The 72089-nt window shown below is 33.9% G+C and overlaps 1 pseudogene; it reads left to right on the top strand.

Moving 5' to 3' along the window:
* Positions 1–21567: 21567 nt before the first annotated feature.
* On the top strand, positions 21568–32388 carry LOC118529139 (nucleophosmin pseudogene; annotated as a pseudogene).
* The last annotated feature ends 39701 nt before the right edge of the window (positions 32389–72089 follow it).

The following is a 72089-nucleotide window of genomic DNA, read 5'->3' as shown; positions in this document are numbered from 1 at the left end:
GAATACGAAACGTTGAGTGAGTTAGAAGCATCTACTGTAAATACAGCAAAGAACTAGGAAAATATAGTGTACCCAAAGCCAAAGTAATGATAAAATCCATGGGAGATAGGCTGATGGATTTCACTGGACAATTATACAGGGGAAAAAGAAAGGAATTGAAAGAAGAATGGAGATATTTAAAATAAACCATATTTTCCCCAAAACTATTAGCAGTGAGAAAAGAAAAGTATACCATTAGCAATGGGATTGGGTACATTCCTTCTTTATCTTCTTCCCTTTCCTCTCTCACCTCTTCCCTCCCCCCCCTTTCCCTTCCTCCTCTATTTCCTCCTCCTCCTTCTCCTTTGCTGGTTCTTCCCCTCCTTCTCCTCCTTCTTCTTTCTCTTCCTCTTCTTTTTCTTTCAAATTCTTGTGCATTTATGAAGGCTAGTGGCTCAGGAAAGGGAGGGATTAAACATACAGATAGAACAAATCCCAGCAGTGCTGAGAGGGGCAGATATTTTTTGCTGCTTTCTGGACAGCAAATTTCTGCTCTCGTTTTGTTTTTATGAAAGAAAAGGATTAGAAAATAATCAACAAAGATGTAAAAATGGGCACTGCTGCTGGCCTCATATATAGATAATGCTGTGGTTCCAGAAAACTGATTTATGGTTGTTATAGTATTTTAAGGAGAGATCAATAACATATCATTGTAACCCATTCCAACATCATACTGATTTTAAATATGTATGACAATTGATTTTCTGCAACTCTTACGACAGTATGTGCTGCTGTCTTTACTGTCAACATTGACACAGGTCCACACAAATTAATATTCCCATATTAGCAAAATTATTTTATGGGAACAGGCACCTTTTAGGTGAATAAGAATAATGTAAAAAATATGGGACATGAATTAAGGAAATAGGACAGAAGATATTTATCAAGATATGAAAAAACAAATTCATACTTTACCTGCCCCTCAAAAAATTACATTAATTTTTAAGTTACATTTTTTAAAGTTTGGAAACTAAAGTTTCAAGAATCTGGGTTTTAAATAGGATATTTAAAAATGTTGCTTGCGGGGTGCCAGGGTGGCTCAGTCAGTTACATGTCTGACTCTTGGTTTTAACTCGGGTCATGATCTTAGGGTCCTCAGATCAAGCGCCACATTAGGCACTGCGCTCAGCACAGAGATTGAGATTCCTTCCCCCTCTGCTCCTGCCCCCATCTCTCTTTCTCTCTCTCTCTCAAATAAATAAATAAATAAATAAATAAATAATAAATAAATAAATAAATAAAATCTTTTAAAAAATAAATAAATAAAAATGTTATTTGTAGTCGTGCTGTATACTTAAATATCAGCATTTTCCCCAGTGAAATTTTAACCTCTTTGGCTTTAGCATATCCATATGAAGTTGGAAAATGACCAGTTTTTATTCCTTTTCATCTCTGTATTTTAAATTATATCATTCAGATATTATATACTATGCCTATTTTCTTCACTCTTGGTTTAGGCTCTTTCATAACTCTGCCATAATAAGACAGTACTAGAATTTAGTCTTCTCCTCCTGTTCAGAATGGACTGCTCTCTCACACAGACACACGAATAAGTAAAATGACTGAATGAAGTCCAGGTTGGTTTTTCATTTAATCTTCTCTGTGCTTTAGCCGTAAAATACAGTTCATTTAAAGGCCTCTTTGTTGTTTCACTTCATTTATTTGGCATAATAGCAATAAATGTTCTACTTCTTGTGTTTCACAATAGTGAAACAGCTCCCAGCTTTACAATAAAACTGGAGGGGTTTATTATATAAGAGTAGCTTATTGTGCCGCTGGAACATGCACTAAAGGCGTCATTATTTAATATATTAGTGTTTGATAATAGCACACTACCATTACCTACCAGCTGGAAATATTTTATAAGCTCACAATAGAGACTTTAAGTGGTACAATATATATATTTGTGCCTTGATTTCATATCATAACTCTCAGTAATTTTCCCAGAGGTGTTAGCACTTAATTAATTTATGGTTGAGTATATTTATGAAAAATGTTATAGAATAATAATAATAAATCATTCTTTGTGATTATATGGCATAATATGAATAAAACATCTAGTGGTGCCTGGCATATATTTACGCTCCACCTTTCTCACCTTTTTTGTGTTTTATAATGGTCAAGCTTTCTGTGTTTTCGAGGGCAACAAAAGCTGAAATAAACAAATGGGATTACATCAAACTAAAACGATTTGCACAAAAAAGGAAACTATCAACAAAATGGAAAAGCAGCCTATTGAATGAGAGAAGTTATTTGCAAACAAGGAGTTAATACCTAAAATACATAAACTATTTGCACAACTGCTTTTGAAAAACAACCTGATTACACAATGGACAAAGGACTTGAATAGACATTTTTCCAAAGACGGCATACCCACGGCCAAAGGCACATGAAAGATGCTCAACATCACTAATCATCAGGGAAATGCATATCAAAACCACCATGAAATATCACCTCATAGCTGTCAAATTGGCCATTATCAGAATGACAAAAAATAAAAAGTGTTGGTGAGGATGTGGAGAAAAGGAAATCCTTGTATACTATTGGTGGAAATGTAAATAAATGGTGCAGCCACTATAGAAAATAGTGTGGAGTTTCCTCAGAAATATAAAAATAGAAGTACTCTACAATCCAGCAATTCCACTTCTGTGCATTTATCCAAAGAAAATGAAAACACCAATCCAGAGAAATATATGCACACCTATGTTCAAGATATGGAAGCAACCTATGCCCATCTATAGTTGAATGGATAAAGAAGATGTGGTACGTATTTTTACAATAGAATATTACTCAACCATTAAAAGAATGAAATCTTGGGATGCCTGGGAGGCTCAGTCGGTTAAGTGTCCGACTCTTGGTTTTGGCTCAGGTGATGATCTCAGAGTCGTGGAATCAAGCCCTGCATCAGGCTTCCTGCTCGGGTGGAGTCTGGGATTCTCTGCCTCTCCCTCTGCTCCTCCCCCAGCTCATACCCACTCTTTCTCCCTCTCAAATAAATAAATAAATATCTTTTAATGAATGAAATCTTGCCATTTATGACATGGATGGACCTAGAGAGTATTATGCTAAGTGAAATAAGTCAGAAAGAGAAAGATAAATACTGTATGATTTCACTGATATGTGGAATTTTAAAAACAAAACAAATGAACACATAAGACAATACAGACACAGACTCATAGATACAAAAAACCAAACTGTTGTTTACCAGGTGGGGGAAGGGCTCGGGGTCAGGCGAAATAGGTAAAGAGGATTAAGAGGTACAAACTTCCAGTTGTAAAATAAATAAGTCATGGGTATATAATGTACAGCATAGGAAATATAGTCAATAATATTGTAATAACTTTGTATCATGACAGATGATAACTAGACTTATTGTGGGATCATTTCATAATGCCTAAAAATATCAAATCATTATAACATATACCTGATATTAATAGGATATTCTATGTCAATTATACTTCAATAATAAAAAAATACTTTACGTGTTTCATTTTTACTTAAAATAATCAGTCAAATTAATGGATCAGTTGGTTTATGTCCCAATTTATGATACATTTAAAATATTTATAATAGAAAAAAAGTATTTCAAAATGAATACTACAAATAAAAGGTAGTATTTTCTAGTGACTTGTATCATGATATACTTGCTTTATTATTTCTGCATCTTACTAATTTTTTTTTTATTTTTGACCACTTAATACCCACCTGTAGTTGAGATGCATCCCAGACTTCAATAAGCTTTTTTAGAATTGAGGTATAATTGACATATAACATTATATTATTTTCAGGTGTACAACATAATGAAATGATATTTGTATATATTTCAAAATGATCACTACAATTAGTCTTTTTGACATCCATCAATACACATAGCTACATTTTTTTTCTGGCGATGAGAACTTTCAAGATCTCTCTTAGCAACTTTCAAATATACAATACAGTACTATTGTTTTAAAAGATTATTTATTTATTTATTTATTTGATACACAGAGAGAGTGAGAGAGAGAGCACAAGCAGGGATAGCTACAGGCAGAGGGAGAGGGAGAAGCAGGCTCTCCGCCAAGCAAGGAGGCCAATCTGGGGCTCCATGCCAGGACCCTGTGATCATGACCTGAGCCGAAGGCAGACGCTTAACCTACTGAGCTACACAGGTGCCCCACAATACAGTACTATTAACTATAGTCACCATACTATACGTTACAATCCCAGAACTTATTTAGTTTATAACTGGAAGTTTGTACTTTTGACCCCCTTCACTTATTCCGCCCACCTCCACCTCTACCTCTGGAAACCATCAATCTGTTCTCTGTATCTATGAGTTCAATGATAACTTTTAAATTAGATAATGAGCATTTTAAAATGTTTTATCAATAGCTTAACTTTTAATTACCCTTGCTACCTTTCCCTACATTGGTTATAGTAACTAATTTACTGGTCTATGACAAATATACTGGATGAGCTGGTACCTTCATTGATTATGGCCTTATGTAATTCCTGCTAACCTGAACCCATGCCCTGATTCTCTTCCTGCCATCCTTGTGGCTCTCAGCCTGTATAAGCTTTTGGATGCTGGAGCTTTCTACTTGAGTTCAGGTTCTGTAAGTGATTGCTGACTCACTGTGAGATCTTGCCATTTGCAATGATGTGGATGGAACTGGAGGGTATTATGCTGAGCGAAATAAGTCAATCAGAGAAAGACATGTATCATATGACCTCACTGATATGAGGAATTCTTAATCTCAGGAAACAAACTGAGGGTTGCTGGAGTGGGGGGTGGGGTGGGAGGGATGGGGTGACTGGGTGATAGACACTGGGGAGGGTATGTGCTCTGGTAAGCACTGTGAATTGTGCAAGACTGTTGAATCTCAGATCTGTACCTCTGAAACAAATAATGCAATATATGTTAAGAAAGAAAATAAAAAAAGAAGAAGAATGTAGCAGGAGGGGAAGACTGAAAGGGGGGGAAATCGGAGGGAGAGAAGAACCATGAGAGACAATGGACTCTGAAAAACAAACTGAGGGTTCTAGAGGGGAGGGGGTGGGAGGATGGGTTAGCCTGGTGATGGGTATTGAGGAGGGCACGTTCTGCATGGAGCACTGGGTGTTATGCACAAATAATGAATCATGGAACACTATATCTAAAACTAATGATGTAATGTATGGGGATTAACATAACAATAAAAAAATTTAAAAAAAAAACCTAAATAACAAAAAATGCCTAATAACCAAACTCAAGGATATCAGAAATATTTAGAGGCAAATGTGTAAATTTGATTTAAAAATGTATGTTGAAAAATAAATGACAAATCAAGTCATTAGTAAAGCAATAGAATTAACAAACATAATCACTGATTTTGTTTGTTTAATATCCATAGATTAGGCAAACCTGGGTATATATAATTAGAAACAAACAAAAAATAGAGTTAACTACTTAATAATGAATACTTTGTAACTATTATAATCTGTTGTGTACTCCAGCTATAACACATTGAAGTTATTTTTTGTGGAAAGTATAAGCTGCATTCTACATCTATGTCATTTTTATTCTTGAACATGGACTCCAGTTTTCCCATTACTATTTGTTGAGAGTATCCTTTGCCAAAGATCAAGTAACTAAGTTTGTGCCACTCAATTTTGGGGTTATTTATTTGATTCTATTGATCCGTATGTCTATTTTTTCACCAATTCCAACTTGTATTGATAGACTATTGCTTTATAAGTATTGAAAGCAGGTAGTGTTAGTACTCTTAGTTCTTCTTCAATACTGTGTTGGTCATTCTCAATCTTTTGTGTTTTCATATAAATTCATATAAATTTAAATACATAAATATAAATTTTGAATCCAAAATAGCAGGGGTTTTGATTTAGGATACTCCTCCCCCCTTCAAAACTACATTCCTTTTGTTAGAAGCTTGCTGACTTCTCCATCTATGAAGAATTATGAAGATATGTCCTTTATTTCCTCTTCCCATGTGATATAGTTCCATCTCCTTTATATTTTGCTTTTATTCTGGAACAACTGTTTGTTTCTATTAAAGCCCAGGTATAGGGATATAAGTCTCAACATAGACTTTATGGGCCTCCTACACTCACCTTGAAAGTGAAGAAGAAAGTAAATAGTTAGTCATTAGGTTCTAACTCATGGCCCCCTTCACTGAAGGTCAGAATAAGAAATTATGACTTTTGAAATGAAAGGGAACTTAAAGAAACATGTGATTTAGAGTTAAGAGAAATGTTTTCTTGCAAATTGGTTTAATCAGGACAGGCTACCCATGTTTCTTTGAATATTCCAATACAGAACAAATTATAGTTATGCTTGTCATGTGCATGAGCTAAACTAAGAAAAAATAGTATAAAAAATAGCAAGTTGAAAACACTAAAAATAGGAATGTATAAAAAAATGTCTTAAAACATCAAGTCCTGTGAAGATGTTTTTGCTTCTAACATTGTATGTATGTTGATTTGTTGCCATGGAGGACACAGTTTTAAGATGCAATACCAAAGTAAAGTTAAAATGGATTAATTTTATCAATCTGAATTTTGATACAATTAAATGGCCAAACTAAAGAGCTATCACTTATCCTGGACAGGTAACATTAATTATCTCCTTGAAAACATTTGTAATTCAAGACAACACACTTGCTTCCTAATAAGCATCACAAATTTGGTTAAGGAAAAAAGAAATCTTAAGTATTGGAATCTCAAATTTATAGATGCTAAACATTTCAGCTGCAACTATTTAATATTTAAGCAATGTAGTCACTCTTTAATAAAAAATCTTGCTAGTTATAATTATCAAAAGTCAGATTTATTATCTTCATGTTATTTATAAATTAATTTACCCCAAAATTCTCTTGAAGCTGCTTGTTCTCCTATATCTTCTTACCGTGTTGTCTTTTTATTGCTTATTTTTATTTCTATTTCCTAGTAGTTGTAACAAAAGTCTTTTAATGAAACAATTTTCTAAAATTTCATGTTGATATTTCCAGTGAATATCAGTTGTAGCAGTTTAGAGGAAAATAGTAACAATTCAATATTGCATTTATTAAAACATTTGACATTTTGCACATATAAACTACATTAACATCAAATCAAATATTTTAATTCAGATCATTTCCATAGTATCCTTAGACTACCACCCACTATTTGGAAAATATATTTTAGATTTCTGCCATTTGTGATCTATTCTCCTCTCCAAAGCAAAAATTGAAGTTCAGTCTTAGCCAATCTATTTTATGCAGGCATATTTGAAAATGCTACAATGAAATTGGAAGCAAATATCACACTGGAATGTTTACAGGCTCAACATGTGAAATATCCTTGGAAAATCATTCAGAAACTGCTAGAAGATAATGACTTTGCTATGAAAGTAACTATAAAATTAGTCATAGCAGAAGTTATAGACCATTTGGCAACCATCCTAAAAGGAAAGCGAGGTCAAATATTAAACTGCATGAAGCTAGGAAATCTTACCAATAAACGTTTTCAAGGATATGAAAATAAACTATTAAAATAGACTCCTACTATTGCAATGGCTGAATATTCCAGTACATATTCATAGTAAAAGCTCCATATAAATGCTGAATTGTGCCTCCCCCTCCCCCAAATTCATCTGTTGAAACCATAACCTCAATGTGACCATATTTGGAGATAGGTCCTTTAAGAAATAACTAAGCTTACATGAGGTCATTAGGGTGAAGCTCTAATCTTTTAAGTGGTCTTGTAGGAAGACTGAGAGATCTCTCTCTCCACCCATGCAGAAAGAAAAGGCTGTGTGAGCACAATGCACGATGGCAGCCTTCTACAAACCAAGAGAACAGGCCACAGAGGAAACCTATTTGCCAGCATCTTGATCTTGGACTTTCCAACCTCCAGATCTGTGAGACAATATTTCTGTTGTTTAAGTCACCTCGTCTATGGTATTCTGTTATGGCAGCCTGAGCAGAATAATAGAATAAATTATACTAAACTTGAGTTTTAAAAATTAAACACATTAGTATGTAAAACAAAAACAAAAACAAAGCCTTGATTTCCAGCTAGGATAAATGTACTCAGAATTTTTGTGCTACCCATTCTAGAAAATTAAATATTGCTTAATGTATTACATGCACTTTGAAAAGTATTTCAAACAAATTTTTGCTCTTTTCATTGAAAATATAATGTTGCATGATTTATCTATCTATCTATATATATATATATAGATGTTCTGCATCTATGAATCTAGAAAGAAAATGAGAAATTTTCTTTCTCATTAGTAATAAAAATGGCAACAGGATGAAGGAGCAAGAAATAAAAAAGATTGTTAGAGTTCTAGAAAGAAACTCAGAGATATTGTTTCTGGAAATCCAGATTGTGTGGTTCTGAGCTGAATGACATTATGAAAGCAACAAGTAGAAAGAAATAAGAATTTGCCATAAAAATTGCCAGATATATCTGATCCCAGGACTAAGGACTCTGTCTTCTTTCTTGCTTCTCTCAGGGTGACTATTCTACTCTACTAGTGAGGCACTGAGTGGTGACGGCAGTCCTGATCTCAGCTTGCCCCTCCTGGATTGGAACTCCCATCCTAAGAGTCAGATAGACCGAGAGCAAACAAAGCATGGTGTCCTTGACCTGCCATGTCTAGGTTAGGGCTTCTACCTTATAAGTAGAAGCTGAGTGAAAGAAGAAAGCCTAATAAATCTCAGCTGTACTTTCCTAAAATAATGCTTCTGCAACATGGGGCTGAGGGTGATGAGCCATGCTGGTCACCTGCCCCTCCTACAACAACCATCCCTGCAGACTGGGAGCTGTGGGGAGACGGGAGCCCCACATTCTTGGCTATGTCTGCCTAGGTAAAGTTTCCATCACACTGAAATGAGGACAGTGCAAATCAAAGAAGGAGCATGCAAGATGGACTTAAGGCAGGAAAAAGTAGAGAATGTTTTTTAGTATGTCTGAAACTATATTGGCAGAGAAAAATGAGCTCAAATATTCAGGTAAGGTAGGTAGGTCTGGTGGTTCAGATGAATGCAGGTCCTGTTACAATATTTGAGCCAAGATGTGACTGACTAAAACTGCTTTCCTACCCAGAATTTTAAAAATATTAATAAAATCCGACTAATTGAATATTATAGTAAGGGAGAATTCTGGGTTGCTAATAGCAGCCAGTAAATAATTTGAGTAAAAGAAAGGCCTTTGACCATTCTAAAATAGAACAGAAAAATTTTCTCATTCCATAAAAATACTAGCTAGTTTTTTGTATAATCAAATATAATGATCAATCCAAAGGATGGGAGAAGGAACCCTGGACAGGGCTGAAGATAAATTTTAAATGATTTGTTCCAAATGGGTATTTGGATTCAGAATATATATTGTATCTAGCGGAAACTATATAGATTTATATGGATTGCCATATGTCTTGCCTCAAAAGATGATGACTTAGCTACATACATACTACTATATGGCAGCCCTACATTATGTTGCTTTCCAGAGGACATTAATTTTTTCTATTTGCTAACTAAATCCCTTATTTACTTTCTAATGTGATATTCATTCAACAAACATGTATTCACTGCTTAACTAGTGCAAGTGTTATATAGGATAAAAAGATCTGTCTGATATGCATAAAGAAATTTATAAATAACATACTCAGAAAATCTCATAAAGATCCAATATGAGGAGTATTGCCTGGGTACAATTACATGTTTGAAAACAGTAAATACATTCTAAGATATTGAGAGACAGAAATTAGTTAAGTTGTGATACTTTGTGCTAACAAAAATGGACATGAGTCCCTGTATTTGCATTTTTATCATGTCCTTTTCACCTCAATATCATTTTGAGATAAATTAGGCATGCCACACATGTGCGAGTATTAAGAATTATAATAAAGGTGATATAGGACAGCTAGTTCCCTTTGTAACTATGAGGTGGTGAATGTAGACCTTCAGTTGTTATGGCAACCTTCAATTAATGAAAGTATCATCAAAGTCATCTCTCTACAATATTTAGTAAGTTATTTCCATTAAACATGATTGAATGTTCCTTTCTGAATCCAATGACACAGTTGAAGTTAAAAGCCATAATTTAAAAACTGAAAATAGATATATCCTCAATTGTTTAATGGAGAAAAATCTTTCAAAAACTTTTCTTAAAATCAAATTTTTGTAAAAACAGCTACAGCTATGTTGCTAATAAAATATTAATAGCTTCTACATAGTTAGGCTTTCATGTAGATTTATGGGTCATTATGGATTTTCCATTAGGCTAGGGGGACAGATTTGATGATGATGATGATGATAATGTAGCTTACTGACAAAATTATGCCAATATTAGAAATGTTAATTGACATATAAAATACTAACAGATAATTTTATTTTTATAAAAATAATCCTCTCCAACTCTCTCACAAGCCCATTAACATAAACAAAAAGTTGAAAATCCAAAGGTTAGTAATAACAATTGATGTAGTGTTAAGAAATATAACTTGAATTTATAATGACTACTATTTACAGAATGACTTTTCGTATAATACCTCTAATCCTCAACATATGTAAGATAGACTTTATTAATCCCACCTTATATATTGGGGAAAATGAGACACCAAGAGCTAAAATTAAAGTATTATTTTAAAGGTCACACAGTGAGTATGTGGGTAAGACCAAGTCAGTCTAATGCCAAAATCTGTCCTCTTTCCATCAGACTATCCTCTCTTCTTATGGTCTACAAACTACTTTCATAAAGTTCCAGTGTTTTTATTTTACTACCTGCTGAATGATAAAAATGAACATTTGAGTTTATTAGCTGTAAGCTAATAATGCTTCAAGTTTAAGACTCAATTCCTAAAATCTCCTTGGAGCACAACCCAGGATGATGTAAAAAGTAACTGGAGCATGATTAGAAAAGAAAATATTCTTTGATTCAGTGATCAGCAATGTGAACCTTGGGAAAGAAACTAAAAGCTACAAGTTGAAATAACAGGATTGTTTAGTGGCACAGATGTAAATAAAGTCTAAGAGGAAAGTTCTTGCAAATGATGGCAGTTGGGATAGACTCCTCTTCTGCCTGGGACTCCCAGAGATTCCAAAGTATCAGGCAAGTCCACTCAGCCCTTAAAAATTTGCTAAATTTTGGGGCGCCTGGGTGGCTCAGTCATTAAGCGTCTGCCTTCGGCTCAGGTCATGATCCCAGGATCCTGGGATCGAGCCCCACATCGGGCTCCCTGCTCCGCAGGAAGCCTGCTTCTCCCTCTCCCACTCCACCTGCTTGTGTTCCCTCTCTTGCTGTGTCTCTCTCTCTGTCAAATAAATTAATAAAAAAAAAAATTTGCTAAATTTTTAGTTATTTTTTTCTTACATACTTTTTATGGTAACTACTTCTTCCTTCCATGATCTTCCCAAAGTGAAACAGTCTGCATGTCTCTTTCCATACATACAGACGCTTGTCATCCCTTGGAATTCAGTTCGCCTAGTAAACTTGTGACTTTAGCACTCTGATGGACTCAAAAAAATATGATTTTGAAGGTTTTCTAGTTTTTTAATCAATTTTAGGTTAGGACTGATGTTCCCTCGTGCCCTTTTAAACCCTAAACAAATGCAAAACCACTTGAATCTTGGAAGGCAGCTGTGCTCACCACTGTATCACCAACGTACCACTTGATTTCTTACGTTGCATTTATAGTATTACATCTCTTCAACAGAAGTTCATAAACATACACGAACTAAGGAACTCCTAAAACCTAATAAATCACACTACATCTTAAGTAGTTAAGTCTAAGAGTTTCAATCAAGAATTATTACATCAAATAGAGGGCAACATAATGGCTTAATCAGAGAAAACCTTAGGAAATCAGATTTTAGATGGATTTTAAACTTTCAGCTTACAGTATGTTACATTAAATTCTATTATCCTGCTGCATAAAGATGGCAGCATGTCCAGACATATTTAGTTAAAATTGAAGTGAGATTTGTTGAATGATTACTATGTCTAAGGAACACTGTATGCTTTATTCTTTTTAATTTTTAGTACAAATAGATTGTTTAGATAATGTAATATATCACTTCTATTGATGTGAAAACTGAAGCAACAAGAATGTAAATAATACCGCAAATCATATAGCTAGAAAGTTGTGAAGAAAATATTCAAATTCATACATTTTGATTCTACAGATGTTTATAACACTCTGCTCTACTACAATTGGCGGATAAATCTGTTTCCTATGTATGTGTATGTGTGTGTGTGTATCCATAATATATAATCACATATGCAGTCCGCGCCTATAGTCACATATATATGATATATATTGCTTATCCATATCCATGTATTATAAAATATATTCGTAAAGGAATCTGGAAAGATTAATTTAAAATTTTAACAGTATAAACTTATGGCTTGTGGTACCCTTTTATTACTTTTATAGTAAGAGCAATTATTTCTCCCTAAACCAATATCCCATATTCTTTCATCAAAATCCCTTATCATTCAAACTCTCCCCATCTCTTACTTCTCATACCTCTCCTCCATGTCCATCTTCATTCTTTGTGTGTATGTCTCCTGCTATCTACTGTACCCACCGTCAGTGGTCTCTTAAGCGTGGGATTCATCTTAGTTCACTTTATCAAGTGAGCTTTTTTCCAGCCTTTCGCTTCTCTGTCTTATAAGTGAGCAAAAGATTTAAGGAAGAAACAAAAGGAGTGGTGGGCAGGAAAGAGACAAATATAAAGACTTAAGAAAGCAAAGATAAATCAGTTTTTTAAAATACTTCTCTTTATCAGGGAAAAAATTACTTTTGCTAGTAGGAACTTTTTATTCCACAAGAAATGTAGATTATTCAGCTAAAAAGTCAGAAGAGAAGAGTTATCATAAGGATTTATGTGGAGCAATAATGAAAACAATCTTGGGCTAATTCAATATAAATTTTATGCCCCAAAGAGTATGAGATTAAAGGGTCATTCTAAAATTTGAAGAAATTCTGGAACCTCAGTAATTAGGATCTGCCAATGTTCATTCAAGCAATACTGTTCTTAATCTGATCCAGCCATTCTTTGCACATCTATCTCTAGCTTGGTCTTTCCGTTCACACTTCAACTAACATGTGACTTTACCTCTCTCTACTATATATATGTTATTTACTGTGATATAACTTATTTAAAATTTTTCTTAATTACTACTTCAGCTAATGTGTGATTGGATTAAGTGACCACTCTCCTCCAGTATTATTTCATCTTAATTTAATAATTACATCTTCAACAATTCTATTTTCAAATGAGATCACATTCTAAGGCATTGGGTTATTTAGGATTTCAACATATCTTTTTTGAGGGGGACACAATTTAACCCATAACACCATAGGAGTTTGTACATTATGGCTTCCCATAGAAGGAACCATAGTATTGGTAGGATCAATAAGTGAATCATGTTAATAGTTCATTGTTCATAGCATCATGAAATATTTGCTATGGATTACTTCAATAAAACTGGACTTCCCATAAGCCTTAATTTATACCACCATTCTTCTTGGTGCAATTAAAAAAGTAATTCCAGGATTTTTAAAGTTATTTAATAATATGGGACCTTTTATATACTTATTTTTTAAGTGCATCTTTTTGATCGGCATTGGGCTACCTTCCTTATATACACTAATTTTACTTAATTATCAAAATGAGCCTATAACTACATAATCTTATTTTCCTTGTTTTGATATATTTACCCATTAAGTAACTGATAAACAGTGGGGCAAGATTTAGAACACATATTTTTTATTCTATTGTTCATGATTCCTTTTGCCTGATGAATTCTTACTTATCTAAAATCTAAATTAATGTTTGTATCTTGTTTGTAGCTAGCTCCAAATTTAATAACCGGAGTCCATTGCTCTGAGAAACAGTATATATATATCAGTGCTACAAGAATTGGTGTCAATGTCAGATAAATTTGTGTTTTAGTTCCATATCCAACCACTTAATAATTTTGCAATATTAGACAAATTACATAATCTTTCTGAATGTAGATTTTCTAGTTTGTAAGATAGAAATAAAATCTCATAGAATTAAACAGAGATTTGCAACTACTAATCAAAGTGTCTGTATGGAGAAAATACAAAATACATAAGAGTTCTTCTTCTTATTGTTGTTATTATTATTCCCTGTCCAAGTATTATGAATTATACATAACTTATCAATGTCATTATAATCCTATTTACATGGTTTTCATTCCCAAAGAACAAGTTGAGTGTTAAATGGTCTGGAAAATAATCAATAAGTTGAGCCCAGTATAATGAAACTTAATTTTAATAGTTATTAATGTATGTCACTCAGATTCAAATTCCACCATCAATTACAACCATCTCAAAACATGATTGCAAATTTTGCAGTAACTTGAGCCATCTTGCTACAAAAGTCTTAATATAAATTAGTGATCAAAAGCAAATCCATTATATGTACATAAAATACACAAATATACATATGTAGAGATATTCATTATATATATAAAGCCATTTGAAAGTATATAATAGAAAAATACTAATTTTTAAATTTTTGCCATATTCCAGTTTCTAAGTAAGCTGTTACTAACATAAGAATTAAAAATGTTTTACTGCCAATTTAAATAGATTTTATTTTTTTCACTTTTAGAATGAAAATAAAAGATTTTATATCAATTTCAATATCTGTGGTACAAGAGGCAAGCACCACATCCAATGGCATTATTGGATAATAATAAGATTATTAAGAACAGAGTCTGGGAAATTTTGCCACAGCCTCATGGAGTGGTAGCATAGGAATGTCTCCATGACAGCACTAACCACTCTTTCAAATTGTACTTGTAGATGTTCGTATTTTGTGATGAGAAAATATAATAACATTTTTACCTTGAAAGGTTGTTTAAAAATTGTCAGTCTTATCCATTTCCACTATTATCACCTGAAATTTTTTTAAAAACTTTACATTGGGGCACCTGGGTGGCTCAGTCGTTAAGCATCTGCCTTCGGCTCAGGTCATGATCCCAGCTCCTGGGATCTAGTCCCACATCGGGCTCCCTGCTCCGCAGGGGGCCTGCTTCTCTCTCTCTCACACTCCCCCTGCTTGTGTTCCCTCTCTCGCTGTCTCTTTCTGTCAAATAAATAAAATCTTAAAAAAAAAATAAAAATAAACTAAAAACTTTACATTAAAATAAATACACTTTAATAATAAGTATATAGGCACTCCTACAAAAAACTGTGCTTAATATGGGTTCATTTTTGTAGCTAATAATAAATAGATTGCACATAATTCTAGTTATTTCTGATAGCTCTAAATGTTATTATTCAAGCAATAAGTGTTATTCCAGAGCCTAAATTAGGACTTGAAACCTATAATCCAATTATTGGAGAGATGTTGTTTTTTCAAGTTACAATTTCAATGTTATATTTGTTAATATTTTGCCATATCATCAAATTTTAACTGATCAGGCATTCTGTTTAAAAATCTAAATTAGGATTGTTTCAAAAAATAGCAGTATAGAAAGATCCTGGACTCACCAAATCCCATGGAAAAACCACATCTATAGTACATAAGGAACAATTCTCCCTGAAAAAGACTAGAAAACTAGCTAAATAGCTAGCAGGCTTCATGTTTACCACACATCTAGAGGCTACAAAGGTTCTCTTAGGGTATGCAGGCTGAGGGATGCCATCACTGTGCTCTCCCTTGAACTTGCTGCAGCTCACCAGTATCCCCCAAAAGGAGCTTATATACTTGTCAGGAGCTTCAATTTTTGCATCTATTGCTCAGGGGTCACTTTCAGATTACTTGGTCTGGAGACCAGCAGAGTTTATGATCCCACAGGACTCTATACATTTGTACACTTTAAAAGCTTTAGCCTGAAGTTCTGGCTTCCAATTAGCCTGAAATGAGATGTTGAGATCCTTCTCTTTAGAACACTGACAGGTCTTGGCGCACCTTCAAAAATTAGGGCCTAACAAAAATAAATCAGGTTACTTAGACAATCATGAAGGTTTGGGAGACAACAAAGAGCTAGGGCAGCCTTGAATAATAAATTCCATCTCCTACATGAGGCCATTCCTTCATGACTGGAAGACATAACTGTTTCATTTCCTACATAAAAACAAGCACAGAGTCAAGCAAAATGAAAAAACAAAACAAAACAAACAAACAAACAAACAAAAAACACAGAGGAATATATGCCAAACAAAAGAACAAGATAAAACCTCAGAAAAAAAAATACCTTCATGAAACAGAGATAAGTAATTTACCTAATAGAGTTCAATGAAATGGTCATAAAGATGTTCACTGAACTCAGGAGAAAAATGGGTGAGCACAGTGAGAACTTCAACAAAAAGAGATATAAAATATAAGCAAATGCCAAACGGAGGTCATATAGCTGAAGAATACAATAATTGAACTGAAAAATACAGTAGAGGGGTTCAACAGCAGACTAGATGAAGCAGAAAAGAAGGATCAGTGGTCCAGACCACAGAGCAGTGGAACTCACCCAAACAGAGCAGGAAAAAAAGAGAGAGAGAGAGAGAGAATTTTAAAAAGTGAAGATAGCTTAAGGCACCTATAGAACATCATCAAGTGGAAGAGCATTCTCATTATAGGGATCCCAGGATGAGAAGAGAAAAGGGGCAGAAAACTTGTTTGAAGAAATAATGACTGAAAACTTTCTTAAGTTGAGGAAGGAAACAGATATCTGGATTAGGAAGCCCAGAGAATTTCAATTAAGATGAACCCTAAGAGATCCACACTAAGACACATTAGAATTAAAATTTCAAAAGCTAAAATAAAGAGGGAATCTTAAAAGCAGCAAGAGAAAAACAATGTGTTACATACAAGGGAACCCCTTTTAGACAGATGTTTCAGCAGAAATTTTTGCAGGTCAGAAAGGAGTGGAATGGTATATTCAAAGTTCTGAAAGGAAAAAAAAAAATCCACCAAGAAAACCTGGCAAGGTTATCACTCAGAATTGAATGAGGGATAACTAGTTTTCCAGAAAACCAAAAGTTAAAGGATTTTATTTCCACTAAGCCTGTTTTTTTATTCCATGTTCATGGATTAAATGAATTAATGTTGTTAAAATGTTCATGCTATTGAAAACAATCTACAGAATCAATGCAATCCCTACCAAAATTCAAAGGGCATTTTTCACAGAACCTGAACAAACAATTCTGAAATTTGTATGGAACCACAAGACCCCAAGTAGCCAAAACAATCTTGAGAAAGAACAAAGCTGGAGACATCACACTTCCTGATTTCAAAGTATATTACAAAGCTATAGTACTCAAAACAGTATGGTATTGGCATAAAAACAGACACACAAATTAATGGAACAGAATAGACACCCCAGAAATAGATGCACACATATATGGTCAATTAATTTATGACAAAGGAGCCAAAAATACACAATGAAGAAAGGACAGTATTTCAATAAATGGTTTTGGGAAAACTGGACAGCCACATGCAAAAGAATGAAACTAGAATACTATCTTATACCATACATAAACACTAACTCAAAATGGATTAAAGACTTGACAGCACGCCCTGAAACCATTAAACTCCTAGAAGAAAACATAGGCAGTAATCTCTTTGACAGTGGTTTGGCAATGATTTTTTGGATCTGATTCCAAAAGCAAAAGTAACAAAAGCAAAAATCAACAGGTGAGACTACGTCAAACTAAAAAGTTTCTGCCAAACAAAGGAAGCCATCAATAAAATGAAAATGTAGTCTACTAGATGGGAAAAAGTATTTGCAAATCATATATCTGATACGGGGGTGGGGGGAGGTTAATATCCAAAATATATAAAGAACTTATACAAATCATAACAAAAATCCACATAATCTAATCCCACTTTCTAAATTTAGTTGGGAGTAATGGGTGAGCGCAGAACAGTAAGAGATTATATTAGTTTCCTAAGATTGCCATAAGGAAGAACCACATATTAGGTGGCTAAAACAACAAAAATTTATTGTTACTACAGTTCTGGAGGCCAAAATCAAGGTTTTGGCAGACCTGGTTCCTTCTGAGGACTATGTTGTTCCATGCCTTTCTCCTACCTTCTGATAGCCTTGGGTATTCCTTGGTTTGTAGATGACAATCTTCTTGTATTCTTTTATCATCTTTCTTGTATGACTCTTTTTCTTCAAGAGCATTCTTTATATGAGGACACCAGTGACACAAATTAGGGGTCCATCTACTTTAATATAGTCTAATCTTAACTAATTCTTTTTTTTAAATTTAGATTTTATTTATTTATTTGACAGAGAGAGAGAGAGAGAGCACAAGCAGGGGGAGCGGCAGGCAGAGGGAGAAGCAGGCTCCAGCTGAACAGGGAGCCTGAGGTGGGCTTGATCCTAGGACACTGGGATCATGACCCAAGCCAAAGGCAGACACTTAACCGACTGAGCCACCCAGGTGCCCCTTAACTAATTCTTTATGCAATATTTCCCAAGGTACTGGTGGTTAGAACTTCGACATATAAATTCAACTCACACAATTCAATCCATAACAGGAATCTGATTTCATTTCAGGTGATACTTACTAATCAAATGTTGCAATTAATAAAGCTGATATTTTCATCCTTATATACCCTCTTTGACTATTTCACAAATTATATCACAACCTGTAGAGGCAGAGGGGAAGGGATTAGTATCCACAGCACCAACCATAGATAACTAAGTTCATGAAGATCTGAAGACGTGCAATTGTTCGAGTCCAACAAGCACTACCATGGTCTTGGCATCTCTGATATTTCAAACTTTGTATAAAATTGATAGTTTCATTACATCAAATGTGGCTGTTAGAAAAAGGGTGTTTATAAAATTGGTAATGGGGCTTGTTTTCAAATAGATGCTCTATTTATTCAAATGCATCTTCAGTAAACATTATTATTTCTCCCAGTGGGAGGAACCTGTCTATTGGCAGTTTCTTTGTACTCAGTAAAGATGCCTTCCAAATGCCAGAAGTATGGCTGATTTGTTCCCTGTGCAGTAAAAAATTTACCTTTCAATGGCAGACACTTTGGCCACCATTTTCCAATTGTTTTGAAAATTCATCATTTCTTTTTTATTGTGTACAGCACTAGCCTACTACTATTCTTACTAAAATGAGAAATAAAAGATGCTGCTTATTGTACTTTTCATAGTACTTTGTTAAGTATCAGATTTGAAATGTGATGATGATTTGAAATAGATATATTTTAACATGGAACCTTGGTCTTCAACTTGTTTCCTTGTAACAAAAATATTATATATTTTAACTGTCCTTTCAATGTTTATTACAATTTTCATATTGTCTTATATTGTCTGTTAACATAATATGGTATATTATAATAATATCTTCATGATACAGTCTTTCCTTAATTCTAAGATGTGCATTTTTAGCATTTTTAATTTTCAACTATTAGGATGTATCTTATAATTGATACAGAATTGCAATAGGAGACTTTATTTTCTTTGTCCTTGTTCCCATAGCGGATGATATTATTAAATCAATCCTATATCTCACAAACAACAGCTTAGTTGAAGCAGGGTGTTATAAAATTATTCTTACAGTCCTTGCTTGGAAGTGATGAATTTTTCCTTTCAATTAATATTCTAACACTTCAAAATCATATAAGTATGGTGATCATATGTTCTGTTTCGCTCAGAAACCCTGAATTTTATGTCTGTTTTCCTATCATAATCATTAATAGCACATAATTTTACTCTCAAATATATCACAGTTTGGATGAGAAGTTATATGTTTACCCTACACATAAGTAAAATTAACCTATAGTTTTTATTCAATATTATCCTTGTCAGGTTACATCATAAACTTATACTTTGAACTGGGTCACTTTCAGTTTTTGGATGACAAATACATTTCTCAAATATATAACTTCCCACTGTTTATACAATGTAGACTGAATTAGAGAATCATTAGCTCTTCTCTCAGAGAAGCTTAAGATTGTCACCAAGAACATTATAAGTTTGAAAATATCATATAAAACTGGTTCTTAAAATACAATTCTGAAAAAGACATTTTAGAATATAGTCTTGTTAAAAAATCTGTGACAAATTGATCATTTTGAGAAGATACACTAAGTTATAACTATGTCCGAGTAATTTATTTGGCTGTATCTCCAATCTAGAGAATGATTTACCAAAGAAAATGTCCAATAAATCTCTCCTCTATAAATTCATACAATCTAAAACAAGAAACGTGTAAATGCAGATTCTCAAAAAACAGAATAATAATGTCCCTTGTCTAGTTTTTCTTAAGGAAGAAATAAAGTTTTATTAAATGGATAGATTATTGCATAGACTAAAGTTTTTATGAGGTAAAAAACATGTCAGAGTCTCATTAGAGAGAGCGGCAAGTAGAGAGGACTGGAAGAATGTAAAGCATAGCATTAATCAACATGTTTATTTCAGGACTCAGAAACTGTGATCAAGGTATGCCACTGCAGGGGGAGGAAAAAATAATTTTCCTTTTACTTTTCTAGGGTCCTGGCTGAGACCACCCTGTAATAGAAGACAGATTATAGGAGAAATATAAACAGAAGTTTAATAATACATATACTTCCTGTACACATGGGAGATGCCCAGGAAAACTGAGTAACTCCCTGAAATGGCCCAAGTCACCACCCTAAATACCATCTTCAGCTAAAGGCAAAAGAAAGATGTTGGGGATGGTGGGCGGGGGGCTCATTAGGGGTGGGGGGCGGGTTAGGGGTTAGGGTTAGGGGGTTGGGGCACCTGGTTGGCTCAGTTGGTAAGCATCTGCCTTCGGCTCAGGTCATGATCCCTGGGTCCTGGGATCTAGCCCCAAGTCAGGCTCCCTGCTCAGCAGAGAGCTTGCTCTTCCTTGTCCTCCCCACTCTTGCTCTCTCACTATCTCTGTTTCTCTCTCTCAAATAAATAAATAAAATCTTAAACAAACAAATAACAACCAGCTCAAGATAATCCTTATGTCAAGGATTCATATACTGGAGTGGCAAATTCTCCTACCCTTCACCCCCAGGAGGCTTGTTTGCACCAAAACCTAGGACTTTAGTGACAAATAGTGACAAGTGCATTTTCCAGTAACATGGAGAATAAAACATGAAAAGGAGAACACAATTGCTTAGTCTCTCAGAGGGGTAGCAAAGAAACTACTCTGAGTGTTAGGCAGCCCAAACTCATGTGACTCAACCTGGGACATCATTTAAGAACAAAGAGGAATGTGCGGGACTGTACTAACAGATGTGCCTCAAATATCCGAGGGAAAATCTTTTATGTATCCTAATAAACAGAATTTTAAAATGAGAAGAAAGATTACTTACTTACTGAAAACAAGACTCACTCCCTTACTGATCTGTAATCACAAGAAAAACTCAATGCAGATTTGATTAAAAGTCCTGCAATCATTAGAACAAATAACTTTTCCCCAATTCTAAGGCACTGCAGAGAGGACAGTAAGGGGTGGCAAGAGACATAGTTGTTCTGTGCATCCAAGCAGAGGAAGCAAAGTTATATAGCTATATCGGCACACATTGTGTCATCAGCAGAAGATGGATCAGCAGCAGTAAAATGTCAGTGATAAGCAAGGAAGAGATGTTAGTTAGGATCCACTGTGAAGAGAAATTAGCTGGAGGACTAGCAGGAATATTAGGATGTAGCAAACCAGGTAGGTGGGGACTTGGGATTAGATCCCAAATAGTATTTCAATACCGTTCATATAGTTGACCAGGTTCCCTATGGCCAAACTATATAGTTGTCTTGGGACTATAAACCATATATATGCTTTCTTTTTTTTTTTTTTTTTTTCATATATATGCTTTCAAAATGCTAAGAATAACTCTAATTTCAAAGTTCTAATGCCTACTAACTTACCTACAATAAGATTTAAACTTAGCTGTATCAGGGAACCCATTAACATTTTTAATTTACCTACATGAAAATATTTTAAATCCAGTATTTCTTCTTATTTTAATAATTTATCCTTGTTAAAAAGGAACAGGTCCAAAATATAGTCACTTATGATAAGGGCCACCAAGGCTTAATACCTAACCTAATTGCAGAGTCAGCCTCTCCTAGGAGTGGATTTTTAAACCAATTAGTCTGGAATTTGTGATCAGCACTTGTGAGGTAATCACAGGATAAGACCTCTGCCCTTCCCTCTAAGGGTAGGTGAACTTTCTTTTCTTTAGCTAATAGCTTCCTTGTCCTGCCCCATTTCTGCCTATAAAAGCCTCCATTTGGTACACGTCCTCAGAGTACCCTTCTGTTTGTAAGAAGCTTCGCTGCCCATTCCATAAGTCATTGACTAAAGCCAATCAGATCTTTAAATTTACTAGGTTGAATTTTCGTTCTTTAACACCTTTTGATGCACAGTAGAACAATTTTAATTTTCTTTAATTTGCATATCTATCTATCAATCTATAACTCTTTTAATTGTATCTGACACACTAACTTTATCTTATTTATTGTTTTTTACTTGAATTTTCCAAACTGCTAAATTGGAATCCTCAGATTTTTTTAGTCAGTTATATTAATATATACTACCACATGTCACTTAAATTTTTTGCAGTTTTTATTTGACAAGATAGTGCAGATAATAGTTTTAATCATTAGTAAACTATTATAAAATTTTGGGTTATACAAGAAGGAAATTTATGGAGTAGCTTGCCAGGAATATGCTTGATTCAATTAATATTTATTACTTAGCAAAATCCCAATCCATATACCTGTTATTAGAGGTTATTAAAACATTTAAGTTCTAATTTAGCCATTTAGCAACTGTGTTTATAGAAAACTTTATCTATGAATGGAAGCAAAATTTACCACCCCAAAATATGTCTCCTGGGCATATGGATTATTATAGGCTGCCCACTTAAGAAACAGCAGACAGGAAAAGTTTTGAAAACTGTATATAAGCTATCTTTTTATAAGAGACATTTACATTTAGAAGGGAAATCTCCATTTGTAAGGGTGTCTCCCTCTCTGTATCAGGAAGAGAATCTATAGAAACTCTCATCAATGGAGAAGGCAATGGCCTAAATCTGGGTAACAACCTTATCTTTGTTTACTGTGCTTTTACTGATATCTTGCCATAACTGGCCCCCCTGCCACACCCCAACCCACACCCCATCCCCCAAACATCTTCTGACTTTGGCTGGAGATAGTTTTTAAAGTGGTGGCTTGAGCCATTTTGGGGGCTCAGTTTTTCTGGGTATGTCCCATGTATATAGAAGGTATACCTGTTATTAAACTTCTGTTTTTCTCCCATTAATGGTCCTTTATTGTAGGGGTGGGTCCCAGCCAAGAACCCAGAAGAGTAAAGGGAAAATTATTTACCTCCCCCACATCTACATAAACAGATTGATTTCTTGAGACGTGTCCATATGCCTAATGGAAATCCTGTGAAAAACCTGAGTTAAATATGATGAAACAAATGGTATAAGAAGCAATATCATATGAGTTCTAGAAGTAATATACTTTCCCAAATCAGTGTGACATTTTCTGCTGTCTTTTCACTGTCACAGTTTCAGGCCATATACTTTTTTTTTTCTTTTTTTTAACTTAAATTCAATAAATTTACATATAGCGTATTATTAGTTTCATAGGTAGGGTTCAGTGATTCACCAATTGTATATAACACCCAGTACTCATTACATCACGTGCCCTCCTTATATGCCCATCACCCAGTTACCCTATCCCCCCACCCACTCCCCCAGCAACCCTCAGTTTGTTTCCTATGATTAAGAGTCTCTTATGGTTTGTCTCCTTCTCTGATTTCATCGTTTTATTTTTCCCTCCCTTCCCCTATGATCCTCTGTTTTGTCTCTTAAATTCCACATGAGTGAGATTACATGATAATTGTCTTTCTCTGATTGCCTTATTTCACTTAGCATAATACCCTCTAGTTCCATCCACGTCATTGCCAATGGCAAGATTTCATTTTTTGATGGCTGAGTAGTACTCCATTGTGTGTATGTATATATATGTATATATACACATACATACCATGTCTTATCAGATAAAGGACTGGTATCCAAAATTTATAAAGAACTTATCAAACTCAACACCCAGAAAACAAAATAATCCAATCAAGAAATGGGCAGAAGACATTTCTCCAAAGAAGACATACAAATGGCCAACAGACACATGAAAAAGTGCTCAACATCACTCAGCATCAGGGAAATACAAATCAAAACCACAATGAGATACCACCACACACTGGTCAGAATGGCTAAAATTAACAAGTCAGGAAATGACAGATGTTGGCAGGGATGTGGAGGAAGGGGAACCCTCTTACACTGTTGGTGGGAATGCAAGCTGGTGCAGTCACTCTGGAAAACAGTATGGAATTTCCTCAAAAAGTTGAAAATAGAGCTACTCTATGACCCAGCAATTGCACCTCTAGGGATTTACCTCAAAGATACAGCAATGTCCACAATAGCCAAACTATGGAAAGAGCCCAGATGTCCATCAACAGATGAACGGATAAAGAAGATGTGGTATAGGGGCGCCTGGGTGGCTCAGTCGTTAAGCGTCTGCCTTCGGCTCAGGTCATGATCCCAGGGTCCTGGGATCGAGCCCCGCATCGGGCTCCCTGCTCAGTGGGAAGCCTGCTTCTCCCTCTCCCACTCCCCCTGCTTGTGTTCCCTCTCTCTCTGTGTCTCTGTCAAATAAATAAAAATCTTTAAAAAAAAAAAAAAAAAAAAAGAAGATGTGGTATACATATATATATACCAATTACTTCTTAATTCCAACCTAATTTTCTTTAAGCTTCAGCTTCCTTAATTTCTTGTAGCTTTTGAATATGTTAAATATTACCTTTTTTCCTTAAATATTTTCCTAACTTTTCCTTCACCTTATACTAGGCTGCTTCCTTTTTTTTTTTCATCAATGATAGTTGAGTATTTTTTTCTTTTTGTTACCAAATGTAGCCACTGTCCTAGTTTTTTCCCTTAACTTCTAAAGAGAAAAGTCTCTCCAGGTTCTCTCCAGGTTTCAAATATGATCACTATGTAAAGACACTCAGTTTCTCTGAATTTGAGATTCACTCTTGCTGATAACTGTTTTCTATTTGTTTTTTTCTCAGTTACTAAGCCTTTTAACAGGTGTTGGCTCCATCCCTCTCTCTCTCTCTGAGGATTAATCATTGGCTTTTCACTTCCTTTCTGCTTTCAGTACTTTTTCCTCACACTGACATTTCCTAATTGGTGGTCTCGTTTTAGCTGCATTATTCTTCAATTTTTCACAGTGTTACTCTATACTTTAATTCTATACTCCTTTTTTCACCGTGAAGTTAAATTATTTTTCCACATTGCCTCTGAATAATAAGATTATATAATATTAGAGATCCAAAGCACATTAAAGCAAATATTGGCCAATCCCCTTACTGTTTGATGAGGAAATAAAAATAGCATTTAATAACTTCATGATATAAATACACATTAGTGGCTTAGCCAGAAATAGAAGCCAGAGTTACAGTCATTCCAGGTTAGTATCTTTCTATTCCTACAAACAGGAAACTATATTTTTCTATTTATTTTTTATTTATTTATTTATTTATTTATTTATTTATTTATTTATAGAGAGGCGGGGAGGGGCAGAGGAAAAGGGAGAGAGAATCTTAGGCAGGCTCCATGCCCAGTGCAGAGTCCAACACGGGGCTTAGCCCTACGACTCTGATATCATGATCTGAGCTGAAATCAAGAGTCGGCCACTTAACCTACTGAGCAATCCAGGCACCCCTGAAACTATATTTTTCTAAAATAGTCAAAATGAAAAGTTCTAAGTCCGGGATTATATACCTGAACTGTTCAATAGGTTGACCAGTAGCTACATTTGGTTCCTGTGCAAGTGAAAGGTGTGTTGTCTGAATTGAAATGGCCTAAGATCATACCCTATTTAAAATACTTAGTACAAACAAAAGAAAGCAAAATGTCTCTAAGACTTTAAAGGCATTGATTACCCATTTAAATAATAATATATGAATATTAGTATAGGGTCAAGAAAAATATTTTTCACCTTCTTTTTACTTTTTTAATGATTTAAAATTTTATGTTTGGCTCACTTTTATAGCTTAGACTATAATTCTATCAGATAGTGTTTTTCTAGAAACTCCGGAAGTTAATACTTTATATAACTCAAGACTTCACACAAAAATTTCCACTCTAAGCAGACCAACCTGGCTTAACATTTCAACATGCAGTAGTTCATATTATTGTCATGTATGCTCTTCTTTCCTGTCATTTGCAATATCCCCTTGAATGCACTTTTCTCCCATCCCTATATGCATGTATTTACTTCTTCAATGAGACTTTATTTTTTTTCCCTTCAAGAAGTAGAAACCATTTCTCCATTCTCTTGCATTATGACTTTCTTTGACCAACAAAATTCAGAGGAAGCAAAGTTGTGGGAATACTAAACCTAGGTCTTTAAAAGTCTTACAGATTCTATTTTCTCTTTCTTGGAATGCTGCCCCAAACACTAGCTGTGCAGATGCCTGGTCTCATGTACTAGAGGGTGAGAAACTGAGTGGAGCAGAGACAAATCAACCCAGATAAATGTCCCTATATCAACCATCTGACAGCAAGCCCCAAGCATCAGACATGTGACTGGGGACATTTTGGACAGCCCAATTGCAATCAAGGCTTCATATGTCTGCAGCCACACAAGTGACTGTAGGTGATATCAGGAAAGAACCATCCAGCTGAACTCAATCCAAATTGGTAACTCACTGAATCATAAAGAATTTGAATGATATTTTTTTAGCCTGGGGCTGTTTTGTTATTCAGGAATTGATAATTGGTACCACTTCATTCCCTTTCATACTGCAAACACAGCACTCCATTTTAAGCTATTTAAAGGGATGAACTTCATGCAGACTTTTCTAATTACTGTAGACCTCTGACTACTTTCCTTTAAATGGATTGATATGCGGGTGCCTGGTTGGCTCAGTTGGTAGAACATGTGATTCTTTATCTCAGGGTTGAAGTTTCAAGCCCTGTGTTGGGTGTAGAGGTTACTTAAAAATAAAATCTTAAAAAATATATAAAAATAAATGGGTTAGCATAATCTTTGAATATGTAGTTTTTTTCTATAATTTTAGAGTTATTTCACAAATATAATCCTTGTCTTCATAACTATGTAGTTTAGCTCTTTCCTGACAGAGAGTGTGAGATTGGTAACATAGTTCTAGAATTCAGTATCGCAGACATTGTAGCTACTGCTTTTTGTCAGCATTACTATATGTCAGGTGCATATTTTAACTCTCAAAACTCTATGTCATAAAATCAATTATTATACTTAAGAGGAATGGAGACATAAAGAGGTTTATAAGTTGTGGAAGATCCCATAGTGCAGTTAGTAGGGCCAAGGTCTGAGAATAGCCCAGTTACCTGATGCTAGAACTCAGGCTCTTAACCACTTCAGGCTAATGCCTTCTTGTAAAACTACTGCATAACAAAGATCTTGCCTAAGGGAAACAATGTATTCCAAAGGAAATAGTTGGCATTGTCAAGATTCCTAACCAAATTTTTGCAGTCTTCCCTACCCTACCCCACCCCCCCGCCCGTAATATTTTTCTTTGTCATCTCTTTGCATAGTGGGAATTAGCAAGGCTCAGATCTAAGTTCCCATATTTCCTCAATCAATATTAGATTTCTGAAGGAGCCCATACCTATAGTCTTAATTACTTACGAATGTCAGTATTTCTCAAATTTATACTTCCTAATTAGGCTTCTCTCAGTTCCATCATCTTGCCAACTAAATCAATCATAAATCCATGTGCTTCTGTCAATTTTTATTATGCCAATCAAAAGAAGTGATTATCATCCTGGGCTTGACTGCCTTGTTCACCAACAACACTTCTAATCTATTATCCATACTGTAACAAGATATAGCTTTTAAAAATACTGATCTAATCATGACATCTTTGTAAATATTTAATACATAGACTGTGTAGACTGGTTACTGTGTATTCCTCTAACTTCAACATTTCCATTTCACCCACGCTGTCTTTTTCTCTGCTTTCTAGTCACACTGGACTTTTATTTCCTCAAATAAGCCATGGTCCCCACCAATTGAGTGACTCTGGGCAAGCTGCTGCTTTTGCATAATAAAAATTACCATAAAGTAAAAAATAATAATAATAGTAACAGTACGCTAAAATAAAAGTGTACCTAAGTTTTGTCTATTTCCTGTAATTTTAGTTGCAAAGAGAATGGGAAAAGTAGCTGAAAGGAGATAGCTGAATTAGAGGAATGTACTGGTTGTCCCTGGCAGAAGTAAAAGCTTATTGTTGCATTCACTATTAATGTGTACTCATAATGGCCTTCCCAAGGGACTCTGACAGTTGAGAGAAGATTAAAATAAGCATATATGTCCCATATCTCCCGACCTGATATCCCTTAGCTATATAGAAAGGAAACACAGAGGGGCATCTAGGTGGCTCAGTCAGTTAAGCAACTGCCTTTGGCTCAGGTCATGATCCTGAGGTCCTGAGAAAAAGCCCTACATTGGGCTCCCTGCCCAGTGGGGGGTCTGTTTCTCCCTCTCCTCTGCCCACCCACCTCCTTTCTATAAACTACTGCAAGCCCACACTGTCCTCCCCTCCCCCCCACTCACGCTTGTTTGCTTGCTCACTCTCTCTCAAAATCTCAAGAAAAAAAAATGAAACACATAATAAAGACCATCAGCCCACAGTCTACAAACTGGTGTTTTTAAGTAATTGTACAAAAAACAACTTGTTATGGTAGTAAACACAAGGAAAGAGAATACACCAAAGATATATTTGGTGAGAAAAAATATTGAATTAAATTAAAAACATGTGAAAAGCCTCTGCTTAAAAAAATAACCAGAAAAAAGTAGCAACTGTACAGAAACAGTACAAAATATTAAAAAGTAAAAAGTAATATAAACTATACGAGACAGGTAAACAACATTTTTTTATAGAGAAACAAATAACAATAAATATTTTATACTCTCTTAGTAACATTAACGGTTAAAAAGATAACAATTATAAGATTATTTAAGGGCTATGAAATGTGACATAGATGAGTAAGATCCAAGTTGAAGAATAGTTAAATTGAAGCAAAACTGTTACAGAACTTAGAAATAAATAAATAAAAAGAAAAAGAAAACCGAGAAGAATAGAAGAAAATCTAATAGTGAATCAATGACTTGGGAAAGGGGTCTGAAATAAACATGTAGACTATGGAGACGAAAATCATGTAGATGAGAAGTTTAAGTTATAGGGATGGTTATGACAAATGCAATAACACAGCAACTCATATAACTCAAGTAAAGAAGAAAAAGATGACTGATTGATAGAATAAAAGCCAAAATAGAGGAAAGATATTTACTTTTCTTTTCTTTTTTTAAATTTATATGTAATAATGAGAGAAAGAAATCTGTCAAAAGAAAATAAATGTTCCAGGAAAAAACTACACAGAAAATCAGCAATATGTAGATATATTTGGGTGAAGTTACAAAGCTTTGAAATATTGGGACAAAATGAAAGCTATCAGGGCAAGAAAAAGCATGCCAATGACACAGGTAATAAAATTGATTGACCTCAGACTTCTCTATAATTATATTTAAATCTAGGAAATAGTAGAGCCATGTATATGTATTTTTTGAGGGGTAAAATGTATACTCCAAGAAATTAATATTTAGCCAACTTATAATTCATAGAAAAATATTCTAATGTGTCTAGCACCTCAGGTAATACAGGTAGAACTCATAAGGATTTCTTGGAAATAGTAAAGATCTTAATAAAGACATAGAATCTGCCTTGTTTGTTTTATGCATAATGTAAAGGATGTTTCCGGATTCCAAGAGATGGGGTTTCTGTTTGTAGTGTTTGAAACAGACCACTTGTTTCCTCTTCAGGTAAATGCTAATTAGATGTTATTAGCACTGCTTTTAGCCCTCTACCACATGAGAGATTTTCCAAGTATTCATGGCAACCAAACTATCAGAGCTAACTTTAATAAATGGGTGGACAAAGAGGGATTTATCTATATTTAGCTCTCAAGGTAAGGCTGGGATCTTGTTTCGAATTGGGTACATTTTTTGATACATTCTTATCATAAACCTTGAGACAGAAATGGCAGACCCCAGGTATCACATACATTAATATTTGGAATGGATTTATTAGTGACATCCTATCACAACCTGCCTATCTCATTTGCAAGATTAAGTGGAACATCCTACTCTACTATCCCACTACACACACACACATACATACATTTTTACACCAGAATTTTGACATTATTATTATTATTCTTTCCCTTGTCACACAAGTATTTGTATATTTTACTTAATATGTATAATTTATTAATCCTATATTTTCCTCAAGGATAAGAAATTAAGTCATTATTTGAATGGCAAGTGATAAGAGATAGATACCCATGGCCACAAAATGAAATTTGCCCTACTATCTCCAGTAAAACTCACAAATTTGATACCTAGACATTTTCCTGAGCTCCATCCATAAATATTAAACCATCTACTCAAAATCTCCACCTACATATCACAAAGATACCTCAAATTAAACATGTCAAACTAGAATTATTACCTTCTAAATCTTTCCCACTTTGGATGTTCAGTTTAAATAAATGGCACCATCATTTACCCAGTTGCTCAAGCTTGAAACTTTGGAGTCACGCATGATTTCTTCTACTCCATCAGCCCCAAATCTCACAAATCTGCATAATACAGTCCATCTTTATTGCCACAAGCATGGTCCAGGTCACCATCATTCTCAATTTATTGGTAATCTTCTCACATCCATTTACTAGCAACATCTTTCCTCCTTCAATCCAGTCTCTACAATGCAGAGAGAATAAACTTCAAAAAAATATGGTAACAGAATTTCTCTATTAAAAACTAGGCAGTGGCTTCTCATTGTCCTCAGAATAAAAGACAATCTGTTTCAGATGGTAGAAGATCCTGCCTGAACAGGTCCCAGCTACCTTTCCAGGAACACCTTGCATTACTCTGTCAATGTCATCTTCATTCCAATGCTGGGATTTTATAGTTCTTTAAATGCTCACTATTACAACTTTGTATCTTAGCTAAAGCTATTGTCTGTTCAAAATGCTTTTTTATTCTACATCTATTCTATTCATTTATTGTCTCAGCTCAAATATTTTTCTCTGAGAAGGCTTCACAAAATAGACCCTTCCTTCCATATGTGAGTAGGTATACTTGTTATGAATTCTTCTATACTTGAAACTTTTTGATAATACTTTGAATACTTGAAAATATTTTCAAACTAAAAAATGTCTACTCTTCACCATAGTACATAACCTATGGGATATACCTGTTTTTCCTTTTTTCCTTTTTTTCAATAACAACTGAATTCTTATCTCTAGCGTGTTATAGAAAATTGATATTTCCATGGTTAGTATTGAATTTGATTGTGTACATTTTAATATTCTGAAACTTTGTACCTGATCTTTATATAAAAAAATTGTGCAATCTCTTAATTTTTAAGTCAAGACTTTACAGATCTGTTGGTCTCATAATGTCATTTACGCAGTTCATATAAATTCACAAAATATAAATACTTTGATTATTGTACAGAACTATCTTTTCAGTTGTGAACTAAAGGCTGAAAGATGATCACTTTAAGGTGGATAATGAAAAAAATGAGCACCAGTAATCTTTAAGACTGGTCAGTTTGGGGGCTGGTGCAAAGGATGAGTTGTACATTGTTGAATCAAAGGCAGTGAATTAGGAAGGCAGTCCAATTAAAGTCACACTGGCAAATTTGAAAATGTCTGAATGGTTTTCTTTGGAGGCTTTGAAATAACCCCACCTGTGGTCTTAGGTTGAAATGTGGTTCAGGACCCCTGCATATTAGTAGACAGCACTTAGTAGCTGTGGAGGAAGAAGCAGAGTCAGAAGATGAAGAGGAAGAGGATGTGAAACTCTTAGTTTATTTGGAAAGAATTCTACCCCTGGAAGTGGTAGCAAGGTTCCACAGAAAAAAAGTAAAACTTGCTGATGAAGATGATATGAAGATGATATGATCATGATGATGATGATTTTGATGATGAGGAAGCTGAAGAAAAGTCTTCAGTAAAGAAATCTATACGAGATACTCCAGCCAAAAATGCACGAAAATCAAACTAGAATGGAAAAGACTCAAAACCATCAACACCAAGATCAAAAGGTCAAGAATCCTTCAAAAAACAGGAAAAGACTCCCAAAACACCAAAAGGACAGAGTTCTGTAGAAGACATTAAGGCAAAAATGCAAGCCATTATAGAAAAAGGTGGTTTTCTTCCCAAAGTGGAAGCCAAGCTCATCAATTATGTGAAGAATTGTTTCCAGATGACTGACCGAGAGGCTATTCAAGATCTCTGGCAGTGGAAGAAGTCTCTTTAAGAAAATAGTTTAAACAGTTTGTTAAAATTTTCTCTTATTTCATTTCTGTAACAGTTGATGTCTGGCTGTCTTTTATAATGCAGAGTGAGAACTTTCCCTACCATGTCTGGTTAAGTGTTGTCCAGGTTCCACTGTCAAGAATGTGTTGTCCAAAATGCCTGTTTAGTTTTAAAGATGGAACTCCTCCACTCTTTGTTTGGTTTTAAGTATGTATGGAATGTTATGATAGGACATAGTAGTAGTGGTGGTCAAAGGAAATGGTGGGGACACATAAACATACCTGTGAAATAAACGCAGTATTTTAATAAAATAAAAAAAACAAACAAACCAAAAAAACAATGTAAATATTTTCTCCATGTGATTTAATAGACTCTTCTAAAATATACATACGGCCACATAATGCATTATATGGATAATTGTATTTAACCATTTGGCTTATTTACAATTTTTCACTATTAGGAATATCATCAATATGTGACTCACCATATTTGTATATAAATCTTCTTGTGCATCTCTGATTCTGTCCTTAGGATAAAATCCTAAGAATTGAATATCTGGATCAAAATATGATTTTATTTTACTTTACTTTATTTTATTATTTTTTAAGGGGTGTGTGACTTTATTTTTAAGGCAGTAATTGATTTATAAATGGACTAAATTTCATCTCAATAATTTCAAAATAATTTTACACAAAGTTTAAGTATCTTAAAAGAATTTTAAACACATACAGTAACCAAATTCTCAACAAAATTAATATCAGTAATCCTATGAATGTATGAAGGAAAAAATTCCATTAACAATTATCACATTACTTTAACTAGAGATAAAATTTAGCTTGTAATTTTAGTATCTCATCTGAAAGAGATGTGAGTAGATCTGCAATAACACACAAAAAGATGTGGCATTTAATTTTTATTCTGTAAAATATCTGTGATTATCACTGTTGTGTACAACTTATATTTGCAAGTATGACACATGATGGTAATGCTTCAATGAGTTTTGAAATGTTTTCTCTATTTCACCAATGATCTAGAGTGTACATTTAATAAGAATCTTTTCTAAGTGGGTATGCATAAAGCATGAAAATGTCTGAATGTTCAAAGGAAGCAAAACGATCTCTCTTCCAATTCTTGAAATATATTTGTGGGTTTTTGCTCTAGCAACTGCAAAGTCAGGCATCTGTTACTGTTTGGTGTGGTGTTGAATTTCATGGTTTGTTAATTTTGCAGTTATGTCTACAAAGCTAATAAAAGGAGAATGGGTAAGTCTTTTATACTGCAAAATTCGGACTATCCCTTGGGTAATTTTTCTTCATGAAATTCATTTCACATTTCTCTTTTAAGTGAATGAGATAAGTTTCTTGCTTTTTTAAGTTATCAAAAACTATTATGGGTTATTCAAACTTTAGACCTGTTAAAAATAATAAAACTATGGTTGCACACCATTAATTCTCCAATACTGGTTACAGATATTCTTTTACAATATAGAAGGCAGGATAATATAAAATTTTATATAAAACATATCTCTATACTTCCCCAGTCCATGTAGATACTGTCATAACACCCTATTTATTATTTTCAAAATATATAGCATAGTAGTTGACCCCTGGGTAAAAATAAATTTACTTAATGCTATAAAGATTTCAATAATCATTCAATAGGCACTAAATGAGCGTTTGCTGGTGCCAGGAAGAGGCCCAGCAGTTCCAGGGACTGAGATCCAAAGGTAAAGATCTCTGTGTTTAAAAATTGTGGGTCTAATAAAAGGAGCTATATATATATATAGTTAGATAGATATTTGTTTGGATTTGGTATATATATATATATATATATAGAGAGAGAGAGAGAGAGAGAGAGAGAGAGAGAGAGGTGTGGGGAAACACAGGGGGAAACACAGTAAAAACTTAAGAATTCACCTGAAGTAGTCTTACATAGTCTGATAAAGTCTGAAAGTAGATCTCGAATTGGGGCTCCACCAGGAGGAGCAGAAAGTATTATTTGCATTTCAAGTATACAGGTTGCACACAGGGGATTAGAAATTTAACTCACCCATTATATGGGTTCGAGGGAGTACAGATCAAGGAAGCCAGAAGCTATCCTTAAAGGATTCTTCCTGCAGCAACAAATCATGTGGTTTCACAAGCGGTCTTCCACAGCAGCTGTTTTAAATAGCAAGAATCTACTGGAAACTCCCCCCATTACCGGCAGACCAGTGATTCTGAGGGAGCTCCTGCTAGCCCCCAGCAGCTAGAGCATCAAAGCAAATACTTCACAGAGGACTGCTCAGAGCTGCTTTGAACATCCCATAGACCTGCAACTGCCTCTGGAGAACAATGGTCTCTCCTTTTCTTCCACCTTACATATATCCTAATAGTGCCTCATTAGCAGACTCTATCCAGGAATCATATCAAAAAGGGGTTTGGGGAATTGTAGTTCCTGAAAGCAGATGGTATTGATACTAAGTTGATAACTGAAATCCACACAAATATTAATGTGTTTGGATTTGGTATTTGTTAGGATCATATATCCAAAAACATGGCTTTCATTACATTTTCTTAGCCACATAGTATGAATAATGTAGGATCTTAATATAACTTAAATTAATTCCAAGATAGAGTTGAGATTAAGTGATATTTAGAGACTATAATTTTAATATATTCAGAGACTCCCCAAAATTGAACAAAGGTAATTAATTTTCTTATTAATAATTTTATTTGCTCTAAACAATGAAAATACTTTCTCATGTTCTCAGAGTCACGAGGATATGTATGAGTGAGATTTCTTACCAATGTATTTTGGCAATGTCCGTTTATCTTAATTTCCACTGTCGTAGTCCAGATGGTAATTGTTTGCTGGATAGAATAATGAAATTATCCTCCTATCTGGTCTTTTTACAATGATCTGTTCCTAAACATCCTTTCTATCTGTTTTCCACATTAAAGCTAAAATGATATTTTCTTTTTTTTTTTAAAGATTTATTTATTTATTTGAGAGAGAAAGTATGAGTGGTACAGGGAAGAGAGGGAGAGAATCTCAGGAAGATTCCCTGCTGATCGGAGAACCCAACACTGGGCTCCATCTCAGGACCCTGAGGTCATGACCTGAGCTGGAATCAAGAGTCACACGATTAACCAGCTGAGCCACCCAGGTGCCCCTAGAGTGATATTTTCAAATTGCACATCTGATGGTGTCATATCCAGACATACCAAGTACATTCTTAGGTAGATACACATTGTATTAGAGAAGTTAATTCAGCAATTTTCATAAACTTTCCTCTGACATTGTTTTGTAATTTGCAGTGTTACCTGCAATTACAAATTTCTCTGAACTTCTGACTCTATTTCTAAAATAAAGTTACTGCCTCAAAGGGTACGAGTAAAGATTAAGTGGGAAAAGCACTAATACACTGCCTGACAGATATTTGTTCGATAATAGTTTTTTAAAAAAATATCTTTTGTATGCTAAAACATCTCTTTCAATAATTGATTATTATTGGATGCCATAAACTAAAATAATAACATGAAATATGCTTTTTTGCCATTATTATTTAAAAAATTATAGATTGAAGTATAATTGACATAGAATAAACTGTACATATGCCCCAAGAAACCATGCCCCTTAAAGTATCAAACACCTACATCTTCCCCCAAAGACGCGATCTTTTTTTCTTACCTCCTAAGACAATGATTTATTTCTTTTCTGGAAATCTAGATTAGTTTGTAATTTCTAGAATTTTATATAAATGGAATCAGCAGTACTTGTTAAAAATACTATACCTTCTCCATTGTTATGCTTTTGGACTTTTGCCAAAAACCAACTGACCACATTTGTGTGGATTAATTTTTGGACTCTACTTTCTCCCATCAATCTTTTTGACCATACTTTTGCCACTACCATACTTCCTTGATTACTGTAGCATGTAACACTGTAGGTTGTTTGATATTTGTTAGTGTGAGTCATTCAACTATATTTTCCTTTTTCAAAAATGTTTTAGTAATTTTGGTTCTTATGAATTCCATATAAATTTTGGCATTAGTATGTGGATACTTAAAAAAAAATCCCTAGGTGATTTTTATTGTGATTCCACTGAATTTATGGATCAATTTGCGGACAACTGACTTATTCAGTATGCTGAGTCTTCCAATCGATGTACATAGTATATTTATCTGTTTATTTGGGTCTTTGATTCCTTATTTTCAGCCCACATTTTCTGCACATATTTTGTAAGATTTGTAATTCAGCATTTCAATTTTTTAATCTATTATAATTAGTATCTATTTAAATTGTGGTTTCTACATTTTCAGTTCGAGATATAGAAATAAGATTTTGTAATACTTTGTAAGTTGTATTATGATTTTCCTAAACTTATTTATTAATTTCAAGAATTTTGTAGATTATTTAGGATTTTTTAGATAAATCTTACCATCTGTGAATAGGTACAATTTTATTTCTTCCTTCCTTTCCAATTTGCTTGCGATTATTTTCTTTTTCTTGCCTTAGAGCACTGTTAAAACTTTCAGTATAATGTTGAATAGAAGTGATGAGAATGAACTTTGTGCTTTGTTGTTGATCTTAGAGTTAAGACAGTCAATCTTTTATCATACAGTGTAATGTTGAGTGTGAGTATTTTTTAGATTCCCTTTATCAGAATAAGGATGTTTCTTCTATTCCAAGTTTGCTGATAATTTTTAACATGAATATTTGTTGAATATTGTCAATTTTTTTTCTAGACCAAATAATATGATCATAGTTTGAGATATACAGAAATATTGTGAAGATAATATAGAGTTTCTAGATGGCCACACTCATTTTCCTTTATTAACATCTTACATTAGTTTGCTAAATTTGCCACAGCTAAGGAATCAATATAAATACATTATTATTTAATAAAGTCCATCTTTTTACAAATTTCCTTAATTTTTATCTAATATCCTTTTTTGGTTATAGGATCTCATCTCCATATTACATTTAGTTATCATATCTCCTTAGGCTCCATTTGGCTATGACTTTTCTTGTTTTTGATGACCTTCATAGTGTTGAAGAGTACTGATCAGACATTTTCTAGTATGTCCTTCAACTGGGATTTGTCTTATTTTTCCTCATTAGTAAATGGAGAGAAGATCAAAAGACTAAGTTCTATTCTCATCATATCCTATCAAGGTACATACTATCATGATTTTTCAGGTTGAATTAGTTTTGTTAGATTTCTCCATTATAAAGTTATTCTCTCCCTCACCCCTTTCCATATTGTTGTTTTTGAAGAGAAGTCACTATGCACAGTCCACAATTATTGGATGGGAAGTTATGCTACACCTGCTTGAGGGAGGGATAGTTACATAAATTATTTGGAATTTTTCTGCACAAAATATCCGTGTATTTTTCAGAATTTTATTTATTTAATCATTTTTATATCAATATCAACATAGGATATTTATTTTATAGTAATGTAGTAATGTAATGTATAATACAATACCACATTATTGATATTGTTGCTCAAATTGTTCCAGATTTGGCCATTGGCATCTCTATTAGTTGGCGCTTTGGCATGATCTGGTCATTGTGTTTTATTTTGTTTTGTTTTTGTGAGGGGTGGGACACTTTATTTTCTGGCATTATGCAAGAAGTCCAAACTCATCTTGTATATTCCATATCCCAGTCCTAGAGTAAGCCATTTATTCAAAGACCCTTGATTCCTTTTATTGAAGAATGATTTTTTTATTTTTAATTTTTGAACATTGAACCAGCCTTGTTTTCTGTTATGAGTCCTACTTAAATGGGAGGTTTTATTATATACTGTTAGATTTGATGGACTAATTTTCTTTTTGAGAATTGTTGGTCCATACTTGTGATGAATATGGGTCTATGGTTTTATTTTCTTATGCATTATTTGTCTGAATTTGGTATCACGATAAGTCTGGCCTCACAAAATGAGTTAAGAAGTATTTCCTTCTTTCTATTTTCTGGTGAATCTTGTATAGAACTGGTGTTATATCTGTATTTTAGTGCTTTGTGGAATTCACCAGTGAAAAATCTGGACCAAGAATTTTTTGGAGGGAAAGATTTTAACTGTGAATTTTATTTCCTTAATAGATATAAGTCCAGGGATGCCTGGGTGGCTCAGTCAGTTAAGCGTCTCTTAATTTCGGCTCAGGTCATGATCTCAGGGTTGTGAGATTGAGCCCTGCATCAGGCTCCACACTGGGTATGAAACTTGCTTAAGATTATCTCTCTCCCTACCCCCCCAACTCTCTCCCCTCCAAAAAAAAAGAAAATAGATACAAGCCCAGTCATATATAAATATTAAATATATATTTAAATTTATGATATATAATACATAAATATATATAAATTATATAATATTATATATATATATATAATTGTATCTTTCAAAAAATTTGCTCATTTCACCTACGATTAAATTTATGGGCATAGAATTGGTTGTACTATTCCCTTTTAATGCCTTACAGAATCACGAGTGATGACTGTTTTTTCATTCCTAATATTGGTAGTTTGTGTCATTTCTTTTTCTTGTTTAAACTGGTTAGAGGTTTATCAATTTTATACATCTATTGATTCTTTCAAAAAATGAGCTTATTCTCCGTCATTTCTCCCTTCTATATCTCCATTGGACAAAATAGAAAAAAAAATCCTAAACAGAAATCATATTTGCTGAAATTCGACACCATTTTATTTCAGCAAATATGATTTCAAAATATATTGAGAAGATTGCATGGCTTTTTTCCTTTTTAAAAAAATGTTAAATTATCCACAAATTTGAAGAATAAACCTTATTGGTCATGTTGAATTATCTTATTTTACATGTCAAAGTTTTTCATAAATCACACTTTGTATAATACTTTATTTTTTTTAGGATTTTTCCATCTTGGCCCATGAGAGATATAGATCTTTAATTTTTCTTGAAATGGCTTTGTCAGATTTTGATTTCAAGGTATGCTGGATACACAAAATAGCTGGAAAGTATTCCTCAATATTTTATTTTTTATTATTTTTTTTAATTACTGGGAGGTTTTTAGGTAATATTGGTAGTACCTTCTCCTTAAATGTTTGGAATAACCTAGTGGTAAATTAATTTCATCAGGGATTTTGTTTATGGATAAATTTTTAAGAATGTGTTCAGTTGCCTTAAATGGTAGAATATGCAGATTTTCAATTTTCTTTCTGTCAGTTTAGAGACATTATATTTTGGAGAAATTTTCCATTTTAACTTCATTGACAAATTTATTGCCAAAAACAAGTTCATAGTACTATCTTATTAACTTTTTAATGTCCAGAGATTGTGTGGTAACTGTCTTTTATGTTCTTGATTATAAAAAATGTTTTATTATTGCTTTCATTCTAAAGTAATATATCTAGGGAATTTTATTAATCTTTTCAAAGAAGTAAGTTGTGGCTTTGTTGATTTTATATATAGGAATATATATTTCTGTTTCACTGATTTCTGTTTATAGTTTATATTTCCCTTATTTTATCCATTTTATTTTATTTATTATGTTTCTTCATCTAGTGTCTTATTAATCAACCAAGATCACAGATTCCTAGTCTTTTTTTTATTTTCATATATACACACACACATTATGTCTATAAGACTGTACATTTAGTTAATAAACACATGATATAAAAAGACTCAGAGAGGTAGTACCTTTGTTAAAAGCAAATATATCTACATCTACATAATTAAATACAATGATAGTATATTTAAATTCATGAAGATTAAACATAAAAGAGAGGAGGCATTGCTATTTATTTAAAAAATGGAAGATAAGGTTATCGCATTTCTTGAAAAGAATTGTCAATTTATTTTCCTTACCATTTTATATTGTCTCTTTTTTTCAAGGTTAATAATGCTTGACCTCCATGTTATGGCTTGAGAGAATATGTTTAAGAAATTATATGATAAGTTTTATTTTTTAAGAAGCTCATATGTCTAAAGCATTCTATTGTAATACGACATATGAAAGCTCTCTGGTGATATATAAAAAGAATTATGCCACCTATGATTTAACTTTTCTCTATACTAATGCTAAAATCTAAAAGTAGTAACCTTTTGGGTGATTTTTAAAAGATAAGCTCCAGATATTGCAGTAGGTTATGACCGTCAGTAATTTGAGATTTTGCACTGTAATTAACACCTGTGATTCTTCTTTCTTGGTGTACTTTATACACTCCAGAACACTCCCACAGGAAGCATCGCTGATGGTCACTGGATTGATTTACAAAGGACAAAAGTACAATGAGCAGAGGAGGAAATAAGCACTTCTAGGGTATAAAGAGGCATATAAAAACACACTGCTGAGAAAAATATTTCTGTGAACAAAATATGGATACAGAATTGTGAAGATCTTTACAATAACAGTGTTTTAAATTCTAGATTGTCAACATGAATATCATTCCAATAATCTTTTACATTTTATGAGTTTCCTGGTCCACTTTATTTATACCTTCTCATTCTATTAAGTTTTAGTTATTGTTAGAAAGGATGTCAGGCCTAGAGAAAAATTTTTACTGAGCAAAGATTCATTCATATACAGTCTATTTTCATAGACCTTGAAAATCAATATTTTAACTGCAGCTTTATGTTATTTTAATCATTTTCTCATTACTTAGATTTATTCCATTAATAATTCATAAAATGGTACTTATGGATTGCAGCATGATATGCGTGTAGCCCCTCCTCTTAATTTTACATTCTGTGGCACTCTGTCAGACAACAGTAGTGATATCCATATTTTCATCAAAAAAGGTGTGTGTGGGGGGGAGCGATGTGTGTACGCCTATGTAACATGTATCTAGATTTATTTACTTAAAATTCTCAATTAGTGACTACTTCTCCAGTGGGTGCCCTCTCTAAGTTGGACTCCTACTTTATTTTCAACACACTTCAAGCATATTTGAAAACAATTTTGTTTTCTGACACAACAAAATTGAGAGTCATCTTCTTTTGTCCTTGTTTGTGGTGGTATGCCAACATACCACCAAAGCTCTGATTTCTATCGGATGTAAAAGTGAGTTGGCCAGAGTCTGGATGCTACGCATATATTGATAAAATGACCAGAGGAATTTCCAGCAAATATTTTCTTGTGTCACTGATGGAGTATTCTCACAAATTCTTACAGTCATTAGATCATGTTGATGGTCTCGACTGATTTATAATGGCTCCTTACACACACACACACACACACACACACAAACACACACTCCATAAAATTTGGTATTGTGCATTATATACTGTTGTAAAACATGTAATTAAATTGCAACATAAAGGACCCAAACTACTTGATTTAAAGACATATTATAAAGGTTATATAATCAAGACAGTCTGGTGCTGGCGAAAGAGTGGACACATATATCAATGGATAACAGTAAGGAATCCAAAATTATGCCTCTGCACATGACCATTGATTTTATACAGTGTGCCAAGGTAATTAAATGAAGAAAAGTTAATTTCAATAAATGGAAATGGTATTGGAACAATTGGGAATCAATATATAGGAAAATATAAGAAAATTTAACTCAAAATGGAAAATAGATATGAATCTAAAATATCAAACTGTAACATTCTAAAAGAAAACAGACACAAAATGTTCCTTAAGAAACAAAAATAACAACTATGGTTATCTTAATTGATTCATAAACAATCTTGAAAAATAGAAACTTTATTTTTACCCTGATAAAAGATGTCTATAAAACCTCCACAGCAGAGTACTGGATAATAAAACATTAGAAGTATTACCATTATGATCAGGAACAAACAAGTGCTCCCAGTATTATCATTTCTACTCAGCATTGTACTGTTTAGGAAGCTATGAAAAATGTATGAAAATTAGGAATATTAGAAAAAAGGGGGGAAAAAAGGCAATGCTGTGGATTTCCCTACTAATCCCAAACAATTTTACAGAATAGCAATATCATACAGAGTCACTCTTTGTTCATGATGGAGTGAGACAAAAACATAATCACTCTGTAGTAATGTTTATGAAGACAAATTTAGAGGACTAGCTCTATCATACATCCTGATGTATTAGAAATCTATAGTATAAAAAAAAAGAAATGGCATTTATTATGCAAATAGAACAATTAAATAAAATATCAAGCCAGAAGAAAACCACCTACATATGGACACTTGTGATGTGACAGATGGAGTTGCAGATCAATCAGAAAACCTGAACTTTTAAATAAGTGATGGAACAATGGCTAGCCATGTGGAAAAATAAAATACATTGCCCTACCTCTCGTCATTCAAAACAAATACATTCCATAAATAATATATGGTTAAATATTAAAAAAAATAAAAGTTTAGAAGATAGGACAATTTCTTTATGATATTGGTGTGTGAAGTGATTTTTTTAAAAATAAAATCCGGGGCGCCTGGGTGGCTCAGTCGTTAAGCGTCTGCCTTTGGCTCAGGTCATGATCCCAGCGTCCTGGGATCGAGCCCCTCATCGGGCTCCCTGCTCCGCGGGGCGCCTGCTTCTCCCTCTCCCACTCTCCCTGCTTATGTTTCCTCTCTCGCTGTGTCTCTCTGTCAAATAAATAAATAAAATCTTTAAAAAAAATAAAAAATAAAAATAAAATCCAAAAGTGTAAACAATAATGGAAAATACTGATAATTTTGGTGATATCTGATTATGAAATTATGTTCATTGAAATCCATGCTCAAACAATGAAAAGATATTTGTGATATGAGTAACCAACAAATGGGGCTCAGTTGGTTAAGTGTCTGCCTTTGGCTCAGTCCGTGATCTCAGGGTCCTGGGTTTGAGCCCCTTGTCAAGCTCCCTGCTCAGCAGGAAGTCTGCTTCTTCCTCTGTGGTTCTCCTCCACTCATGCTCTTTCTCTCTCAAATAAATAAAATCTTAAAAAACAACAACAAAAAACCACAAATAACCAAGAAATGATAAATGTCTATAATATATGGAAATACAGAAGACATGAATCAAAAAAGATATGACCTAATAGAAAGTGAACCAATGAAACACAGATTTTTTTTAAGATAAGCAAACTACCAATAAGTATTTGAATAGGGAAATGCAAAATAGTCACAATATAACAAATTTTACAAGCAAGTGACAGGCAGAAAGCAGATAATTCGGAATGATGGTAAGAATGAAAACTAGTGTACTCTCTTCCCCTGCCAGCCTATATGTAAATTGATATATTCATCTTACAAAATAGTTTGTCATTCCCTAGTAAAGTTAAACATTTGCTTCCCCTAAAAGCTGTAGTAACACATGGACATAGGAAGACATGTACAAAAAGATTTATATCACTATTGTGTAAAATAGTAAAAACTGGAAATGATAAATATCAATAGTAGACTGGAAGAACAAATTGGGGCATCTACGGGAGAGAGTAGTCTGTAGCAGTAAAAAAAAAAAAAAAAATGGGCCACAACCATCAATCTCAAAACAAAATAAATGTAAGTCAGAAAAATAGGTGAAATAGATTTCATTTATATGAACTTCAAAAAGAGATAAAATAAACAATATACTTGGGGAGGAATACACAATATAGTGATAATAAACACTATAAAGGAAAGCAAGGGAATAATTCATAGAAAATTCAAGATAGTAGTTGTTATTTGAGGGAGAAAGAGGTATCCTGATGGGGAGGACACCTCTCAGGATCTTCTGAGATATGGTAAAGTTCTCGTTCATAGGTCTGAGTATAAACAGTAGGAGTCCCAGCTATTATTATTCTTTAAGTTGCATAAAGTTTTTCTTGTGTGTATGCTATGTTTATTTCAGTTTCATAAGACAGTATAAAGCAAAGTACTGGTAGAAGCAGAGATCTGGGATTAATTCTACGTATTTGGCATAAATAGCATCTTGGGCATAGGTTCTGAGAAACTACATTTTGGAGATTGTTTCTTAGAGTTAGGGTAGTTATTAAAATAACTATGTAATATGAGAATTCTTTCCATTATGCAGTTTTGGGACAATCAGATATAAAGATGAATATTACATTATAAATCAATGACATAAAAATCACTAATTTATTGCTAGTTTTATGCAGGAAAAATCTTACAGAATAGGAAAGCTGAAAAAAAAGATAGATTTAGGAGCAAGTTTAGAGATTATAATCAAGGGTGATTTGACAGATTATGGCAACTATGATAAAATATGTAGGAGACTTTGAAAACATCATTTGATATTGCATGATCTCTCCATACCTTCTTCTTATCGCTCACATTCCTTGCAACAGAAACACAACTTCCTTTCCTTTCAACTGGGCCAGATATTCCTATGATAAATTCAGAATCTTTTTTCCTAGTAATTTAATGAGGAAATTTGGACCCACTATCAAGGGATTAAATATGTGTAAACTGAATTACTCTTAATCATAGTAAGATAATTTTGACAATTCTTGTGGGCTTTTTGAAGGACACAATATGTGTGACATTATGTGTTTAGTTATGTGAGAATTCATAATATTTGCTTTATATTTATACATTATTATTCTCAGATATTTTTAAACTATACCCAAAGTGCTTTACATAGACAGAGAAAGTTTGTCATGTTTGTTTTCCTAAGCTCTCCAAAATATTTGCAGGCCATAATGTAGCAATTTTTTGGTAATAGTACTGCTACCCTGAAATAAAAAATATATATATTTACTTACACAACATTAAAGACCCCCAACATACCACACAAACACAAATCTAATTATCAAATATAAAATTATGCTACCGTAATTGAGATACTCAGGTGAAAAAATTCCAAAGGTTAAAAATAATTTTCTTGGTTAAAAATGTTTTGCATTATTTTCACCTTTTGTTTTTAATTTAAAATAAAATCACTTATTGAGGTTATTATTTCTAAAGAAGGGAGGAAGTTGTTTAGTCTCCTGTCCTTTACTCCTTGAGCCACCCTGCAAGATTCAAAGAGGTGTAAAAGTACTTACCTAACTACTGAGAGATAGCAGTTAGATAGCAGATAGTATGTGTTTAACGTTCTCTATTCTTTATCTGTGGTTGCTTTCCAACTCTACAGATCAATAAATTCTGCTTTTAAAATGAAAAAAAAATAAATTCCTAATTGAAAGGCAGAGGAAATTATTCTTGAAACACAAATGATGATAATACTAACAGTGGTAGCATCAACAAATCAACTCTAAAATCAAGAAATTATGTTTGAAATGCAAAATAAGAAATTGTTACCAAAAAGGAAAATTATGATCGAATAAAAATTAATGAGTGATTAAGCTTATTTAATTAATAAAAATTTGGTGGAAGTCAATTTTTTTCTCCAGCTAAATTAATCCACTAATTATAATAATAATATTAGTGTGTGTAAATTTTTACTGATCAAGTCATAGCCCCAGCTTATCCCAGAGAGGAAAGTGAGAAATTATAAATGCACACAAACAGCTGGGGAGAACATGCAGAAGATTCTGAGCAGGAAACACATGAACCAAACACATGCACAGTTCATGGTTTCACAGTGAGAAAACTCATAATTTTAACAATGAGATTTTCTTTTTCCAGTTAAGCAGTGTTAATCATTCATTTGTAGGTAACTTCCCCAAATTAAATAGTTTTTAAACTCTTCAGTCTCTTACTACTGGATTTTGTGAACAAATTTAGATTTTTTTCAAAGGTAGGTTTCTCTAAGAGAAACATATCTTGCCATTAAGGCAAAAAAAAAAAAAAAAGTTAAATTCACAGTCTTAAGCAGATTCTTACAGAATCAAGGAAAATTATATTACTTGCAACTAGTCCAGGTACCACGTGAGAGCATTTTTAAAATACTCTTCCGTGTTCTCCTCTTTGTTAGTTAACTACATCAAAAAGGTTAGTGAAACATTCCCTTCTCTAATACACTTTCCACTTTTTTGCCCTTGATCTTTTGATCCAAGATTGGCAGATGTGAGACCCTGAGGCAAAGCCATTGACTTGGAGAATCCAACAGAGCTTAAGACTCATACATTCTATTTTTGGAATGTTAAACTTCCCAGCTGGGTCATTTACTTTGGTGACCGTGATCTCTGACACACAGAGTTCACCCTGGCAGAACGTGAGGCAGATTTTCTATTCAATATCCACCAGGGAATCCCAATTCTTCCTCTATCATGTCCTATCTCGTGGTTTGCTTTTCTTGCTTATTCTCAGCAAAGGTTACCTGCTATCGCCCCTTCTAGCAGCCACCAGCACCTTTTTTTTTCCCTGTGTCTTGGGCGGTATCTATCTGTTATAGGATTTTCCTAGTTCATTTTCAATGATAATTTCTCGAATAGCTGTGATTGGGTCTCAAATGGGTTGTCTGACCCCACCCCCAAGAGGAGTATGTTCTTTGCCTAAACATACACAAACTAGTCACCCTTTCAGAAAACTCCCACACTACTTCATTCCCAGTCTCCCTAATTGTCTATTAAATATTTTTTTTTTCAACGGAGGAAGTAACTTCTTTATCATTTTTAGCCTTCTCCTACTTATTCCTTAGCATCTTCTTGTCTTTCTGGCATATTTTAATTCTTCAAATGGCCAGACCATAAACAAGGCTAATCCTCTTAAAAGGCTAAGGCCACTAACTTTTGTTCTCTGGGTCCCAATTTTTTGACAGTTCCTCTGGGAAAAATTCCTGTTAATCATGAGTGGGATTTCATCTCAGTTATAACTGACCAAGTATTAAATATAGAGCATAGTTTCAAGAAACGCTGATGTGTACTAATGATTTGCTCTGGGAGTAACACTCTCTGAAGTTCTGAAGGGACACCAAGAAAAGATAGCTGCTCACAGCTCCAGGAAAAAAAGAAAAAAAGTATAGAATCTACTTTTCAAGGTTCAAGAGCATCTCTCATGTCCCTACTCAACAGAAACAAAATATCAGAGGCTTTTAAAAACATTCCTGAGTCAGTGCCAAGTACACACCATCCCTGCACAATGCAGCCAATCAAGGCAGTGTAAGCTTGGATCACAGAATGCACCTCTGAAGATCAGGCTAAGAAACCTTTGACTTTTCAAATATTGCCAAGTCCCAGGCTTTCTTTATTCCCATCTATATTTGGCCAAGTCACTCCAAAAACTTAAAGGACTTTACTAAGATTCTATAGCTACCAAATTTCAAATTCAGAAAGTCTACTTAAATATACTTCTTGAATTTACCTACATGACAGAGACCCAAATCCATCCCATGTAGGAGATAACCTGTCAGGGACCTTAGCCGAAGCACTAAAAACTTTAAGACTGATATTTTATTTCATTGCTTGCTCTTTCGCTATGATGTGCTCTCCAAATAGTTATCATGAACCTATATCCCCACATTATGTACTTTATTGTTAGGGGACAATGGCAAGACAGGGGACGGCCACACGACTGGCTGAGGTTTAGACTATGATGCAATTATGAAAAGTTAAGAGCTTTCTGCGTGGCTAGATTCTTCTAACCTTATATAAAATGTTTCTAAAAATTATTTACTAGAAATCTGAGTAATTGTTAAAACTTGAGCATGTTCAGTTTCAGATGGGTAATGGTTGGCATGGCAACTTTATGATTCATGTTTATGCTATTGTTTTGTTTTACCCCAAGCCAGAGATGATCCTTGCTTATTGCTTCTTAGACATTTATACAACAAATATTTATTGAGCTCATTCTAAGCGTATGGCACCATAGGTGATGTTAATTTGCCTTAGATGTGGACTCGATATTCAAGGAGCATGCAGTCTAATAAGAAAAATCAGATTGGTGCATTCTTATAACAGAAGGTAAAGTAATATAAAGCTGCATGTATAGTGCTATGGACTTCAAGTCAGGAATTCCTTCTAGTGTTATTAATAATAAGATCTCACTTGTTAGTTTTCTTGATAGAAATCACTAATCTGTCCATAAACTGTCTAAATTAAAATACTCAGTATAATTTTGCTGTTCAGAATTTTGAAAAAAGAGGTTAGCAATTTATAATATTAATAATATCAATTTCATATGAACTTTACCTTGAATATTTCAGTTGTCTTTTCAAATAATGACATCCTACTAATTCTAAATAAGAATATATGAATAAAGCAATCTTAGAGTTCGTTTTAAGAATGTATTTTTGTATATGTGAATCTAGTATAGTTTTGTTCACTGTTTTTGTTTGTTTATTTCTTTCTTTTTTGAGGAGACTGTAAGAAAATCAAGATAGTCTACTGGCAAAAATGTGGAACTGAATATAGCAAAGGTAAAGATTAAAAAAAAAAAAAGATACTGCCATCATTGCATTACTTGTAAGTTAAACATCTCCTTGGAATTTATCTCAAGTTTTTCTTCTTTTAAGAATTTCAAAAGTTTTTATATGTTTCTTAAAATTATTGTTCCCTTGGCAGCTACTAAATGAGATGGTTGTAGACAAGTGCTATTATCGTTACTGTAGAAAATACAGTGTGGAATATTATCCTAAACTCTGACTGCCTCTTTTTCCCCACTGGGTGAGAAATTACTCAGATAACGTGCATCTGTATACAGCATTTTTATCTTTTATCTAGAGTTCCTAATGCTCCATTACATAGGTGAGGAAGGGGACAAATGTCAACCAAACATATGAGTTTCAAAAGAGCTGTCACAGTTTTAGTCCATAAAGAAAATCTAGACAATAGTCAAAGTCAAAGAAATGAATGCATTGATAGAAATCTCTCCATAGCAGGAGATAATTTCTAGGCATGGCATGCTCAGGCTGTAGAAAAGAGATAATGGCTGGAAAGCAAATAGATATTGTCCTTGGTGTCAAAGATATCCTTAGGCCTCTAACACATTAATAAAAAAGATGAGCCCAACATTGGATCATGTGTACAAATGTTTCCATTGTCTAAGAGAACCCGTCAGCGTATCAATATGACAAAGAAGATTTTGCTTGGTCGAAGAAAATAGAGAGTGATCAAAGTTGGTGAGATTATTAAATACGTGTTCATGGTTAGCCCATAGATACTAGAAGCAGAAGCCAGCAACTGGTTTTTAGAAACCAAAACCACAGGTGTCTAATGTGTCTGCCTTACTAGGATATAAGAAGGTGGATGGGGAGCTTATATAGTAAAAGTAGGATATAAAGGATGAAATTTATAACAAATATATGGTAATAAGCTTGAGGCACCTCTGTCTCAAGAGACTAATCGGAGACTCAGACTTGTAGACAAAACAAGGAGTATATTTGACCCAATTTTCAAAATGTGATATTTTTGATCTGAAGGGTTTTGGCCAGGCTATTAGCCTCCTGCAGGGACCTAGCCAGAGAGCATGAGACTTAGAGAAGCTAAAAGGCTTCAATAATTCATTGCACTTCAGTGCAATTTCAGAATTTCAGAAACTAGGAAGTAGTACTTTACTAAAAGTTTAGGGTGAAAGCTCAGCCTCGATTAGGTGGCACGGTTGTGCAAGTTACACACTAAAAATATCTTTTCTACATTGCTGCAAGTTATTTTCATCAATAAAGATCTCCTAATCCAAACACTTGAAGAAGGGGGTGCTTTTCCTTTTGGGAGATAAACAAAATATACATTGTTAGAAGACACAGATAGGTCTGTAACCTGAGTGGATAGTACTCTAAATAAAATTACTAACATATCTAAAACAAAGAGAACATCAGAAGCAATGCTGGCACAGATAAGGGAGGGTTAGAAAAGTAAAAATAAATAAATAAACAAACAAATAAATAAACAAGTAAATTAAAAAAAGGTAGTGTCCCTCCAAGCCCTGACTAGGGTGGAAGGTGCTCTAAATATGAGTATGTGGCCCTTTCAGCAGCTCTACATCTTCTGTAGGATCTGTGAATACAATAAACTTTGTTTTCTTGTCGGTCCTTGGCTGTACCTGACTGACCGTTACCTAAAAGAACATGGAAAACCATTGCTTTGCCTCCAAGTTCACTGAGAAATCTTCTGATTAGAATTAGACTTCTTATCTGGATATGCCCACAAGGAGAAAATAAACAAACTGGTGACATGGATATCCAGTGCACTCAATTATCATGTTTAACTATATATAAATGCATAGTCATTATGAAATTTTTATCAGTCTCTCTGAGTTTTGTTAATGTAAATGAGTGAGTACTCCATGATATTCTAATAATCTCTTGATATAATAATAGCAGAAATCTTGAGACTGCAGAGATGAGGTCCAGCTCCTGGATTCTAATAGCCCAGTTCAGCACTAAGGTAATGTCACAGGGTTGAACTAGACCAGTGGGCAGCCAGCCTCTGATAGGCAATGCTCTCGTCTTGGTTAGGCATCATCTTCAAATAAAACTGTAGTTCTAAAACCCAGCACAACAAAATTTGACTAAGCAAAATGTCATGCAATAAGCTATTGTAAAAAGACCTAAATTCAAGAAGGAAAATTGAGCACTAAAGGTCCCAGAAATTCACAGAAAGAAAGAATTAGTCCTGGAGCTGGAGTCAAGAGCTCAACTTAGCTAGTCTACATTGAATTAACTCTATTAGTCATTCTTTCTTTCTAAATGTTCAGTATGCTTTAAATTGCTACTAATAGAATTATTTAATTGTTACTTATAGAATTATCTTAAATATGTTTGGAGAAAAATAATAATATTTATTTAAAATAATAATAATAACCTTAAATAAAGTATAAGCTATAGTTATAAATGTGCTAGAAAGGACCTAGGAAAGGTATAAAAAAAGAAGGGCTATAAGCCTTCTTAAGAAGCTCTTTAAATGACTACAGGAAACATTTAAGGTCTCTGAGATTTACTAATATACCTATAAAATAACATGTGGTCTTAACTTCTTAAAAGTGCTAAATTATCATGTAAATTCCTTTCTAACTACATGATAAAACTTTATGAAAATATAGTGGAAATCCAAGTTCATAGCTGGGAAGGTTTAGGACAATAAAACATTTCCAGCATATATCAGGCTATCCTAAAGCAATGATTTAATAAAAATGTTTTTGGTTCCAAATTGTCTAATTGACTTAGTTTTCTATTTTAACCTGTATTGGGTAAACCTAACCAAATTATAGAGCCCTTAAATCCTTCTACCCTCAGGAGAAAATATGATTATTTTGGAAGCATACAGTCACATTTAACCATATCACTTTCAAATATTAATCCACCCACATTTTGGAACCAATTTTGTTAATGTTGTCACTAAGCACAAGAAATATATAAACCTACGGTTTCTTCACAAGGATAACAAGAAGTGCAAAACAAAAAAAAAAAAAAGAAGATAAAAATGAGGTAAAGGCATACAAGTATTGGTAATGAAAGCTGGCCAAACACTGGATCCTATGGCAAGGTACATCACAGTTTAAAGGGGAAGTTAATTCCACAAAATTATAATAATAACTTAATAATTTAATAAATAAATTTAATAAATACAAATTAAAATAAGTACAACTAGATTGATAATAAGGAGTCAAAGTTTTTAGAGTTTGGAGTAATAACAAGGAATAAAAGTTAAACTGGGAGGAAAAAATATGAAAGAGACAGATGGTAAAGAATAAGAAAAAGTAAACAATTTAGAGTACGGTAAATCAGTAGCTGGAAGATGCACAGCACCTATCCTAAGGAATAAGACAGAAAACTGGCTTGTAACTGAGACAAGGTATTTAAGAAGTTGAGTAGGAAGTTGACCTTAGTAATTTCAGTGTTTCATCAGAGGGAAGGTGACTTTAACATCCTCTGTAATTCTAAGAACTCTTAAGATACAAGTTTGGCCTCAATTTCATTTAACTGGTATCTGGACATACAAAATCATAGGTGTAAATAAGAGGTGTGATGTATCTTTAATTTACACATATACTTGAAAAAAGTATTTAAAATTTATGTAAGGTTGAAATGAGACACTTTCTAATTTTTTTAATATACACATATTTGGTGTGGATCATTATTTTGATATTTGAGGATGGGAATCTATCCCATAATAATTAAACCTGGTTGTCATTCAGATCATCTGGCATGCATGTCCTCAGGCCCATCTGTTAGGTTGTCATGGTGCCATACTGAGGAAGTGGCAAGCTAGTTTCAAGTAGACATAAATGCCAACCAAAGATTAATTTAGCAGGAGAGCTTGTTGAGTGCAAAAAGTGACATCTCCTATAAGAGGAAACTCTTGACTAGCAGTGCCAAATTGGGGCCTTGTGTTTCATTACATGTGAGTGCATCTGCTGCCACTTGCAGGCCTAATGCCATAGAAGAGAATGACTTTCACTGTGAAAGCTACTTTAGAAAAAATAGAAGCATAGGTAATTGTATAGTTTAAGAAAGCCCTAACTGTTGCATATCTAATGAAGTTGCTGAGATGGACACTTCTGAAAAGCTGATGAAATAAATGAAAGTAAAATATTTCCTTACAGTTTAAAACATTTGATCAAGAATTTAAAGGGACTGTTAAAAAGAAAGAAAGTGTACAGAGGAATGCATAGTTAATGCTATATTAGAATTAGAAAAATGGGTACTATATATGGAATGGATGCTAGCATTATAGAATTATATAAACATCATGCTAAAAAGAGAAGGATACAACCAACAGTAGAACTTAAGACATCACAATCTGTGAAATTTGTTTGATTTGGAAACTGATATAAATCATTTAAAATGCCAAATGAGTGAAGAAAAAGGGTTGGTTGGAAAATTAGACCCAAGAAATATATAAAGGTAATAGATGTCTATTTTATTCTGTAAAATGCAAGTATAGTAAAGTATTTAGAATGAAATTAACAGAGGAAAATTCAGAATGTCATATATTTTATGAATATGGCAAAGTTCGGAAAAGGTACCTCTTTAATTCACTGATGATAATTTATTGACAGATTCCTTCTGAAATATTTAATGAATACCTAGAAGGAAGGTGTCAAACTCAGTGACTGAGTTATCTTAATGACTGACTTGAAGTAAATCTAAATTAAATTATTTTTTTTTACTTCTAGATGACAAGTTTTCTTAAACTTAGACTTTGTAAAGATAGGTAGCTATTGATAAATGACAAAATAAGTCACAATCAAATGGAAAATAATAAACTATTTTTTCCTGCTTTGGTTTCTATAAACTGATGCTTTTGACATTTGCATTTTATATTATTATTCTCTTAAAATTACCTTAACTGTGTCTTTGACTTGAAATCTCAAAATAGATAACTAGAGAGATCTATTGGTTCCATATCATCATAATGCTCTATTAACAGACATGTATCACGTGACAACTTTCCAGCTAAGAACACGATTTCTAAACCTGGCATCAAATTCACAAAAATGCTTTTTTTTTTTTTAAGTGGTCTTTAGGAAATATGCCATAGAAGTTGAGGCTTTTTCATATGCATAAAATACCTAAACTAATCATTTTGAGAAATAAACCAAGAGCCCTGATTCCAAACTTTCCAAAGTCATAAGCAACTTAATAATTATTTAACACTGGAAAGCTTCATCCCAAGTATTTGACGTTAAGAATCCTATTTTTTCGTATGATGTCTTTAAATGTATTTGAGGGCAGAATTATTTCCTTTAGTAATATGACAACTCTCCACCATGCCTGCTGATTAAAACGAATGTGTTCTCTGAAATCAAGGCAACTCTACATAAGAGACTAATTTGAAATCATCCTTTTCCTGATCTCAGGAGAATTGTTTCTACTTCCTAAAAACCTTATGTTGGATTCAAGTATTTATTTTCTAATTTTGATTCTAAAATCTGATTGTTTTATTATATTGAAAAAAAATAACTGTATCTTTCCATTTCCAGCAATATTGATTACCAAGTATTCCAACAATATCAAGATTACGTATTTTATATAATTTAAATCAGGCATTTTTCACAGTTAAGCCATGATGCAGTTACTATTATTTTTCTCTCTCTAAGTCAAAGAATTAATAAATCAGGTGAAGAAACCGAGAAACTTGGAAGTTTTATAGTTTGTTCAGGGTCTTATAGATGATTATTGGAAGAGGGGGTTTTAAACCTAAGCAATCTGGGTCCATACTATTCTAAATTAAATCTTAAATGATGTGCTGAAAGACTTTTGCAACCACATTAGATAAGTATGAGAATCATGGTTTTGACTGTATTACTGTGTTGTAAAGAAAGCACAAGGAAATCAGAGCCCCAGAGCAGCATGAAACCAGAAGTACAGGGAAAGGAACTTGTAAAGAATTTGGCAGTTGCCCTGGGGGCATCTGCTAATTTCTGGTGACTATCCCAGACCATTGTTTTCACTGGGAGCAGAGGACAAAGCCTAGGGTCAAAACAAGGACTGTGCTTGCTTCTGAGGTTCCCAAATCATAATTTACCTTGGTGTGTAAATCCACCAACACACACACACACACACACACACACACACACACATCCCTGCTTTGCTGAGAGTGATACTTGTCTCACACTCTAGGTGAGGATGGAAAAATAAGTCTCTCCCTACAATTTCTAAGAAAAAGCTTATTCTTATAAGGGTTTCAGACCAGAATACATAATACCTTATGGTTCTAAAATGAATAAGCTGATGACTAATTTAAGTTGGTCATAGATTTTTAGTTCCCCTCTAATACCTGGAAGAAGCAAAACCACAGCCTCTCTGAAGTATTATAGCTTATAAGTGGAGCTCAAAAAATGTGCAGTGTTAGAATTACAAGTAATGTGAGCTCATGGTAAAATATGAAGCTCATGAGAAAACAAGCCACTATTTATAGCTGGAAAAAACAATGAATTTAGAATCATACTTGCCAAGACTCTGGTCACTAGAAGTATCAGCTACAGAATATTAAGTCTATGTCATATATCATATTATTAAGCAGCAAGAAACCATGAAAGTGAATTAAGCAGATATAAAAATGCAACTAATTTTATAGAGATAAATATATGATAAAAAATGATAAATGAAATAAGCAACATAAAACATACATTTGAAATATCAAAAATGAGAATTAGTGGACCAAAGATAAATTGTAACAAAGCATAGATAATTCAGTATAGAGAGGAAAAAAGATGAAATACATGTGAGAAGTTAAGGGATTTAGAGGAGAGAATGAAATGGCTTAAACCTACCTAACCACATTTTCATAAGGAAGTAATAAAGAAAAGAAGGGAAGCAGCAATTGAGATTATAAAGAATGTGAGTATTTTGGGAATTCTCAGGTTCAAAAATCTCAGTAAATATCCAGAAGCAGTAATATAAAGAAATCCAGGGCGCCTGGGTGGCTCAGTCGTTAAGCGTCTGCCTTTGGCTCAGGTCATGATCCCAGCGTCCTGGGATCGAGCCCCACATCGGGCTCCCTGCTCGGCGGGAAGCCTGCTTCTCCCTCTCCCACTCCCCCTGCTTGTGTTCCTGCTTTTGCTATCTCTCTCTCTGTCAAATAAATAAATAAAAAAAAAATCTTAAAAAAAAAAAGAAATCCACACCTAGACATATATATGAAAACATCAAATTCCAAATTCCAAAAATAGAACAAAAAATAGATTTCTCAGAGAAAATAACAGATTTCTTAAAGATAATAGACTTCTTAAAGGTAAGTTATAATCAGATTGATATTTAAATTCTCACTATCAATATGGAAGCTATCAGAAAGTAAAAATATATTTAAGTACTGAGAAAAAATAACCACCAACCCAGAATTTCATATTTAGAAAAAAATGTCTTTTCTAAGAATGGAAACAAAATAGACTTTCTCAGATAAATAAAATCAAGCAAGTTTCTGCCAACAGATCTTTATATATATAAACAAACAAATAAATCAAAGGAATATACTCTAAGAAGGAAAATGATACCAGGAGATGATACAAGATGCGTTATATAATTTTTCAATGGGCTTTATGGCTCACTATATTTAAAAGAAAAATAAAAATTAAGTTATTTGTAAACAATTGGCAAGCTGGACCCTGGAATCTGTTTTAGCAATCTCTGCATTTTCTTTTATATATTCAGTTGATATTATGCAAGGGTATCTGATTATGAAAATGGATGACTAGGTAATCTTACAACCTTCCCTTTAAGTGATAGAGTAGGCAGTTAGCTAGATAGGAGCAGGAAATGGGACTTTCCAACTTTTGAAAAAGACAGAAACTGCCAACCACCCCTCAAACATGACCAGCCAGGGAAAACCAGAGAACACTCATGAGCTCTTCCCTATAACAGCTGCCCTAAAGTAACCTATAGCTTCGTTATAATACATTTATATTGTGGTTTTGGCCCTTCTTGTGGAGGATGGTTACCATAACAGTTTGGACAAGGACCATATTGGGCCAAAACTCCCCCACCCCACGGTTAGGAGGAGTCCTTTAGATGATTGGAGGCAACCTCAGTCAGAGACCACTCGAGCTATGACCCATAACCCATGCAAGTATAAAAAACAAGACAACCCTGACCCTGGTAGTGTTGCCACATCTGGCCCTGCTGGCTCTCCCACCTTGAATGTGTACTTTTGCTTTGAGCACCATTAAATGCTTGCTTGCTTAAGATTTGGCTCTGAATTCTTTCTCAAGAACCCAGGCCAGGGAACAGGACTTACCTCTAACATAAGGAAAATGAAAATATGAGAATTTAAAAAAATATATAAATGGAAGCATTGGCTATTTAAAAGGTAGTGAGGAATTACAGAACCAAGAGCCAAGAGAAGATAGTGATCCAGAGAGTTAAGTTGGCTAATGTGGGCTGTTTTTCCTCTAGAGCTATTTTTAATTCTGGATGAAGTAAAGAAGCCAAATCACACACTTAAAAGCATCTCATTGATAGACAGGCAAACATTGGAACTTGAGGTATTTCAAGATTAGGAGGTATACCTGCAAAGCCTGTTTCTGATTGGAGTCCTATTAGGGGCAACACTCTGGGACTAAGAGTGAATCGAATCCCTAGCTTCCCTTGAGGTTTGCTGGAGGCAAGCAGAAACCTCTCAAGAGGGAGATAATACAATTCTAGGCCTCAAATTATATTTACAGTTATTTCATGAGCAATATCCAAAACACAATAAAAAATTACCAGGCACAAAAGGTGGAAAGAACACATAAATGCAACAAAGGAAAAGTAAGGACAATAGGAAGAAAACTAAGGGATTCCAGGTGATGGAGTCATCAGACTCTAAAATGTTCTTACTTAGGTTACTTACGTAAATAATATTTTGAAATATTCTCAACTGCATGGATATTCTACTTCTACCTAAATTATTCCTTGTATGCTAGCCAAGTACTGTAATCTTAATCTGAACTGAAAGCTTGGATTACACAGGTCCATGGTCCCTTATTTAAAAACTTGGGGCATGATGTGTTTTTCTATTCAGAATATTTCAGAGTTGAACAAAGGTAATATAGAATAGATTATGTAACACTGCCAGGGAGCAGTACTCCATAAGCAAGCACTTTAATATTTCTTCAACAAAATGATGAATATTCACAGCTGATGAGATTTTCACAAAAGACTATAAATAATCTAGGCCAGTGCAGAACATATTTTACCACCAAATAAATGTACTCCAAACCTTTGAAATAAACTTCTAGCTTTCAGAGCTTTTGGATTTCTGAATTATAAATAAAGGATGTGAGATCTGTAATATACCCACTGTGGAAAGAATGAAGCAATATGAAAAAGTTCTGTTTTGTGAATTTCTTTGTTCTTAAAATGTATATGCTAAGAGAAAAAAATGAAGTGAATTACATATATTTGTAAGTCCACAAAATTTACAATTTTAAATTAAAAAGACCTTTGTACAATTTAAAATCTTATATAATATACATATTTAAAATTTAAAGTTTCAAAGTTCAAATCCAATTCTGGTTTTAGGCCATAACATTTTTATAACCTAAAGGGACATTTGGGATTCATTGTAAACATGTGGATTTAGAATAAGGAATTTATATTTGCATTTATTTATATTTATATTATCCCACAGAGAGAATACTGAGTATTTTGAATGCTGGAATATAACCTTAGGACATTACAATAGCATTTCAGCATGCAAACTTAATTTGCAGAATCTTTTTTGACTGGGAATTATAACAAAATGCATTTTATGGTTTGGTTGACAAGCGCATAGATCCCAGTACATTTTATTTTGCTATTTGACATGAAGCACCAATGGAATATGTGTGTAGGCTTTGTGTTCATTTATCCTCTTAATGAAATCTAATATGACTGTCTCTCCTAATTTAAAATTTTAATATATTGAACAAATTTCAGGTCTCTTGTATAAAACCTTCTTAGAGATGTTTGAAGATTTTCCTTTCCCATTCAATTATTCTTGTATGAAAAATTGTAATGTGCTCACAAGAAAAACATAAATTAAAAAAATTCGAAGAGGGATGCCTGGGTGGCTCAATTGTTAAGCGTCTGCCTTCGGCTCAGGTCATGATCCCAGGGTCCTGGGATCGAGCCTCACATTGGGCTCCTTGCTCGGTGGGAAGTGTGCTTCTCCCTCTCCCACTCCCCATGCTTGTGTTCCCTCTCTCCTGTCTCTCTCTCTGTCAAATAAATAAATAAAATCTTAAAAAAAATAAAAAATAAAAAATAAAAATTCAGAGAATCAAACACTTAGACCATCACTCTTTACTAATCAATGCTTTTCTTTGGGCTCTCATTCTCCTTTTACATTATTTGTAATAAAACAAAGCATTTTCCACGTGATATAATTTCTAATGATACATATTATTAAAGACTTTGGAATAGGGGTAAAACCTTGTTGGATGATAAAGAAGTTTTATCAGGGCTTTGAAGTAGGGCTGAAGTAAGACAGGATCACACAGCTATAAAGAGATCTTCTTAACAACTTTGACAAAAACTCTCTGAGGGAGATATGGTAGGTTCAATTTTTCTGCCTATATTTTTAGCTATGACAGATGTTGGCAATAAAGTGATTTTCCCAATATTCCAAAGCATTTTAAAGTATCAGAACCAAGATTAAGCCCAGGCTTTCTCATTGTACATTCTCGCCTTTTAGCAAAACTGCCAGAAAATTAACTTTAGACAGGGCTTTCCAGTCTTTTATTCTTGTAATAAGACTCCTAAAAATGCACAGGACAATTGCATAATGCAATGAAGACTTACATGTTTCTTTGAGGTTTTTAATTGTTTAATTAATTGTTTATTGTGAAGTAGAAGACTGAACCAACTGAGCATATATGACTGTTGGGAAACAGAGCTATTCCATGTTAATATCAAAAATAAAAATAAAAATAAAAAAGGAAGTGTTGCACCTCCTTTGATTTCAGTTATATTGATTGCTGTCACTGCGAGGAGCCGTTGCTAAAAATGCTGCTGATCCTCTGACCAGCGAATTAGACATTACAAAGTGTAAGTTGATATTATCAGAATTTTAATACTTATCCCTGTTGGCCAGTGGAAACCCTTTCAAGCTGGTTCCCTGACCTTTTGACTAGCCTTTATTATTTTTTTAGCACCTACTTTAGTTTCTCCAATAGCAAGATGTTGCTAATTTATAAGATGTTTTCTAATGACCCAGCTCTGGAATCATCCAAATCTTAAGAGTCAGATTCCTTATTCTAGAGAATGTTATTATAAACCATGATACTCATGCTAGAGTACTCATTAATACATTATAACTCTTAGGTCCTCTTAGCAGACAGAGTAATTCGAGATATATGTATATCATGTCAACTATTATCTAATATATATCCTATATATATAAAATATGTATATAGTATATGTTTATATAATACACATATGTATATATTTACATATTTATTTATAAGTTATCTATGTATTTAACTATCTACTTTTTTTTTTTCTGGAGATTGAGAGCATGGGAATGGAAGGGCAGAAGGAGAGAGAGAGACTCTTAAGCAGGCTCTACGCTCACCACAGAGCCTGACGCAGGGCTCAATCTCACAATCCTGACCTGAGAGATCATGACCTGAGCCGAAATCAAGAATCAGAGGCTTAACAGACTGAGCCACCCAGGCGCCCCTTAACTATACACATTTATTTATTAAAATATTTTATTTATTTGTCAGAGATCGAGAGAGAGATTGGGAGCGCACAAGCAGGGAGAGCAACAGGCAGAGGGACAAGCAGGCTTCCCACTGAGCAGGGATCTTGATGTGGGACTTGATCCCAGGACCCTGAGATCATGACCTGAGCTGAAGGCAGATGCTTAATCTCCTGAGCCACCCAGGCATCCCAAATATCCACATTTAAAGCCATGAATACCCTAACCCTAACCCTAAACCTAGAAACAAACTGAGGGTTCTAGAGGGGAGGGGGGTGGGGGGATGGGTTAGCCTGGTGATGGGTATTAAAGAGGGCACGTACTGCATGGAGCACTGGGTGTTATACGCAAACAATGGATCATGGAACACTACATCAAAAACTAATGATGTAATGTATGGTGATTAACATAACATAATAAAAAAAAAAAGCAAAGTTCATTCTAATCTTTTTTTTTATTTGTGGCCCCTTTCCCCAACAATGAGAAATCTGCATCTCATTTTCTTTAATGTACTTACTTATTTGTTCAAACTTATAATATACAAAAATTTCAAGATTGCTAACCCATACCACAGGGAATACCAAATTAAATAACTGGAGAGCAATATTTGTTTACAATTATTTTATACTTAGGTATTTGTTTATTACTTAGTATTTATGTATGTATTGTGAATTACACATTATTTATTATTAGGTATTTATATGTGTTAAGTATAATGCACAAAACTAAAGTGTGCTATTAGGTGAAATTTGGAATATTCATTTACCTATGTAATCCATACCCTTAGTAACATTTAGAGTATTTATACCAACACAGAAAGTTCCCTCATGCCTTTCTCTGTCAACCCATGCTCTTACTTATTCTTCAGAAGTATACAATGTAGGAATCTTGTGGTTCTAGTTTCTTTCATTCATCCTAATGTTTTTAATATTCACTCATGTTTGTGGGGAATATCAAGAGTTTATGTCTTTTTACTGAAGGAAATTAGTCCATTGTCTGAATATATCATACTTTTTATTTATTCTTGTGTTGCATAATGTGATACTCATGTGGATAAACTACACCCAAAAACATATCCTGAGCTCAGTTTAACATTTTACTTTTATTTATTTATTTTTGAATATTTTATTTAATTATTTGAGAGAGAGAGAGAGAGAGAATGAGTGAGGGGGGCAGAGGCAGAGGGAAAGTGAGGGGGGCAGAGGCAGAGGGAAAGTAAACACCTTGAATAAACACAGCTAAATTGTGTACAGGTTCTCTTAAGAGAATAGTAATATATAAACAATTCTGAAAGCAATAGATTATTTGATTCATGAAACAAATAAGCTCCTCTACTTAATACTGTATTCTATAGTGTTATATTTCATTCACAATGTGACTTAGGATCAAGAATTTCTCTACCTGAATAGATAAGGAAATTAATTTATGTAAATCTTAAAATGTATCATATTTTTGTTTTGTTGAGGGAAATTTACTGGAATTAAAGCTCAAAGCAGGTGAACTATCCCATGATTGAAAAAGCTTTCTGCTTATCAAGTTATCACTGGCTCACTAGGAACCTCTCATTTTCAAACTACCTATATACCTATATAAATAAAGGCACCTGAGGGATCTCAGGTTGTGATTATTTTGGGCTAGTTTTATAAGAATGAATTTAAAAAGCATGTGTACTCTTATTTGCTTTCTATTTTAACTCATTTGCTTATCAATTCTCTGCATATTGCTTGACACAATTTGATGCAAAATTGCAGAAGTGGCGGATTGTGTTCCCATGTCTTTAAAGTCAATTTAAATCCTTTTACAGGGATTTAGTTATATCTTTGGTGAATTATTTCTGCTAAAATCATTCTTTCAGTTTGCCAGATAGAACTTTTTCTACTTGTATCTTTTTTTGTTAAGGCAAAATATCACCACTAACTTGTATTTACTCTTTCTAATACATATTTACTTGTGTTTTCTTTTTTCAAAAACTCTTCCTATTAAAGACAATAAACTTAATTAATGAGCTGTGTCCATTTAAGTACCAGAAGATCCATTCTCTATCCAAGTCCTGTAATTTTATATTTCACTTCTGCCTTCTCTTTAAACAGTCTGGATGATTTTAAATTATAACCTTCTTGCTAATTATGCTTATAATTAACAATATTATAATCCATTTATCTAAACTCTTAAGAGTATTTGGCAGCTCTAGAGATTATTTTCTAAATATTTTTAGATGGTATTGTGGTGTTAAAAATTACATGACTGGTTGTGATAGATTGGCTTCAAACTGGTTCCAGTTCTCCACATTTCCATTAATCAAACCCCCTGTAATGTGATTTTGCGTCTCCTCACATCAAGAGATCAGGTCTCTTAGACTGTCCTACTCGTAGAATCTGGTCTGGGCTTAGAGCTTGCTTTTACCAAAAGAATGTGACAGACATGATGGTGTTCCCATGCCCAGCTTAAAGCTCAAGAGGTCTTATTAGCTTCTAAAAAGTATTCTACTGCCCTGTGAAGAAGCCTGGCTAACCTACTGGATATTAAGAGATATACTGCTAAGTAATTCAAATCAATCCAATCAGCAGACATATCTTAAGGTAATCATAAGCCATTTATCCCCCAAGCCAACTGATAAATTAGCAGTTGACATATGAGTAACTCTGGCCAAAATCAACAGAAAATGGCTCACATTATCAAAACCTCCCAGATAAGCTATAGCTTCATGAACATTAATAATGCTTATTCTTTTAAGCCACAGCGTTTGGGAGGATAGGTTATGCAGCACTAGCTAACCAATACACTGTTATTCTCAAAAACATGCTTTTTAGGGACACCTGGGTGGCTCAGTCGGTTGAGCATCCGACTCTTCATTTCAGCTCAGGTCATGGTGTCGGGGTTGTGAGATAGAGCCCTCCCCTCCCCCCCGTGTAAGGCTCAGAGCTGAGCATGAAGCCTGATTAAGATTCTCTCTCTCTCCCTTTCTTTCTGCTGCTCCCCCCTCTAAGAAAAAGAAGAAAAAAAGAGAAACCTGACAGATAATGTGTGAAAATAAAATGTATTTACAGATATAGAAATTTTAACAAACATTTTAAATAAATTAATACATTTAGTCATACTTCAAAATGTAATGATATTGTAAGGACTTTAGTATCCTTTACATTCAAGGATCAGATCATATGTATTTACCATAGTACTATTAAATTTTATGAAGAGATTGACTCTCTTAAAGGGTAGAACAAGTATATGTTGATAGTTGGGGATCCTTCTTGGATTAGTTACTTGTAGTTACAAGCTATGATTTTATAATAATTAATCTCTATGTCTTCTCAATAAATGAAATACTTAGTTTTGGGCATTGTGAAGTGTACTAATTATGCCCCTTGAATGACACTTTACTGTATTTTTACTAAAACCCAAATAATTTTCTCCATTAATTGTCTATTGTGGTTTTACAGTCATAATAAAACTGTATATCTCTGCTAAATTTTATTTAAAAAGGAAGTAAGGTTAAGAGAAGAAAATGATGTTGAGACCTAAAATGGGAGACAGGGAGAGTTTGTACAATAATAAATTCTGTGATGCTCAAGCATAACATTTAAATGCATTAATTTTATTGTAATCTTTTTTCTTAGTTGACAGTTTAATTTAGAAAAAGTTAGACATCTCTGGAAGTCTATACATACTCTATTTTTTCCAAATGATTGGTCCATGATTTAGTAAAATTGTACTAAATAATTATTTCATGTGAATTGCCTTTTTTGGGGGTTTTATAAGAATGTATACTATTGTGTCATAAAGATAACAAAGTTTGTTCAAATATATGTAATCCAATTCCTATTTTAAATATATGAGTAGATAACACACCTTTCAAAGGAATTGAGTTCACTGTATTTTCAGATTTTTACTGAATTTGTGCAAATGCAATTATTTTTAGTTGAAAATATTTTTAGAAAGTAGAGTGACATAAAAATTATGTAAATATGTACAATATATTTACCATAAGACAATGGAATAAGAACACCAAAGTTATGTGGTGAGTTGAACTAATCCATTAAAATATTTTAAAATGGATCATGTGTCTTTGATTCCAAAAGAATTTAGCCTATAACAAAGTAGATCATTTGTATGTTTGATTAAAAAAGATTCAAATGGGTCAGGACATGATTTTATCTATCTTTATGATGTTTTCATCAGAGCAATATATCCATGATACATTCCTATCAAAAAATTGTGTGACACTTTCTCTTCCTTCTTTTGTTTTCCTCTTTCTTTTTTTTCTTTTTCTCCCTCTCTCTCCCTCTGGCTCTCTTCTTCCTTCCCTCGTTCTTCCTTCCTTTCAGAGATGTAAAATGCGAAAAAAGTCCCATTACTATTTAGAGTTCACTTAAGCATTCTGTTTATCTTGGTTCAATTCATTCTCAACCAGCATTTGCAACATGACTCACCCACTTACTGAGTGCTACTAAATACCTGAAGCAAGGACAATAGTAGTTTAGATATTTATTCAAGCTCCATGGAACCACTGAAATTTAAGTAATCTAAGAATTGAAGATTGTATAATTTAACATGTATGTTTTCATTAAGTGAAAATAAAAAAATAAGTTTAATTATTTCTTCATTTGAATAATTTTGCAGGTGTTTTGTGGAAAAAAAAAAATGTCTCCAACTGCTCATTGGAGGAAATGTTAAATCTCTGAAGAGTAGTGTGATGGTTTTTCCTTCTACCTTTCTCTCTCATTGCCTCTTTCTTCTCTTTTCATTTTTTATTCTTATATGGGTATAATGAAAAATGTCTAAGGTGGCTTACATTTGTATTAGAATAAATTGTAAATCAATATTATGAAGGCAAATATATGTTTCTTTCTTTGATTACTACAATTATTTATGCTTTACATTTTTGAGTCCAGAATATTCTGGTCACTTTAAAGAACAAAATTTGACTAGTATCAATGGATTTTAATTGAAAGACAGGTCATCAAATATCAGAAAAGAATAGTAATGAATTGATGATGATGACCAACACAGACAATGTTAGTACATATTACAATTTATAAGAAGTGTTTAAAAAGGCTTTTGATGGCTTCATCAAGAGCTTTTCTTTGCAAGGTGAGAGAAAATTTTGGGAGGTATAGTGCAGTTTTTCTCCAACTATGGTGAAAGATTGTGTTTATTCTTTTATTGAAATCCATTGAAAATGGATACTTTTGTAAACTGCTGTAAGATGAATTTTTAGAAAAGTGTAATAAAATCCCCATTTATGTTAGAGTCAATGCTCTTTAATTGAATTGCTCATTTCAATTTAATTCTTTATTTTTACTAACCAGTAACAAGAAGTCAATGGACTGTCATAATTTATTGTATCTGTTTTTATTTATTGTCCCTTTTTCCTTTTTGTGATATCCAAAGTTCTCAGTTACTTGGGATATTGACTCTCTCTCAACTTACACTGCTCTTACCTCAATCCAGGGAGGAGTATCTGAATCAAACTGACCAATCCAAATACCCAATCCAAATACCTCTTCCACCTCCGTATTTAGCTTGCAGATTGGGAGAGAGTATGGAGAAGAACACTGGAGATTTATTTCAGTCCCAGAAATGCCATATATCACTTTTGCCTAAATTCTACTGGCCAGAACTCAACTCCATGGCACCTGCTAAGAAGACTTAAAAATGATGTCTAGCTGTGTGTTTAGGAGGAAATGGAAATATGATTTCTGATCACATTGTAGGTTCTGCCTCAATGCTTAAGAAATATACAAATGAACAAGCAAAGCAACATATAAATGCAAGTGAAAAGAACAGATGTTGAGATAGCCAGTAGTATGAAAATAAAAGGAATTGGGTTATTGGGTTTTTTTTTCCCCCATAAGAGTGCATGAACGAAAATCTTAATTCATCAGTGTAGAATGAAGAGGACATGTACTTTACATCCTACTCCTGAGATTCATGGTCTGTGAAAAAGCAATTTTCTTCCTCTTGATAGAAAAACCATGAAAACTGTGTCCTCAGAATGGAGACGATTTTCATTTAAGTTGTAGTAAAGTGAAGCCTTCAACAAAATGGCTGAAGATGCCAGCTGTTGGTTTATAAAATAATAGGAGTTTGATCTAGCACATTAGACAGTGATGAGGTAGCAAGGGAAGTTTGGGTTGGAGGAAAAGTAGTAAAAAAGTAATATGGCAATGAGTACATGAGGGGATACATCCCCAGGGTGGCTTCTGTCTTGTGTTGTGACCACGGATAACAGTGAGATGAGGATGGCACACTTAGTTTAATGATGTAATATATCTGAATTATCTAATGAAAAAAATAAATGATAATAAAAGATTAAATGATATCTTCTAAGGTTATGTAGATACTTAGGTAGTAAATAAGTAAGAGAAAACACACTTTCTTGACTATGTGAAAACATTAATTTCAGGGGCACCTGGCTGGCTCAGTTAGTAGAATATGCAGCTCTTGATCTCGAGTCATGAGTTCGAGCCACATGTTGGGTGTAGAGATTGCTTAAATAAATAAATTTAAAAAAACACATTAATTTGTACAGTGATATATATATACAAATAAAATCAATGAAAGTTTATCAGGCATAACAGTTAGATGGATGAAGTAATAGCAAGACACATTTGAATGACCCAAGCAAGAATGTACCATTTTGAAATAGTGCAAAACTGGGGCACCTGGGTAGCTCAGTCATTTAAGCGGCTGCCTTCGGCTCAGGTCATGATCCCAGGGTCCTGGAATCCAGCCCCACGTTGGGCTCCCTGCTCAGCGGAGAGCCTGCTTCTCCTCTCTCCCTCTGCTGCTCCCCCTGCTTGTGCTCACTCTCTCTCTCTCTTTTTCTCTGTTGAATAAAAGGAAGGAAGGAAGGAAGGAAGGAAGGAAGGGAGGGAGGGAGGGAGGGAGGGAGGGAGGAAGGAAGGGGAAAGAAAGGGTGCAAAACTGTGCAAGGAATTAACTGAGAAGTAAGTGAATGAAAGTAGAGAATCATAGTATCAGTAGAAAGAGAACTTAGCAAAGTTTAACAGATAAAGTACACACTCATCCAGATGGGTGTAAGTGGCAGCACCAGGCTTTGAAATTAAGAAGACTGAGAGAGTAATCCTCTCCCTTCAAATTCTGCTGAGATCTTTTAAGTTTCCACTTAAATAAATAGCCCACCAACATTTGTGTGCAGGTATTTAGCCTGAAGAAGACAGAAAAAAAGTAAAAGAAAGACTTTAGGAAAAATGTGCCAGGGTACAAGGTGAAAACAGTGCTAGGGATCTTTGTCAGTTGTCCTCAGATTGCCAGGTGAGAGGACAAAACTTGGAGAGAAAGCTTTGATTGCACAACAGTTGAATAATTGAATATATTCATTTGATTGAATTTTTGTGCTAAAGAGATAAAGTTGCAGAAAATTAGTCTCAGAGAAGTGACAGTGAGGAATAAATTATACTCAAGATCGTCAAACTAGTTCATGGCAAAACTGGCACGAGTACTTGGTCTCTTCTGTCTTGAAATATTTTGGTCTAAAAAAATCATTAAATCTTTTCTCTTCCCACATCTCCAAAGAGGCAGCTACCCACTGACAAGTCCTTTCCTTATGCAACCTAGACTTGATGTTTCCACCCTTACCAAAGCAGTCAATTAATTTCACTTCCTTTTCATTATAAAATATCTGGCAAAACACTGAACTTGGATTAATTTATCTGTCCTATACAATGGTTGCTGGGAGCTGTTGGGGAAAATATACAAGTTTTCACACCAGTACAAAGAAAATATATTCTCCTCTAACTAAAACTAGGCTTTGAAATCTTTCTATAAGTTTCACTTGTATCCTTAGGCAATTATTTCTCATATGTTGTAAATTGATTTGTTCACACCTTCTATACTGAAACATCACATCTGTGTACACTTGGGAAATTTGTCTCTTGTTAAAAGCTAAACTCTCAATCGCTGCTTTAACCCTTTCTTATCTTTCTAGGTTCTTACTCTACAGCTATCAGCTCACCCTTCTATGTCTTCAACTTCTCTTTTTCTACTAATTTCTTCTCATTAGAATTTGAAATGCTTCGGGTGCCTGGATGGCTCAGTTGTTGGGCATCTGCCTTTGGCTCAGGTCATGACCCCAGGGTCCTGGGATTGAGCCCCACATTGGGCTCCTTGCTCAGCGGGAAGCCTGTTCTCCCTCTCCCATTCCCCCTCTTATGGTCTCTCTCTTGCTGTGTCTCTCTCTGTCAAATAAATAAATAAAATCTTTAAAAAAAAAAAAGAATTTGAAATGCTCAAGTGTCTTCTACCATTGTAGCAAACACATTTTACCTGAAATATTTCCTCTTGGTTTCCTGAACTCTCGCAAATTGTCTACCAGTTTTCTGGCTACTCATGTACAGTTTTTATCTTTTATTTTTTTAAGATTTTTTAAAATTTATTTTAGAGAGAGAAAGACAGAGAGCATGAGTGAGAGGGGCAGATGGAGAGAGAGAGAGAATCTCAAGCAGACAGCATGCTCAGTGTGAGCCCCACGCGGGGCTCTATCCCAGGACCATGAGATCATGACCTTGGCAGAAACCAAGAGTCAGAGGCTTAACTGACTATGCCACCCAGGCACCCAGGAGCCCCCTCATGTAGAGTTTTTAGATAATCTCTAAAGTTCCTAAATGCATGTTTGTGAAGAGGATGCACTAGAATTACCTAATTTTAGTATGAGAAAATATAGGTTCTGTGGCCCCATGCCATATTTACTGTGTCCTGGGGCATAAGGATTTGTTCATTAAAACTCCTCAGGGTTCTGCTGTATTGCCAGGCTTATGACCATTGTTAAAGGCTTTTCTTCCTTTGCCTATCTCTTCTATGTTGGTATTCTTCAGGATTCTGTTCTGAACCCCCAGTTTACTTTTCTCTAGGGACCATTTCACACATTCCTCTGCCATCAATTATGATTGAAAGGTGAAATCCCACTTTTCTATAATTATAGACAGATTACATCCATTATTTCTTTTGTGACTTTGGGCATGTCTCTAACGTGTTTGTTTCAGTTTCCATTGCTCTAAATAGGAATAATAATAAAACTACATAAGAGTTTTCCGGAAGAATTATAATCATTGCAAAGCTCTTAGAGGAGTACTCAGCATGTAGTAAAAATAGAAAGATCATAGATAAATAGATAGATGAGCAAGCACTTAGGTGAATTTAGCCTAGGTGGCTGACTAGAGAATCGTGAACAGGTAAGTTGCTTAATGTTTTAAGACATTACGTTTTGGGGTAGTTTACTACATAGAAATAGATAACATACAAAGGTGCATGTTTATTTTTTTTTTTCTTTTTAACTAATGTGTTCTGTGATCAAAAGTTCTGTGATCTTTAACCCATAGGATAATACCATACTCTAACTTAGAACTGAATGCCCTCCATAATCTGGAGGAGATATTAAAATATGTCACTAATTTGTTGATAGATCAAAGATATTAAGTTATTTTTCAAACCTATTTTGTTTCCCATATATTCCATCTTCTTGTCACCCCTATAATGTTTTATACATTACTCTTTCTATAATATTTTAATATCTCATATTATTTTCCCATTTAGATTAGCCTTCCACAGCCTTTTTTTACCTAACTGAATTCTATAGTCCTTTAGGAAGCCAGTTCAAAGTTCATCTCTTTTGAGAACATTTCCCTTCAAGGCACAGAAATATTTTTTTCTGTGATCTGTTATAACAAGGATAATTGTCAGTTGAATCTACCCCAAGGCTTACTTTTCCAGAATCTTCCAGAAAGTATTTGCCTTAAGAAATCTCTCTGCTTCCTTTGCCCAGGCTCAGGCCATGACCCAACACTTCCAGAGAAGCAGAGGTGAGATTTCTGACCACCTCACAAGAGAAAAATAAATCATGTAGCTGGGGGAAAAAAATTATGACTACTGATTTATTTTGCCCCTAGTATGTTGGTGAGCTTGTAAAGTTTTAAAATCCTCTACCATAAGTAGAATATACCCCAGCACCTATAACTGTAGGTAATAGTTCACTGTTGAAATTTATTTTTAAAATGCATTAAAACTCTCTTAAAATAAGAAAATGTTACAAAAGTATTCTGATTCAAATGCATCTAGTAATAGAAAATTTTCAGTCTTATTAAGAAAAGAGGCAACATGGAAATCTTTAATTTTTTCTAGAGTTAACATAAAACTACATAAAAGCATATGTTTATAATCCATTAATATTTCAGAAATTAGTATTTGTCAATGACTGCCTAAATAGCATGAACATTAAAGTGTATTTGTCTCATATTACATGGTTAAATGTTTCAATTGATACTTGGTAGTTTTTTTTTAAAGTTAGACAATTAAGTTATTCATTAACACAGACCCTACTATAAAGCCAAGGTTTTGGTGTTTAGACCAGTTCAGCACTTTTGAAGACATTTTGCCTCCTAATATAGCCACTAAGGCAGTATCTCACTTTTCTGACTGCATATACTTCAAATAACATTAAAAAAAGGAAATGTATTAATTTTTAAAATTGAGTTTTCTTGGGGCACCTGAGTGGCACAGTCCGTTAATCCACCGACTCTTGGTTTGGGCTCAGGTCATGATCCTGGTATGGAGTATCCCATCCTGCTCTGTGCTCAGCGGGAAGGGAAGTATGCTTGTGGATTCTCTTTCTCTCATTTTCCCTCTGCCTCTCCCCGTGCACACATGCACTCTTTCCCTCTCTCTCTCAAATAAATAAATAAATCTTTAAAATAAATAAATAAATAAATAAGATTGAGTTTTCTTAACAGAAACAAGATCTATTAAGTACAGGCAATATTCTGTGTTACTCTCCTTATCAGTTGAAAACCTTGTAATATTGTAAATGATAAAAATATTGTTAATTTCAGTTGATTCCTGATTTGGTGATGCTGCTTTGGTGATTTTTTTTTTTTAATAGAAGATTTGAAGTATTTTTAAGTGAAAGAATTAACCATGATCATGTAAAGAAGAAACTCACTAAATGACATAAACCAAACTATTTCATGCTGCTTTTATTATTGCCTAGAGTTCTGAATTATATAGATAATGAAAATCAGAACTAGTACTAATGATATATTTTTTAATTCTCTCTTGTAAATTTTATAGAATTACAGATTGGAATGAGCATTGGATGTGTCTTGAGTCAAAAGCCCCAGAGAAACTGGTTATCTGCCCTGCATATATTTTTTTAATATGGAAACATCTCTTTTGCAGAGGTTTTAATAACTACTTCTTGTTTTGCCATATCTTCCAGATTTAACTGCACAGAATTTAAAATGCTTTCATATCAGCTTCTTCTGCTGAGTATCATATAGTTATTTATTTAGCTTTCATCTAGGAATTGGTATTTTATAAATGATCAACCACTTTATCAAAAATCTGTATGTTATTTTATATTTTATTTTATTTATTTATTTTTTTAAGATTTTATTTATTTATTTGACAGAGAGACAGACAGAAGATCACAAGCAGAGGGAGTGGTAGAAGGAGAGGGAGAAGCAGGCCCTGCACTGAGCAGGGAACCCGATGCGGGACTCGATCCCAGGTCCCTGAGATCATGACCTGAGCCGAAGGCAGACGCTTAACCATCTGAGCCACCCAGGCGCCCGTTATTTTATATTTTAAAAGCCTCATTTCAGGTAAGGTCCATGTTCTAAAATGGACTAAAGAATTTTTTTTTTCTTCTGGATAAAAAGAGGCTCCTTTTTTTTATTCTCCCCCAGATTTTAACCCCATGCATGTAAGTTTGACAATACACTCTATTGTCTTTGCAATTTTCAGGGGTAAAAGATATAATTTTATACTGCAGTTCACATTGAAGGGGACACCCTGTACTTTCATTTGACAGTAATAAAATGATATTCCTCA

This window comes from Halichoerus grypus, chromosome 9, assembly GCF_964656455.1.
Source record: "Halichoerus grypus chromosome 9, mHalGry1.hap1.1, whole genome shotgun sequence".
Lineage (NCBI taxonomy): Eukaryota > Metazoa > Chordata > Mammalia > Carnivora > Phocidae > Halichoerus > Halichoerus grypus.
Note: the sequence above shows the minus strand (reverse complement) of the source record. Positions and strands in the feature narration are given on the sequence as shown.